The following is a 72,089-nucleotide window of genomic DNA, read 5'->3' on the forward strand; positions in this document are numbered from 1 at the left end:
AAATTTATTGGGCTCAATGGGACTCTATTTTTTTAATTGATGGAATTTTATACCGAAAATGGGAATCTGCAGACTTGAGAGAAATCAGGTGGCAACTTTTGGTTCCCAGGCCACGAGTTCCAGAGATTCTTGCTCTTTATCATGATTCTCCTGCAGGCGGACACTTCGCGTCAAATAAAACTCTGGGCAGAATTCGCAACTTCTACTTTTGGCCCCGTTGCCGGATGGACGTTGAAGATTGGTGTCGAAGATGTCGAATCTGCACGGCAAAGAAAGGACCTCGAGCGAAGGGACAAAGCTCTCTCCAAATTCATAACGTGGGAGCTCCATTTGAAAGGATAGCAATGGATATTCTCGGACCTCTTCCGATAACCCATTCTGGAAATAAAAATGCTTTGGTTATTGCTGATTATTTTACTAAGTGGCCTGAAGTGGTTCCTCTCGCTGATCAAGAAGTCTCTACTGTAGCACAGGCATTCGTTAAAGAGTTTATTTGTAGACACGGAGTTCCTCTAGAACTTCATACTGATCAAGGCCGAAATTTTGAGTCACCCTTAATGAAAGAGGTTACTCAGATTTTAGGGGTTAGAAAAACTCGTACAACTCCTTTGCATCCGCAATCTGACGGCATGCTAGAGCGTCTGAATCAAACCTTGCTACAATATTTGTCGTCCTTCGAAGAGCAGAATCAGAGAGACTGGGACTCCTGGATCCCTTTCTTCCTCTTATCTTACAGATCTGCGATTCATGAGACGACGAAGCAGACGCCAGCCCTCATGCTTACTGGAAGAAATCTTCGACTTCCGTCAGATTTAGAGAAAGGCCCTGTTCCTGTGCAAAGACAGCATCAAACAGATTATGCTTTTTTATTACAACAACGTTTAGAAGAAATTCATCACTTTGCTAGGAATAGAATTTCTATGGCTTCAGATAAATTAAAAACTCGTTATGATATTCGAGCCAGAGATTTAAAATTTAATCCTGGAGATTCTGTTTGGCTTTTTCAACCACGAAGACAGAAAGGACGATGTCCAAAGCTACAAAGAAATTGGGAATGCCCTTACTTAGTGGTTAACCGGGTAAATGATGTTGTTCATAGAATCCGAAGATCTCCTCATTCGCGTCAGAAAGTGGTTCACTTGGATCGTCTTGCTCCTTTTGAAGAGGATCAACCTGGAACAATCTCTCCAAGACCAGGGACATCCTTCGAGGTTAGATCTTCAAACGAACACCCTTGACGACTGTGATCGACTTGACCTTCTTTACAGTCAGTCATCGATTGGGAGAAGAATTTACCTTTCGGAATTCATTTGAGTAAAACTCGACCGCTTACGATTATTATTGAAGGAAATATCGGATGCGGAAAAACAACTTTCACCAAGAGGTTTTTAGCAGATCGCCAGGTCTGTACACTTTTGGAACCTCTTGAGGAATATCGAGATGTAGCTGGAATTAATCTTCTAGATTTGATGTATCAAGACCCAGATCGTTATTGCTATTATTTTCAGCATTTCGCTCAAATGGTTATGTTAGACAGACATCTGCAGACGACTTCATTGCCTGTAAAGGTGATGGAAAGGTCGATATTCAGTAGCAATTGTTTTGTAGAAGCTCGTCGAAGGCTAGGTAATTTTCGCGACTTCGAATCTCATTTATTGACAAAAAATTTTGATCTTCTCATTCGCTCGTCTGAGCTCAGAGTAGATTTGATTGTTTATTTGCGAGTTTCCCCAGAAACTTCTTTTGCTCGAGTTAGTTTCCGTTCTCGTGAGGAAGAATCGAGTATTTCTTTAGAGCTACTCAGAACTATTCATGAGGTTCATGAAGATTGGCTAGTGAAACAAACCTTTTCTTCTTTATTGGCTCCTGTTTTAGATATCAATGCAGAAGCTACGGCCGATCAAGTTTTTAAAGATTTTTGTACTTCCTTAACATGCGGATAGTACATAGTTAACTTATACTTGCTTTATTAAGGGATACACTTAATTAAGTAAAAGACATAAAAAAAATGATAAAATAGATTTTCTTCATTGAAAAAAACATGAAGATTGTGAAACGTTATGTTTTCTAAAAAAAAAAAAAAATTCATTTTCTTGCAATCGATATTTTGCGTAGCTGGTCTCCATTTTGTAGGTTCGAGGCGTGATGACGCTTAGACGAAATTGGGTTTTGGTCGGCTCGATTTTACTACGTCGAACCTAATGTTGCTTCAAGCGTTGCTCTATAAATAAGAGAGAGTGATTTTAAGATGGGTGTGCTCTTTTCATTTGGATCTTTTAAATTAGAATTGAATCATTTGTTTTGATTAATAAACTTTTCAAAGAGCTCACATTTACTATCGTTGAGAAGGAGTCAGATTTCAGCGCGTCTCCAAGGACCGTTGCCGTGTCGATCAGAGTCGAGTCCTGGTCAAGTACCTTCTTCGGGCTCGCGGTTGGTTGCCGCTCTTTGCACGAAGCGTGCTGGTCAGTAGGAATTATCTGGTACTTCGTTGACAGAGTGCCAGGCAACAGGGGAGATTGGGGAAGTTCTTTGTAAATTTATTTGGAAATGAGGGAGGACGCCCCGGCCGGCATCCGTGCCGGCCGGAGAACAACAACGATCTGATGTTTTCAATATAAGAAGTTGTTTGTTTTCAAATGATCTTTTGTTGTCCTAAAAGTTTTGTTTTCTTCTAGAAATTTCTTCTTCAGAATCGAGTTTTGTGTCGGATAGGCTTTGGTTTATTAATGTGAAAAGAGCCACGATTATTTTCCGAGGTCGATGAGCGATTGCTTGATTTTCATATTTTATTAACCTTAAGTGTCAGTTTTTGTGAGTACTTTTTCAGGTTACTTGACACAGCCTTATCCCATCGAATCTTTTCCCGATTCCTGAAGATGACTGGTGGTCTTATTTTGAAGAAGGACGCAGAAATGATTCAGATGAGATCGTTTCTTTTCTTTTGAATACATATTTAATTTATTTTATTCGTGTATTCTCCCAAATTCACTTAGTGAATTCGAATTGTTATACCACCTCTCACATTTGTCCTCCAAACTCTAGGGTGTGCTGTCTCTGAAGAAGCCTTGGATTCAGTCACCCATTCCTTTTCCCTGTTTACTGTGCCGGTTCTCAGAGGGAATCAGCCTTTATGTTGCCTAGGACTCAGAGTTCTTCCATTTATGGTTTCCCGCCTCGTCGAACTCATGTGTTTAATTCACCGGACTATTTTCCCTGAAGAGGAATGAATTTTCTTTTCGACGACGATCCGGATGATTTTGATGTCTTCAAATCCATGAAGATACACAACACTAGATAACACTTACCTTTGTAAAAACAAGGCACATAAATTTTTGAAATTATTTAACGCTCAACTATCTGCTCAAAGTTTTCTGTGGTTTACCTTGAGACTGTGGGCAAATGCCAGATAGTAAAGAAGGGAGTTCTTAAATTTTTAGAGCCACAGCTCCAACTCGCCTTTGAGCACTGACTGCTAGATCACTTTTATAATTGTTTTATCTTTTCCGAGTCGGGACGACTCTTTTCCTCGGGGGGGAGTAGTGTTACAAAGGGTGAAATAACCAATTTTGCCCCCTCTTTAATGATCTAGTAGTCAGCATAGATAAAAGACGTTTATAAACGTCTGATGTCTTTCAAAAGAATGAGGTTGCTGCGCCATCCAACATTATTGCAAAAACAGTCTTGTTTCAGACTTTAAACGAGAAACACATATCTTGCATTAAAGCATTTTCACAATATTTTATTCACGCTCTTGATTTTCTTTTGACTTGATAATTAAACTCGCGGATCCATATTTATTCTCCGTAACGTCAAAGTACGTTACAATATACAGGATCTGTTCAATAATTATATTTATTTTCAATGAATATAATTCATGTGAAAAAATTTTTTATTTTTCAAATTTCTCTTTTTTTAAAAGTAAATTGAAAATCATAATATATATCCATGTATACATTTGAATATTATACATCAGCATAATTAAAAATAAATACATTTATTTATATATATATTATACATTAATATAATTAAATATAAATGGAGGTAATCAAGTCGAATAATTCAATAAAGAAAGGAAATAGTTGATTGAAATAAATTATTTTCTCTAATGAATAATATTTTCATTTCAATTAATATGTGAGTAAATAATTAAAAAATATACAGGATCTTTTCAATAATTATATTTATTTTTAATGAATATAATTGACGGGAAAAAATCCTTCATTTTTCAAATTTCTCTCGTTTTAAAAGTGAATTAAAAATCATAATATCTATACATGTATATATTTGAATATTATACATTGACATAATTAAATATAAATACATTTATTTATATATATATTATACATTAATATAATTGAATATAAGTGAAGATGATCAAGTCAAATATTTTAATGAAAACAGGAAATAGTAGATTGGAGGAAAATTATTTTTCCTAATGTATAATATTATTATTTTAATTAATATTTGAGCAGATAATTAAAAAATATGCAGGATCTGTTTAATAATCATATTTATTCTCAATGAATTCAATTATTGTAAAAAAAATTTTTTTTCCAAAAATTTCTCATTTTTTAAAAGTAAATTCAAAATTATAATATACATATATATGTATATATGTATGTATATATATGTATATTATACAATAATACAATTAAATATGAATAGAGGTAATTAAGTTAAATAATTTGATACAATAAGGAGATAATTGATTAGAATGAATTATTTTACTTACCGAATAATGTTTATATTCTAATTGATATGTAAGCAAATAATAGAAAAATACATATGATTTTTTAATTAATTATATTCATTTTCAATGAATTTAATTATCGTAGAAAACTATTTTTTTTTTCAAATTTCTCTTTTTTTAAAAGTTAGTTAAAAATCAAAATATGTAAATATGTATATGTTTGAATATTATACATTAATATAATTTGAAACATTTGTTTATATATATATTATACATTATCATAATTGAATATAAATAGAGGTGATTAGGTCGAATAATTTAATGGAAAAAGGAAATAATTGATTAAATAAATTATTTTTCTTGACGCATAATATTTATATTTCAATAATATGTAAGCAAATAAGTAAAAAATACATAGTATTTTTCAAATAATTGAATTTATTTTTAATGAATTTAATTATTGTGAAATTTTTTTTTTTTTCGAATTTCTCTCTTTTTAAAAGTAAATTCAAAATTATAATATATATATATATATATATATATATATATGTGCATATATATGTATATTATACATTAATACGATTGAATATAAATGGAGGTAATTAAGTCAAATAATTTGATAAAATAAGGAAATAATTGATTCAAATGAATGATTTTTCTTACCGAATGATATTTATATTTCAATTATTAAGTGAGCAAATGATTAAAAAATACATATGATTTTTCAAATAATTATATTTATTTTTAATGAATTCAATTATTGTAAGAAAACTTCGTTTTTCTGATTTTTCTTTTTTCAAAAGGAAATTCAAAATTATAATATATATATATATATATACGTATATTATTACATATATAGATGTGTGTATATATATGTATATTATACATTAATACGATTGAATATAAATGGAGGTAATTAAGTCAAATAATTTGATAAAATAAGGAAATAATTGATTCAAATAAATGATTTTTCTCACCGAATAATATTTTTGATTTAATTATTATGTGAGCAAATCATTAAAAAATACATAGGATTTTTATATGATTATATTTATTTTTAATGAATTTAATGATTGTGAGAGAATTTTTTTTTTTCCAATTTCTCTTTTTTCAAAAGTAAATTCAAAATCATGATATATATATATATATATATATATATATATATATCCATATGTATATTATTATATATGTATATATGTATATATATATATATATTATACATTAATATAATTGAATATAGACGGAGGTAATTAGGTTGAATAATTTAATGAAACAAGGAAATAATTGATTCAAATAAATTATTTTTCCTAACGGATAATATTTATGTTTCAATTAATATGTGAGCAAATGATTAAAAAATACATAGGATTTTTTAAATAATGATATTTATTTTTAATGAATTCAATTATCGTAAGAATATTTTTTTTTTTTCAAATTTCTCTTTTCGTAAAAGTGAATCAAAAATCATAATATATATATATATGTATATATTTGTATATTATACAATAATATAATTGAATATAAACGAAGGTGATTGAGTCAAATAATTTGATAAAAAAAGGATATCATTGGTTTGACTGAATTATTTTCCTTAATGAATAATATTTTCATTTCAATTAATATGTGAGCAGATAATTGAAAAATATACAGGATCTTTTCAATAATTATTCTTATTTTTAATGATTTTATCTATTGTAAAAAAAATTTTGTCGGAATTTCTCTTTTTTTAAAAGTAAATTCAAGATTATAATATATATAAATATATATATATATATATATATATATATATATATATATATATATATATATATATATCATACAATAATATATCATACATTCATATAATTGAATATAAATGGAGGTCATTAGGTTGAATAATTCAATGAAATAGGAAAAAAATTAATTTGAATGAATTATTTTTCACAAATTGAGGAATGATTAATTTTTAAGAATTAAAAATATGAAATTAAATAAATAATTATCCATCTAGCTGCATATTTCCTTCAAACCTTATAATAAGTTCTAATCCATTGTAAAAATGTTCCCAATACGATCCATAGAGTAAATTGAATGGCATTTTCTTGATGACTAATATTTATATTTTAATTAATATGTGAGCAAATGATTGAAAAATATATAGGATTTTTTTAATACTTATATTGACTTTTAATGAATTCAATTATTGTAAAAAATTTTTTTTTTTTTAAATTTCTTTTTTTGTAAAAGTAAATTAAAAATCATAAAATATGTATATATATTTGTGTATTATACAATGATTTAATTGAATATAAATACATTCATTTATATACATATTATACATTAATATGATTGAATATAAATGTAGGTAATTATGTCAAATGATTTTATAAAAAAAGGTAATAATTGTTTCAATAAATTATTTTCCATGATGAATAATATTTTTATTTCAATTAATATGTCAGCAAATAATTGAAAAATATACAGGATCTTTACAAAAATTACATTCATTTTTAATGAATTCAATTTTTGTAGAGAAAATTTTCTTTCAAAAATTTCTCTTTTTGATAAGTTAATTCAAAATTATAATATATATATATATATATATATATATATATATATGAATATTATTATATATGTATATATGTATATATATGTATATTATACATCAATATGATTGAATATAAACGGAGGTAATTATGTCAAATAATCCAATAAAAAAAGGAAATAATTGATTCAAATGAATTATTTTTCTTAACGGATAATATTTATATTTCAATTAATATGTGAGCGAATGATCAAAAAATATATAGAGTTTTTGAATAATTATATTCATTTTGAATGAATTTAATTATTGTAAAAAAAATTTTTTTTTTTAATTTCTCTTTTTTTAAAAGTAAATTGAAAATCATAATATATATATATATGTATATATTTGAATATTATACATCAATATATTTGAATATAAATGGAGGTAATCAAGTCAAATAATTTAATGAAAAAAGGAAATAGTGGATTGAAATAAATTATTTTTCCTATTGTATAATATTTTTATTTCAATTAATATGTGAGCAAATAATTAAAAAATATGCAGGATCTGTTTAATAATCATATTTATTCTTAATGAATTTAATTATTGTAAAAAAAATTTTTTTTTCAAAAATTTGTCATTTTTCAAAAGTAAATTTAAAATTATATATATGTATATTATTATATATTGTTCGCTATTTGATAGCTTGTAGTTCGACTGAACCGCGTGGAAGGTGTGAGTCGCTTGAAATCAAAGATGAGTTTGTGGTGTTGAGTTTATTTGTACTTATTAGTTATTTTATTTACATATATACAGTTATCGTAATGGTTGCCAAGTGATACATGGAATAGTTTTTGTGGTTAAACAATGCGGTGGAGGCTTCAGTGAGGATGTCAGTCGTCGAGGAGGTTCGGTCACAGTCCTGGGTGGCGGAGTGTATCGGCTCTCTGGAGAGCTGGGTGGCGTTGGGGGACGGCGGTTCTCAGCTGTCTTCACCGGAGACTCCCACTCGCTATCTGTCGTCTGGGTGGCAGTTGACACAAACGAGCGCTGCGGCTCGGGAAATGGGGATACTGGAGCTGGGATGCGTCGGTGATAGCTCGGAGAGGTCAGTCGTGCTCTGCGTACATCCCACAAAGAAAGCAGTACGGCTGGTGGTCTGGTCAGTGGTCGTGATGGAATGTCAATTGGATGTAGTATCCAAGGGACAGAGGCGGGTTGGATGCAGATGTCTTTGTCTGTTCGCTGGCCGAAGCCCGATAAAAGGGATCCGTCATACAAATGTCTTGTAGTCCGGTCTCTCGTAGAGTCAGTCAACTGTCGCAGCGTCAGTCACAGTCGTTGTAGCGTCAGTCAAGGTCGGCGTAGCGTTGATGAGCTGGAACGGCGTGGCGTTGAAACGTCAGCGTCTGTTAGGTACGTCAGGACGAGTTGAACCCGAAGTGTCCTGCCGATCGGTCTGATCGGCCGTCTCTTATTCCATCCTCGGTTGGTCTTTGGCAGCGGGAGACCACGTTCGTTGATTACGCAACGCGCTCGGCTGCGTGGGTGGCGTGAGCGGCGTGCGTGACGTCACACTTTCTTCTGGGTCGCGTGATTGGAAAGTGTGCGAGGCTGGTTGCCTCGCGTGGGTTGGAAGGCGCGCGACCAACGAGTTGCGTTCACAACGTTGTTATAATATACATATATGTATATATATGTATATTATATATTAATACAATTGAATATTAATGGAGGTAATCAAGTTGAATAATTTGATGAAATAAGGAAATAATTGATTCAAATAAATTATTTTTCTCACCGAATAATATTTATATTTTGAATAATATGTGAGCAAACAATTAAAAAATACATTTGATTTTTCAAATAATTATATTTATTTTTAATGAATTCAATTGATGTGAGAAAATTTTCTTTTTTTCAAATTTCTCTTTTCGTAAAAGTGAATCAAAAATCATGATATATATATATATATATCTATATTTGTATATTATACAATAATATAATTGAATACAAATACATTTGTTTTTATATTCATTATACATTAATATAATTGAATATAAACAGAGATGATTAAGTCAAATGATTTGGTAAAAAAAGGAACTAATTGATTTGAATGAATTATTTTCCCTAATGAATGATATTTTTATCTCAATTAATATGTGAGCAAATAATTGAAAAATATTCAGGATCCTTCCAATAATTATTCTGATTTTTAATGAATTTAATTATTGTAAAAAAGATTTTTTTTTTGGAATTTCTCTTTTTTTGAAAGTAAATTCAGAATTATAATATATATATATATATATATAAAAATGTATATATATATAATAATATACATATGTATACATATATTATAATTTTGAATTTACTTTTGAAGAAAGAAAAATTCGAAAAAAAAAATTTTTTTCACAATAATTAAATTCGTTAGTAATAAATATGATTATCCTAAAAATCCTATGTATTTTTTAATCATTTGCTCACATATTAATTAAAATATAAATATTATGCGTTAAGAATAATAATTTATTTAGATCAATTATTTCCTTGGTTCATTAAATTATTTAACCTAATTACCTCCGTTTATATTCAATTATATTAATGTATAATATATATATATATACATATATACATATACAATAATATACATATATATATATATATATATATATATATATATATATATATATACATCATAATTTTGAATTCACTTTTAAAAAAAGGGAAATTTAAAAAAAAAAATTTTTTTTACAATCATTTAGTTCATTGAAAATAAATATAATTATTGAAAAGATCCTGTATATTTTTTAATTATTTGCTCACATATTATTTGAAATAAGAATATGATTCACTAAGAAAAATAATTTATTCAATCAATGACTTCCTTTTTTGATTAAATTATTTGACTTAATTATCTCCGTTCATATTCAATTATGATAATGTATAATATATATATATAAACAAATGTATTTATAAATCAAATTTTATTAATGTATAATATTCAAACATATACATATATACACATTATGATTTTTGATTAAATTTCAAAAAGAGAGAAATTTGGAAGAAAAAAATTTTTTTCACAATAATTAAATTCATTCAAAATGAATATAATTATTTCAAAAATCATATGTATTCTTTAATTATTTGCTCACATATTAATCAAAATATAAATATTATTCGGTAAGAAAAATAATGTATTCGAATCAATTATTTCCTTATTTTATCAAATTATTCAACTTCATTACCTCCATTCATATTTAATTGTATTAATGTATAATATACATATATATACATATATATATATATATATATATATATATATATATATATATATATATATGTAATGATATACATATATATATATATATATATATATATATATATTATGATTTCGAATTTACTTTTCAAAAAAAAGAAATTTTTGAAAATAATTTTTTTCACAATAATTGAATTCATTAAAAATGAATATAATGCTTAAAAAGATCCTGTATATTTTTTAAATATTCGCTCCTATATCGATTGAAATAAAGATATCATTCAATGAGAAAAATAATTTATTTAATCAATTATTTCCTTTTTTTATTGAATTATTTGACTCAATTACCTCCATTTATATTCAATTATAATAATGTATTTATATATTGGATTATAATAATGTATCATATTCAAACATATACATATATACATATATTATGATTTCTAATTAACTGTTAAAAAAAGAGAAATTCGAAAGAAAAAAATTTTTTTTACTATAATTAAATTCATTAAAAATAAATATAATTATTCAGAAAATCATATGTATTTTTAATTATTTGCTCACATATTAATTAAAATATAAATATTATCCGTTGAGGAAAATGATTTATTTAAATCAATTATTTCCTTGTTTCATCAAATTTTTCAACCTAATTACCACCGTTTATATTTGTTCAGAGAGATGGCAAAAAGATATGGATCATCGACGTGGGATCCGCGAATTAGTGATGAGAACCAGTGTGAATGAAACGAAAGTGATGTTGAGATGGAGAGAGATAATGAATGCCGATAAACGAGATTCTTATTGGTTTTGATGAGGCGATACAGACCGTATCGCAAGAGAACGTTACAGAGAGTGAAGATTTTACAGAGCGAGAGAACACATAGATTATACACATACATGATTTCGAGATAGTAGACAATACATGAGATACAGCTGATGGGTTTTGAGTCGCGACACGGGCAAGCGGCGAGATTTGACGCAGAGACGGCAAATGAACATTGCACGCGAGTGTGCGTACATGTGCGAGGACGATTTTGAGTGTCGCGAGACACACATTTAACTATTCGATACCTTGCCGAAACGTACCGCCCGCTTCGCTATCGGTAACGATCGCGAAATTAGATTATGCCGCCCGCCGTGCGTTATTTATTCTTAGAGTCAATAATTGTCTTAAGAGGGCACTGGAAGCACACACAATTTTACGATTGGACGTTTTAACACAGAGGATTTCGTTTTAACGGTCACAACGCGAACGAGACCGTCGGTTCCCGGATGCACTTCGATCACTTTCGCGAGGGGCCACACAGATGGAGGTAGATTTTTGTTTTTTACGAGAACGATGGATCCGATTTTGATGTTGCCGTGATGAGTCTGCCATTTCGAGAGGTTTTGGAAGGACTGAAGATACTCCGTACTCCAGCGTTTCCAAAAATGCTCCAGCATTTGACGCGAGTGTTGCCAATGCGATAGCCATTGAACTGGCACCTCGATGAGTGACGGCTCAGGAATTGTGTTCAATGCTGAGCCGACGAGAAAGTGTCCTGGAGTCAAGGCACTTGGATCCCGTGGATCGTCCGAGATAGCGCAAAGAGGTCGAGAATTAAGCGTGGCTTCTACTTACGTGAGGAACGTCGCGAATTGCTCGAACGTTTGAGTAGCTTCTCCGATGACTCGTTTGAGGTGAAATTTGACTGATTTCACTCCGGCTTCCCATTTTCCACCGAAATGAGGCGCGGAGGGAGGATGGAACCGCCACTGGGTTCCGTGTGATGCGAGGGTGTTTGCGATTTCTGCGAACTCCTTTGACGATGCAGCGAGAAGACGGCGAAGTTTTGAGTCTGCGCCGACGAGATTCGTTCCACAATCGCTTGCGATTGAGGCACAAATTCCTCGTCGAGATGTGAAGCGTTTGTACGCCGCGATGAATGCCTCCGTCGTGTAGTCCGAAACTAGCTCGAGATGCACAGCCGAGGTCGTGAAGCAGATGAAGATAACGATATATCCCTTGCATGATTTCGCTCCTCTTCCGCGGGAGGCTCGAATCGAGAATGGACCAGCGTAGTCAACGCCAGAGTGAAGAAACGGCCTTGATTGCGTGACTCGAGACTGAGGGAGTTGACCCATCTGTTGGCTGCTGAGGGTGGCGCGATGACGCGCACAAGGAACGCAACGATGTATTGACATGCGGATCGGTACTCTTCCTCCCAGGATCCAGTACCGCTGTCGGATTGTAGCGAGAGTGAGTTGCGGACCTCCGTGGAGCGTCAACCGATGATGATGATCGATGATCAATGTGGAGAACGATGATTCGCGAGGCAAGATGAACGGGTGCTTTTCGTCATACGAAAGCAATGAGTGATTCAGTCGACCACCGACTCTGAGGAATCCGTTCAAATCGATGAACGGCGTGAGTCGCGATAGTGGATGACTTCGAGTGAGACTTGAGCTTGTCTCGATTTGGCGAATTTTTTCTGCAAAGTACGCCTGCTGGGTCACCTTGGTCCAAAACAGTTGGGCGTCGCTCCATTCGAGAGTAGAGATCGGTCCGACAGTGATAGACGTGTTTACGCGATTCGATGTCGTCTTCGCGAGGAACCGATTAGCTGCGCGTTTACACAATGATGTGACTTTGAGGAGAGTCGATAGTTTTGAGTAGCGATCGACGAGATCCCAGATTTGTAGCGGCTTAGCTGTTGCGATGGGCGTCGACAGCCCTTTTCTTTGCTCGAGATGAATGTTTTCTTCCGGTCGCGGAGATAAGGATGGCCAATTGACAGAAGGCTTCGAGAGCCAGGATGGTCCGAAGGTCCAAAGTTCTGATTTTTGGAGTTGCTCCGGAGATGCACCACGAGACGCAAGATCAGCGGGGTTTTCAAAACCCGAGATGTGATACCAACGAGCGCGCGCGAACTCTTGGATTTCCGTTACGCGATTACGAACGAATTTCTTCCACCGCGATGGGTGGCTTTTGATCCACGCGAGCGCGACTGTGGAATCCGTCCACAGATAAACCGGGGTGTTTTCGAAATTAAGAGTGTTTTCCACATGACACATCAACCGGACGAGAAGATTCGCAGCACAGAGTTCGAGACGAGGAATTGTCACCTTCTTTAGCGGCGCTACTTTAGTTTTCGCGCACACTAGTGAAACGCGCACTTCGTGAGTGTTGATATACGTTCGCGCGTAGATCACTGCGCCTAATGCACTTTGAGAGGCGTCCGCGAAACCGTGGATCTCTATCCCGAGAGATGCTGAACTTAACCCGATCCATCGTGGGATGGTGATAGCTGAGATGCCTTGAAAATCTTGTAGAAACTCGATCCATCGCGAGGACAATGAAGCTGAGAGCGGCTCGTCCCAGTCGAAACCGAGTGCCCACAATTCCTGCATAAAGATTTTGGCTCTGATCGTGATCGGCGAGAGCCATCCAAGAGGATCAAAGAGCTGCGCGGTTTGTGAGAGAACTTTTCGTTTTGTGAAATTGTCCCGAAGTTGATGAATTTGCGGAGAGAACGCGAACGCGTCGATGTCTGGTCTCCACGCAAGACCAGGAGCCCGAAAGAATGGACTTTGATCGAGATTCAGATGCATCGCGATCTCTTGATGGTTTCGAGAAATGTCAACGAGAGTTTCTGGGTGGCTTGAAGTCCACTTTTGAAGTTCAAAGCCGCCCGCCTTGAGCAATTGATTGAGTTCGTTGATTTTCTCGCGACCTTGATCAACGTCCTCTGCTCTTGAGAGGATGTCGTCGACGTACGTGTTCTCGAGAATGACGTGGCTCGCAAAGGGATACTGCTTACCTTCGTCCTGAACGAGTTGATGAAGAACACGGATCGCGAGATACGGAGCGCTTGCAAGACCATACGTTACCGTAGTCAGTTGATATTCTTCAATCGGTAGCTCTGGTTCTTCCCTCCAGAGGATTCGTTGAAAATCTTGGTCATCATTGTGGACCAAAATTTGTCGGTACATCTTGACGATGTCTGATGAGAACGCGACTGGATATTGTCGCCAGCGTAAGAGAATGTCCGCGAGGTCGGTTTGCACTTTTGGACCGACGAGAAGATTGTCATTGAGAGAGAGTCCGAGGTTGGTTCTTTGAGACCCGTTGAACACGACACGCAACTTTGTTGTTGAACTGCTGTCGCGAACTACACCGTGATGGGGAAGATAAAACACGCGGGAATTGTCTTCAGGTGTATTCATAGCGCGACGCATGTGCCCGAGTTCACGATATTCACGAAGGAAGCTCGAGTAAGCCTCCTTGAGTTTCGCGTCGCTACCGAACCGTTTCTCCAAACAAAGGAGCATTTGATGCGCGGGATTCCGCGAGTTGCCGAGCTCTACCGAATTGTCCTTGAGCGGCAGCCGAACTACGTAACGACCGGGCGCAGTTCGAGAAACCGTTTCGCGAAAGTGTTGCTCACAACGCTCTTCTTCGGAAGTTAGTGCCAAAGGTTTCGACACTTCTTCCTGCTTCCAAAACTGCTGCACGAGATCGAGCAGTTCGTGATCGAGGGAGCATTGGAAGCCTTGGACTGCGCCATACGAGGGGCTTGCTGCTTCCGCTGAAACGCAGCCGGAGAGGACCCAACCGAACTGAGTTTCTTGCGCGATTGGTGTTCCTGGTGCTCCTCTTCGAACTCCTTGACCAATGATGTTGCTGTAGATGTCAGCTCCGAGAATTACGTCGATTTGACCGGGATGTGCAAAGCTTGGATCCGCGAGGTTGAGTCCTCGTAGATGAGGCCAGTCTTCGACGAGGAGTCGAAATGAGGGTAGATACGATGTGAGTCGTGGAAGCACGAGTGCCTCCACCTGACACGAGAACGAGGTGTGAGCACGAGATTGGAGTTGCAATGTCGCGGTGCCGCGAGTCACTGCCGATTGATGAGCTCCGACGCCAATGATCGGTATCGTTGCTTGATGCCGACGTAGTCGCAATTGTTGCGCTAGCGACTCCGTGACGAATGAACTTTCGGATCCTTGATCGAGTAGAGCGCGAGCAATGATTCTTTCTCCAGTCTCCGGATTAGAGGCGATCAATTGCACTGTGGCGAGAAGAACTGGAGAGCGCTTGATCATTGTAGGCTGAGCTGAGTGGTTGCTCACCTGAGAGGCGCTATTCGAGATCGGTGCGTTCTGCACTGCAGGTTGCGCTACTGCAGCCTGTCCTTGAGATGTGCCACTGTTAGCAGCTGTCGAGATTGAGGAAGAGTTTCGATGCAGCAAGGAATGATGTCGACCGTTGCACACGCGACACGTTTTGTTAGATCGACAGTCCTTCTGCTGATGTGGACCGAGACAATTGAAGCAAAGCTTTTTCGCAGAAACCACTTCCCTTCTTTGATCCAGAGATTTGTCGCGAAAGGTCGAACAGAACGCGATGTAGTGGTTGCCTTTGCAACAAGCACACGACTGTTCCTTTGATTGCGCTGTATGTGACCTTGTCGTCTGAAGATTTGACCTTCCTTGCGATGAGTGCGGTTTCGACGTCGCGATTTGATTTAAAAAAAGAGAAATTTGAAAGAAAAAAAATTTTTTACAATAATTATATTCATTGGAAATAAATATAATTATTGAAAATATCCTATATATTTCTTAATTATTCGCTCACATATTATTCGAAATTCAAATATTATTTATTAAGAAAATGCCATTTAATTTACTTTATGAATGGTAATTTGGAACATTTATACAACGTATTAGAACTTATTATAAGGTTCAAAGAAAACATATAGATAAATAAATGATTATTCATTTATTTCGTATTTTGAATTCTCCAAAATTAATTATTCTTCAATTCAAGAAAAATAATTTATTTGAATCAATTATTTTCTTATTTTATTAAATTGTATAACTTAATTACCTCCCTTTATATTCAATTATAATAATGTATGATATATTAAGTTACGATATGTAAATATACATATTCATATATATATATATATATATATATTATAACTTTGAATTTACTTCTAAAAAAAAAGAAATTTTTGAAAAAAAAATTTTTTTTACGATAATTAAATTCAATAAAAATAAATATAATTATTCAAAAAATCCTGTACATTCCTTAATTATTTGCTTACACATTAATTGAAATAAAAATATTATGCATTAGGAAAAATGATTTATCTCAATCAACTATTTCCTTTTTTTATCAAATTATTTGACTTGATTACCTCCATTTGTATTCATTTATATTCATGTATGATATACATATACATACATATATACATGTATAATAATATACATATACCGGGACAATCTCTTGAAACTATACATACAATGCGCATGCGCCAAATAATTCGATTTCATTGGTCGCTGTAATCGCCCCGCGGTGATGTTTTCATCTGCTGAGCAGGGTGCCAACGTACACGAAATGAAACAAAAGCTGTAAATCTTTCGCGCGTGAAGCCGTGGTTGATATCGGAAAATATTCAACCTATGCAATAAATAATTCAACGGAAAAGCAAATATCAAATGATACAGAAATTGGATATTATTCATTGAAAGAAAAAATCTGAAATTGAATGCGAAATGTCATTCACAAGTGGGAGTGTGGACAAACAAAGGTAGGTAAGTAAAAACAACATTTATTGTGAACAGATTCTTCATTTACATGAAATTAAAAATGCGTCTCATTAACGATTTATGTATTGTGCATTTTATTGGAAATTAGTTGTATCCAAAAATACCAAAAGATCCTGTGTGATAATAATAGTTTCTAATATTTTCAGGTACGAAATAATTCATTGTCAAAGCGGGACTAAATTTGTCAGGCAATGAAGCATGTAGGTAAATTTCTAATTACGTGATCTTTGACTATCACAATATTTTAACATGAATTCAATGATAAAATTCGTTTTTTTTTCAGCAGGCTCGAAGTTTAAACTTTGATTAACACGAGGAAGATTATGCCTTACCTGATGGTCAAAACGTTTAGGTGGCAAGGATCCTGGTTTCTCGAGCGGTGCAATCATTATAACCATCGAACCTGGTTGTTCCGTCAGACATCAGGTGTCAGAGTGAATTTCATCAGGCCATCGCCACCTTCTTAACATCAGTTGCGGCAAAATTGAAGAGCGGGATATACTACAGATCATAATGGCTGAATATCCCGTCATTTCACTTTGATCGAGCCAACAGCTATAAATTTGTTATTCAACCGTTGCTGTCAATTCATTCTACCAAGGAATCATTCTGTGCACCATTGTAATTCAAGCATTATTATTGACCAGCATTGTTTCTCAAACTTCAAACCATTTAATTTGGTATCTTATTTTGACGCTTACTTTCACTCTCGTTGGCATTGAATTCAGATAGATAGTTTTTCAAGTCCTCAATTAGATGGTAGGGTTGACTTTTGTGAGGCAAACTGAATAAATCTAAATCTAGAATTGTTGAATAACTTCAGTTAAAAATGTCTTTGAATTCAATCTTAGTTCACGGTGTCATCTGGCTAGCTAGTTGCACGATAACTTAAAACCAAATTCAATTTCACACTCCTTATAGAGTCCTCCGCTAAGACTGAAAGCTCGTGAATCTCTATTTACCACAATTATTTCTGCGTTTTATGTTAGCATTGTCTGGAGCAAAAAAATCTCATTTTGAGATTGGAGATGGAATCTGAAACGCAGAAGTTATTCAGTAGCACGCATTGAAAACCAATAATTTTCTAATGGTTCCTGCAACAAAGGGACTCTTTCCACATATCCTTGTTACAAAGTGATGTTCGGAGGACGATGCACAAGATATTGTATCGGATAAAATTGTTTGGAAAAAAATCTTCATGAACTTCGTTAAAAACCAGACATTCATTTATTTTGATGGAACAAGGGACACAATCGTGAATTTGATAAGTCAGTATCCTCGTAATAATGTTCTGACATTACTCTAAAACATGATTTTCCTTGAAGCTAATTGTGACGTTAGGGCGCATTTTGAGAAAGTCGATTTTCAACTTGTGTCACAGGATGTGATCTACGTTCCTAAGTTCTGCGCTTCAGATAAGATTTTTTTTGTTTCGAACCGCATTAACATGAAATACTAAATCATTCGAATAAATCTAATATTACTTGAATTTTCAATTTGAGTATTAGGTTCCCTTAATTTTTTTCAATCGAACATCATTGAAAATTTGCGAAATGAACTCTGATAATCATTGGAAAATTCTTAATACTAGTAGCAATAATTCATTGATCGGAAAAAATACATTGACTATCGACTATTGGTAAATTTTGTTAAACTATTTTCGAGAAAAAAATGATTCACAGTTCTATTACAGATAGTGAGACATTTAAATTTCTTGAACGCTCGGCTTGATGTCTTTTTTGGGAAAGTGATAAAATTCAATATTACTACCTGAAATCACAAGAGAGTGAGAAAGTTGCCCAGTTGCTTCAAAGTGGCGATGATCTTTGTACGTGTGATAAATTGAATAGGCAGATAACAGTAAACATTGAAGATCTAATTATTTTAGCCGTATCACCTATCAAAAGAAAAAAATTTCATTGTTATATCTAATGTAAGAAATAATAAAAGTGATCAAATAAAGTGTTCCCACCTACCTGCTGCGTTTCTTCCAAGCACCCAACATTTAAATAGATTTCTCAATCTAATTTCGGAATAAAGCCAATTTTCAAAGAGCATTAGCATCAACTTTCCGAGTCACTACGTCGACTATTTGAGATTCTAACCTCAAAAATTCGTATGAACTACATCGCCGCCAGAAACAGAGTTTGACAGCAGAAACTCGGAGTGGCCAGCCCGCCCGAGCAGCCGATAAAACTCGCGCATGCGCATTGTATGTATAGTTTCAAGAGATTGTCCCGGTATATATATATATATATATATATATATATATATATATATATATACTATAATTTTGAATTTACTTTTGAAAAAGAGGAATTTTTGAAAAAAAAAATTTTTTTTACAATTATTGAATTTATTGAAAATAAATATAATTATTGAAAAGATCCTGTATATTTTTTAATTATTTGCTCACATTTTATTTGGAATGAAAATATTATTCATCAGGGAAAATAATTTATTGAATCAATTATTTCCTTTTTTCATTGAATTATTTGACATAATTACTTCCATTTATATTCAATTATATTATTGTATGATATGTAAGAAATTAATGTATTTATATTCAATAAATTGATGTATAATACACGAATATACATATATATATTATGATTTTTAATTTACTCTTACAAAAAGAGAAAGTGGAAAAAAAAAAATTTCTTACAATAATTAAATTCATTGAAAATTAATATGAGTATTGAAAAAATCCTATGTATTTTTCAATCATTTGCTCACATATCAATTAAAATATATATATTATCCGTTGAGAAAAATAATTCATTTAAATCGATTATTTTCTAGTTTCATTAAATTATTCAACTTAATTACCTCCATTTGTATTCAATTATATTCATGTATGATATACATATATATACATATATACATATATATTAATATACATATGCATATATATATTATAAGTTTGAATTTACTTTTGAAAAAAAAGAAATTGAAAAAAAAAAATTTTCTTACAATAATTAAATTCATTGAAAATAAATATAATTATTTCAAAAATCCTGTGAATTTTTTAATCATTTGCTCACATATCAATTAAAATATATATTGTAACGATTTGGGCGTTACGTTAATGAAATATGGATCCGCGAGTTTACTTATTATCAAATCAAAGGCGTGAACAAAAATATCGTGATAAATGCTTTTGATGCAATATACGTGCTTCTTGTTTAAAGTCTGAAACAAGACTGTTTTTACAATAATGTTGGTTGACGCAGCAACCTTATTCTTTTTAAAGACATAAGAGGTTTATAAACGTCTTTTATCTATGCCGACTACTAGATCATTAAAGAGGGGCAAAGGGGTGATTTCACCCTTTGTAACACTACTCCCCCCCGAGGAAAAGAGTCGTCCCGACTCGGGAAAGTTAAAACAATTATAAGGGTGATCCAGTAGTCAGTGCTCAAAGGTGAGTTGGAGCTGTGGCTCTAAAAATTTAAAAACTCCCTTTTTTACTATCTGGCATTTGCCCACAGTCTCAAGGTAAACCACAGAAAACCTTGAGCAGATAGTTGAGCGTTAAATAATCTCAAAAATTTATGTGCCATGTTTTATAAAGGTTAGTGTTATTAAGTGTTATGTGGCTTCATGAATACAAAGTTTTCCGCAACGGCCCAGATTGACGTCGGGAAGAAATTCGATTTTCTTCATGAAGGATCCCTCCGAAACAGGTTCGGATGAAAACACCGAAACGGGAACCGACAATTCCAGGTCCAAATAAGACGAAAACAGACTTCTCTTCATATAAAATAAGGAAATCGTGGGGTGACTTCTTTAGAAATAGTTCACCCTAGAGTTTTGGAAGGACAAATGTGAGTGATGGTATAACAATTCAAATTCACTAAGTGAATTTGGGAGAATACTTGAATAAAATAAATTGAATATGTATTCAAAAGAAAAGAAACTATCTTATCTGAATTATTTCTGCGTCCTTCTTCAAAATAAAACCACCAGTCATCCTCAGGAATCGGGGAAGATTGGAAGGAAAGGGCTGTGTCAAATAACCTGAAGAAGTGCTCACAAAAACTGACACTTAAGGTTAATAAAATGTGAAAATCAAGCAATCGCTCATCGACCTCGAAAAATAATCGTGGCTCATTTCACATTATTCCTTAAACCAAAGCCTATCCGACACAAAACTCGATTCCAGAGAAGAAGTTTCTAGAAAGAAACAACCGAAGAAAACAAATTTCAAATTGATTAGCAACGCAGAAATAACAAATCATTACAAGAAAAGTAGTCGTTAAAGACAGACAAGACATGGATGCAAAAGAGCATACTTCGACGAATGCAGCTATGTTGATAAAAGTATTCTCTCTCGAAAATTCGGACGAACTTAGCGAAATGGAAAGGTCTAACTATTTTAACTCTCTTTGGAGAGAGATGTCTTGCGGCCAGCTGAATGCCGTTTCCGAAAAAGGAAGAAGCGGCTTGCTATGCCTAAGCTGCTTTGAGTCACAGTGAGTACATCATATCGAATAACACAAATAAATTACAAGAAAATAATTTTTTTTTGTTTCAATCATTTCTTTTTAGTTCTAGACCCGAATTTCTACTTTAAGAGGTCTCTCTTCATTTGACCTTTTTGAAAGAAAAAGTGCTTTGTCACTCTTGTAAACAGAGTCTATTCGATATAGTAAAGAAAACGGAAGGGTGCGAGGGATGCGAAAATGTCAAAGAAAAAATTAAGAAGATTTTAAATACAACTCGCCTTTTCCCATTAATATAGTTTAATGTAGTTTTTTTTTTTTTTTTTTTTTAACCAAATTTTTTAAGAATAAAATTTTTCCAATATTAAATTCAAAGGTTTAACTTTGTCCGTGTATCATTGCAAGACAAAAATTAGAATACACTTGGTCGGCTGTGGATTCTGCATTGATAACCAAAACAGGAGCCGATAAAGAAGAAAAGGTTTGTTTCACTAACCAATCTTCATGAACCTCATAGATAGTTCTGAGTAGCTCTAAAGAAATACTCGATTCTTCCTCACGAGAACGGGAACTGACTCGAGCGAAAGAAGTTTCTGGGGAAACTCGCAAATAAACAATCAAATCTACTCTGAGCTCAGACGAGCGAATGAGAAGATCAAAATTTTTTGTCAATAAATGAGATTCGAAGTCGCGAAAATTACCTAACCTTCGACGAGCTTCTACAAAACAATTGCTACTGAATATCGATCTTTCCATCACCTTTACAGGCAATGAAGTCGTCTGCAGATGTCTATCTAACATAACCATTTGAGCGAAATGTTGAAAATAATAGCAATAACGATCTGGGTCCTGATACATCAGATCTAAAAGATTAATTCCAGCTACGTCTCGATATTCCTCAAGAGGTTCCAAAAGTGTACAGACCTGACGATCTGCTAAAAACCTCTTGGTGAAAGTTGTTTTTCCGCATCCGATATTCCCTTCTATAATGATCGTAAGCGGTCGAGTTTCATTTAAACGAATTCCCAAAGGCAGATTCTTCTCCCAATCGATGACCGACTGTAAAGAAGGTCAAGTCGATCACAGTCGTCAAGGGTGTTCGTTTGAAGATCTAACCTCGAAGGATGTCCCTGGTCTTGGAGAGATTGTTCCAGGTTGATCCTCTTCAAAAGGAGCAAGACGATCCAAGTGAACCACTTTCTGACGCGAATGAGGAGATCTTCGGATTCTATGAACAACATCATTTACCCGGTTAACCACTAAGTAAGGGCATTCCCAATTTCTTTGTAGCTTTGGACATCGTCCTTTCTATCTTCGTGGTTGAAAAAGCCAAACAGAATCTCCAGGATTAAATTTTAAATCTCTGGCTCGAATATCATAACGAGTTTTCAATTTATCTGAAGCCATAGAAATTCTATTCCTAGCAAAGTGATGAATTTCTTCCAAACGTTGTTGTAATAAAAAGGCATAATCTGTTTGATGCTGTCTTTGCACAGAAACAGGGCCTTTCTCTAAATCTGACGGAAGTCGAAGATTTCTTCCAGTAAGCATGAGGGCTGGCGTCTGCTTCGTTGTCTCATGAATCGCAGATCTGTAAGATAAGAGGAAGTAAGGGATCCAGGAGTCCCAGTCTCTCTGATTCTGCTCTACGAAGGACGACAAATATTGTAGCAAAGTCCGATTCAGACGCTCTATCATGCCGTCAGATTGCGGATGCAAAGGAGTTGTACGAGTTTTCCTAACCCCTAAAATCGGAGTAACCTCTTTCATTAAGGTTGACTCAAAATTTCGGCCTTGATCAGTATGAAGTTCTGGAGGAACTCCGTGTCTACAAATAAATTCTTTAACGAATGCCTGTGCTACAGTAGAGGCTTCTTGATCAGCGAGAGGAACCACTTCAGGCCATTTAGTAAAATAATCAGCAATAACCAAAGCAAATTTATTTCCAGAATGGGTTATCGGGAGAGGTCCAAGAATATCCATTGCTATCCTTTCAAATGGAGCTCCCACGTTGTAAATCTGAAGAGAGCTTTGTCCCTTCGCTCGAGGTCCTTTCTTTGCCGTGCAGATTCGACACCGTCGACACCAATCTTCAACGTCCATCCGGCAACGGGGCCAAAAGTAGAAGTTGCGAATTCTGCCCAGAGTTTTATTCGAAGCGAAGTGTCCGCCTGCAGGAGAATCATGATAAAGAGCAAGAATCTCTGGAACTCGTGACCTGGGAATCAAAAGTTGCCACCTGATTTTTCTCAAGTCTGCAGATTCCCATTTTCGGTATAAAATTCCATCAATTAAAAGAATAGAGTCCCATTGAGCCCAATAAATTTTCAAATCTGGCTCGGCTGAAGATATATCCTGCCAGTCCGGGCGAGTTTCTGCTTCTTTCCAAGACTTCACTTGATTCAAAGTGTCGTCCTCTTGTTGCGATTTTCTCCATTCCTCCTGGTTATTTTCGAAAGAAATCTTCCGTATTACAAGAGAGGGGTCACGATTTTTCTCTAATCGTGCACACTGTTTACACTCTGGCATTTCCTCGCAGGGTCTTCGAGAGAGAGCATCGGCGTTTCCATGATGAATTCCTGCTCGATGACGAATATCAAAATCGTACTGACCGAGCCTTTCTAACCATCTAGCTACCTGACCTTCGGGAGATTTAAACGAAAGTAGCCACCTGAGAGAAGCATGATCTGTACGTATTAAAAATTTTCTGCCATACAAATAATGGTGAAAATGTACTACGGTCTTAACGACAGCTAAAAGCTCTCTACGAGTGACACAATAATTTCTCTCGGTTTTACTCAAAACTCTGCTGAAATAGCTTATCACTCTCTCTTGACCTCCCTGAATTTGTGACAGAACCCCGCCTATTCCTGAAAGAGATGCATCCGTATCTAAAATAAAGGGAATTTCGACCTCTGGATAAGCTAAAATCGGCGAAGAAATAAGATTTTCTTTTGATTTCTTGAAAGCCTCTTCGCATTCCGGGGTCCAGTCAAAAGGAATCTTGATTCCGGTCAAATTATGGAGAGGTTTAGCTATACTAGCGAAACCTTTTACAAATCTTCTGTAATACGTACAAAGGCCTAAAAAGCTTTGAATTTGTTCTTTATTCTTAGGTGTCGGCCAAGACGAAACCTTCTCTATTTCAGTTGGGTCGGTCTTCACACCTTGTGCTGAAACGATATGTCCGAGGAAGCCTACTTCTTTCTGGAACAGATGGCATTTTTTCGGGCTCATTTTCAGACCTGCTTGCTTCAGCCTAGCGAAAACTTGACTGAGATTTTGAACTTCTTCTTCAAAGTTCTTGCCAAAAACGATCATATCGTCTAAATGAACGAGGCATATTTTGCCCGTGAGCCCATGGAGAATAGCCTCCATCATTCGTTCAAAGGTAGCCGGGGCATTACTCAAACCAAACGGCATAACCTTGAACTGCCATAATCCTCCTAAACCCGTAACAAAAGCTGTTTTTTCTTTATCTAGAGGATCCATTTCGACCCGCCAGTATCCGCTCTGAAGATCTATGGTGCTGAACCAAGTTGCACCAGCTATCAGGTCGAGTGTCTCGTCAATTCTGGGTAGAGGGTAAGAATCTTTCTTCGTTATATCGTTCAGTTTCCTGTAATCGATACAAAATCGTTTGGATCCGTGCTTTTTGTTAACAAGGACGATTGGTGAGGCCCAGGGACTAGACGATGGTTCAATCACATCGTTCTTTAGCATGTCTTCCACAAGCTTCTTCATCTCTTCTCGGGCGTTGAGAGCGAGTCTTCGAGGAGCTTGTTTTATTGGCGAACTCTCTCCGACATCGATCTTGTGCTTGACAGAAGTACATCGGCCCTTATCACTACTATCTTTTGCAAAAGAATCTTTAAATTCTAGTAAAAGAGATTTAAACGATTCTTCCTGAGCTAAATTTAACGAAATCGAAGATTTCTCAACAAGGCTCCGTAAATGAAGAGGAAAATGTTGTTGCAAATCATCTTCCGACAGTTCTATTTCTCGAATTCTAGGAGGAGTCCAATAAATTCCATTCCTATTTGTACAAAGAGTTATTTCGCGATTGTTTGAAGCTAGTGAATTTCTCTTAGTCGAGATAACACAGTTATGAGCTGTAAGAAAGTCTATTCCCAAAATACCTTCATCCTCTATATCTGCTATAAAAACCTTATGCGGAGAGTCGATACACCCAAAAAGGTTAATTTGGACAGTAGCCTGTCTCAAAACCGGGGTCGTCTCTCCAGTGGCTGTTCGCAGAGAAAAAGAGGGAACAATCCGGTCATCGGATTTAAAGAGATCCGATCGAACTACGGTTACTTCTGCGCCCGTGTCTATTACCCATAGACAATCGACGCCATTTACAGTACCGCGCGCGTAAAGACCAGACTGTGGTAGACTTCTAATTAAAAACTGTTCTCTAAGAGGGCTTTCACTATTAACAATCTGCGATGATTTTCGCCCTGACAAATAATCTGAAACTAGTTTTTTGAGTGAGTTCCTGTTGAAGAACTCGATTGAGGATCTGCTTCCCCTTTTTCTATATTTTTCTTACGCCAATTATAAGAATTTGGATTCGAGCCTTGCATCGGCTTTCCACTAATTTTTTTAATTAAAAAACAATGATTGGCGTCGTGGCCTGTTTTTTTACAAAATATACAAGTCAAGCTAGTTTGACTTGTCACGACCACGTTTTTATTTATACGCTCGTCTCGACGGTTTTGAAAAGAACCTCGATTTCTTGATTTAAAATTGTTACCGTTATTTCTATTTTTATAATTTTGAGGTTTTGGCTCCTCCAAGTATTCAAAACTCTGTCTTCCTGAGGTGTTTTCAGACACCTCAATCCGACGAAGTTTGCTTAACCCAAAATATTGCTTTCTCATTGCCTCCACCTCGAGGGCTTTGGCGGTTGCCTTCCGCAGAGAAGTAAGGCCCGACGTTCCAACGGCCATTTTAATTTCCGGATCATTAATCGCATTCAAAAAAGCTTGCGTTGCTAATAAGTTACGAGACGGCTCGTGATCCGGCAAAGCTATACGAGAAAGCCGTTCAATGTCCTGACTAAGAGACGCAAGGTCTTCGTCTCGTCCTTGTCTTCTCGTCTGTAATTGTGCTGTGTACAGTTCTGTTAAGTGGTCATTTCCGTACCTCAACTTTAATGCAGAACTAAGTTTTTCATAATCAGAGATTTCTTCCTCAGACAACGCCGTTAAAACGTTCAAAGCCGGCGTTCGAAGACAGGAGGCAAGACTGTGGGCCCTCATGGCGGAGTCCCACTGATTATGTTTAGCAATTGTATTAAACTGGCGTTCGTAATCTGCCCATGGAACTTTTCCGTCAAAAATTGGCGGTTTTAAAGGATAAAGAGGCTTCTCATTAATCTGAGAAGCAACCTCAGGAAATCCTGAATTATTTAATTGATCAAAATGAGAATATTGAGGTCGAACTCGAGGCAAAGACTCGGAAAAACCAACCTCATTATTTACTCTCCTTCTACTAATTGGAGATTCAACTACTTTCCTAGTAAAAGGCACAGACCTTGAATCTCGAACATCCTGGATTCGTCCTGGATGTCGGACCTGTCGAACAGCGAAAACGGGAACAGGAGAAGGAACAGGAGAGAGAAGCGGCCAAACGACTCCGGAACCAAGTGGAGTGACAGCCGGTTCTCCTGAGCCATTCACCTGATGAACAGCCTGAAGAGCTGCCACAGTCGTCCGGAACAGTTCGTGTAGACTAGTTTCGGATCGTTCTTGTGCTTCTCTATCAAGCCTGCGCTGTTCCAGCTGTTGTTCCCGTTCTCTTCTTCGCTGTTCCAACTGTTGTTCTTGTTCTCTTTCTCGCTGCTCTTGTTGATCAAGAAGCAGCTGAAGAAGTTGCTGTTGTTGGCGCTCAGCAGCCTCTTGCTGTTGAGACATGATCTTCAGCAGATCAATTTGAGGGATTGTCGAAGGAATTGGAAGAGGGTCCACTGAAGGCGATGGAATTGTTTCAGGGACCCGCGGATTCTCCATAACCAAAGGTTCTTCTCCGCTACTTTCTCTTCTTCGTGAGCGCGTCAAACGACTGCTACTCATAATTAAAGTTCGCGCACTGAGTTGATTCAATTAATAAGAACTCAAGATCCCGCTTCTGACACCAATTGTAACGATTTAGGCGTTACGTGAATAAAATATGGATCCGCGAGTTTACTTATTATCAAATCAAAGGCGTGAACAAAAATATCGTGATGAATGCTTTTAATGCAATATACGTGTTTCTTGTTTAAAGTCTGAAACAAGACTGTTTTTACAATAATGTTGGTTGACGCAGCAACCTTATTTTTTTTAAAGACATAAGAAGTTTATAAACGTCTTTTATCTATGCCGACTACTAGATCATTAAAGAGGGGCAGAGGGGTGATTTCACCCTTTGTAACAATATGTTATCCGTTAAGAAAAATAATTTATTTATATCAATTATTTCCCAGTTTCATTGAATAATTTAACTTAATTACCTCCATTTATATTAAATTATATTCATGTATGATATACATATATATACATACATATATGTGTATTAATATACATATGTATATATATATATATTTTAATTTTGAATTCACTTTTAAAAAAAAAGAAATGTTTGGAAAAAAAAATTTTTTTTCACAATAATTGAATTCATTAAAAATAAATATAATTATTGAAAAGATCCCGTACATTTTTTAATTATTTGCTCACATATTAATTGAAATAAAAATATTACTCATTAAGGAAAATAATTTATTTAATCAATTATTTCCTTTTTTTATTGAATCATTTGATATAATTACCTCCGTTTATATTCAATTATATTAATGTATAATATACATATATATACATATATACATATATAATAATAGACATATATATATATTAGGGTGCTTTTTCTTTGGACTATTTTTTTTTTTTTCGGTCCCATCGTGAAATTTTGTTGGAAATACAACAAAAAAAATTCCCCAAAAGAATGAGCCCTTAATATTGATATTAAGTGCTCGCCCAAGGCATGTAAAGATTTCCCGCTTAAAATACACGTAAACTTCAATTTTTTTCTTTAAAACATTTACAGTTCAGAGGCATTCTATGGTGTAGTCTAGGACGTCAGTAGGTTTTCTTCGGAATGAAATGCTCTACAAAAGTGCTCACTGCGGTGAAGTCGTAACTCACACCGGCGAGTCGTACGGGCCACCCAAACCCAATTTTTTCATGAAATTCTTGTCTTTTTGCCCGTATCTCGTAAATAACAAGAGCTACAAAAAAAAATATACAACAAATTTGTGGGAAATTTAATTTTCTACAAAAAAGTTTCAGAAAACCAAATTGCTAACATCGATATTTATTGTGATATTGGGCTTTTAAGGTGAGGAAGTATGGAATTTTCATGAATTATTGAGTTAAATTGTCGAATTATTGATTGTCGAATATTTTTTTGTTTTGTAGCTCTTGTAATTGTAATGACAAGAATTGTAATTGTAATGACAAGAATTGTAATTGTAATGACAAGAGCTACAAAACAAAAAAATATTCGACAATCAATAATTCGACAATTTAACTCAATAATTCATGAAAATTCCATACTTCCTCACCTTAAAAGCCCAATATCTCAATAAATATCGATGTTAGCAATTTGGTTTTCTGAAACTTTTTTGTAGAAAATCAAATTTCCTACAAATTTGTTGTATATTTTTTTTGTAGCTCTTGTTATTTACGAGATACGGGCAAAAAGACAAGAATTTCATGAAAAAATTGGGTTTGGGTGGCCCGTACGACTTCGCCGGTGTGAGTTACGACTTCACCGCAATGAGCACTTTTGTAGAGCATTTCATTCCGAAGAAAACCCACTGACGTCCTAGACTACACCATAGAACGCCTCTGAACTGTAGATGTTTTAAAGAAAAAAATTAAAGTTTACGTGGATTTTAAGCGTGAAATCTTTACATGCCTTGGGCGAGCACTTAATATTAATATTAAGGGCTCATTCTTTTAGGGAATTTTTTTTGTTGTATTTCCAACAAAATTCCACCATGGGACCGAAAAAAAAAAAATATAGTCCAAAAAAAAAGCACCCTAATATATATATATATATTATAATTTTGAATTTACGTATTAAAAAGAGAAATTTTTGAAAAGAAATTTTTTCTACAATAAATGAATTCATCAAAAATAAATATAATTCTTGTGAAGATCCTGTATATTTTCCAATTATTTGCTCACATATTAATTGAAATAAAAATATTATTCATTAAGGAAAATAATTTATTTAATCAATTATTTCCTTTTTTTATTAAATCATTTGACATAATTACCTCCATTTATATTCAATTATATTATCGTATAATATGTATATAAACAAATGTATTTATATATTAAATTACATTGATGTATAATATTCAAACATATACATAAATGTATATATTATGATTTTTAATCAACTTTTAAGAAGAGAGAAATTTGAAAGAAAAAAAATTTTTTCACAATAACTGAATTCATTAAAAAAAAATTCAATTATTTAAAGAATCATATGTATTTTTCAATTATTTGCTCACATATGAATTTTAATATAAATATTCTTCGGTAAGAAAAGTCATTCATTGAAATCAATTATTTCCTTATTTTATCAAATTATTTGACTTAATTACCTCCATTTATATTCAATCGTATTAATGTATAATATACATATATATATATACATATATATATATATATATATATATATTATGATTTTTAATTTACTTTTACAAAAAGAGAAACTGAAAAAAAAATTTTTTACAATAATTTAGTCCATTAAAAATTGACATGAGTATTGAAAATATCCTATGTATTTTTTAATCATTTGCTCACATATTAATCAAAATATAAATATCATCCGTTAAGAAAAATAATTTATTCAAATCAATGATTTCCTTGTTTTATTGAATTATCTCACTTAATTACCTCCATTTATATTCAATTATATTAATGTATAATATAAATATATATACATATATACATATATAATAATATACACATATATGTATATATATATATATATATATATATATATATATATATATATTATAATTTTGAATTTACTTCTCAAAAAAGAGAAAATTTTGAAAAATAATTTTTTTTACAATAATTGAATTCATTAAAAATAAATATGATTCTTGAAAAGATCCTGCATATTTTTCAATTATTCGCTCACATATTATTTGAAATAGAAATATCATTCATTAAGAAAAATAATTTATTCAATCAATTATTTCCTTTTTTCATTAAATGATTTGACTTATTTACCTCTATTTGTATTCAATTATGATAATGTAATATATATATATGAACAAATGTATCCATGTATTGAATTATATTGATGTATAATATTCAAACATATACATATATATATATTATGAGTTTTAATTAACTTTTGAAAAAAGAGAAATTTAAAAGAAAAAAAGTTTTTTTACGATAATCAAATTCATTAAAGACAAATATAATTTCTCAAAAAAACATATGTATTTTTCAATTATCTGCTCACATATCAATTAGAATATAAATATTATTCGGTAAGAAAAATAATTTATTTAAATCAATTATTTCCTTATTTTATCAAATTACTTAACTTAATTACCTCCATTTACATTCAATTATATTGATGTATAATATATATACAGGGTGTCCCTGAATTGAGGGACACGGACCAGCGAGCGTGATACCTGACTGAAATGCAACCGAGAATTTCTTCACCGGAAGCTCGTCCGACGCACAGTTTTTGAATTATAAGCGATAGCGTTAGGCCAATCAGAGTGCACCATTTCATCTGGATTTGCCGCCACGGAAATTACTGTTTTGTTCGTCTGGGTGAATTATTATTATTCGGTTACAAAGTAAATATCGGCACCTCCCCTCACTCGCTGTTGTACCCCTTCTCGAGCGCTGACCTCGGTATTGTTGCCGTGGCACACGCTGCCGGCCGCACACCCACGGACGCACACTCGTGTGTGTGAAAATAAGCGAATGCCCAGCTCCACAATACTACGAAACACACATACACGAGTGAAAATAAAAATAAATCTCGAAATAAATCAGCGGATTCAAGATTTAATGTTATAAAACACTTCCAATCATCGATGTATGCATCAAACTAGAGATTTTAGATGATTGATATGCCGTTAGGGTTCATAATTAGTCATTCAATCAATCTGAATTATGCTTTTCGAACATTTTTTGTGTCTATGCAACATAACTTTTCCACTAGTTTGAAATTCATCATTGACATCCGATTTTTCAATAATGCGAGGGAACAACAACTCGCTGAATTGACGTGTCAATAGGTTTGTGAATCAATTACAATTCACCTGAGTTAACACAAAATAACTGAATAAATGAGAATTCACTGAATCACTAAAAATGATAACTGAAATCATGAGAATTATTTGAGATATAACTGAATTAGGAAGAGTTGTAATAAGTCAAGTTACTTTGAATAACTTTAGATTCGTACCAAAATGTTATGTTTAGAGAGAAAAATAATTAAATTCAAATAAAAAAGTAATTTTGAATCAAGAAGAAGGACATTTCCAAATACCTGAATTCAAATGAAGCAATTTGAATTTAATAAATCTGTCCGAATTTGAGGAGAAATAATAATTATTATTTGGACTAGAAAAATGAAGTCGAATTACATGAATAAATTCAATTAATTCAACTCAAAAAAATATGGTGTCATTCAAATTCCCAGTTATTTCCTCGTCGATTCAATGTGGGTCTGGAGCCGCTTGTTTACTCACACGAACGATGCAATACAGTATCGATGTATGTGGTTCAAGTATTAATTACTCAAAATTTATCAAACTTAAAAATATTTTGAATAAGACTATGAATTATCAAAATATCTCTTCTGATATTAAGACTACACGCAGAAATTTACCAAATCGATTACCCTTTTACCGATCTTTACCAATTCAATCGAGCCGTGTCCGATTATTTTGTTGAAATCGATTGATCAATACATCGATTATTCTCAGATAAGTGGCCATCACTAGCATTGATCTCAACAATTTCAACGTTACTTGCCACTCCAAACCCACATTGAATCGATGAGGAAATAACTGGGAATTTGAATAACACCATATTTTTTTGAGTTGAATTAATTGAATTTATTCATGTAATTCGACTTCATTTTTCTGGTCCAAATAATAATTATTATTTCTCCTCAAATTCGGATAGATTTATTAAATTCAAATTGCTTCATTTGAATTCAGGTATTTGGAAATGTCCTTCTTCTTGATTCAAAATTACTTTTTTATTTGAATTTAATTATTTTTCTCTCTAAACATAAAATTTTGGCACGAATCTAAAGTTATTCAAAGTAACTTGACTTATCACAACTCTTCATAATTCAGTTATATCTCAAATAATTCTCATGATTTCAGTTATCATTTTTAGTGATTCAGTGAATTCTCATTTGTTCAGTTATTTTGTGTTAACTCAGGTAAATTGTAATTGATTTACAAACCTATTGACACGTCAATTCAGCGAGTTGTTGTTTCCTCGCATTATTGAAGAATCGTATGTCAATGATGAATTTCAAACTAGTGGAAAAGTTATGTTGCAAAGACACAGAAAATGTTCGGAAAGCATAGTTCGGATTGATTGAATGACTAATTATGAACCCTAACGGCATATCAATCATCTAAAATCTCTAGTTTTATGCATACCTCGATGATTGGAAGTGTTTTATAACATTAAATCTTAAATCCGCTGATTTATTTCGAGATTTATTTTTATTTTCACTCGTAGATGTGTGTTTCGTAGTATTGTGTAGCTGGGCATTCGCTTATTTTCACACACACGAGTGTGCGTCCGTGGGTGTGCGGCCGGCAGCGTGTGCCACGGCAACAATACCGAGGTCAGCGCTCGAGAAGGGGTACAACAGCGAGTGAGGGGAGGTGCCGATATTTACTTTGTAACCGAATAATAATAATTCACCCAGACGAACAAAACAGCAATTTCCGTGGCGGCAAATCCAGATGAAATGGTGCACTCTGATTGGCCTAACGCTATCGCTTATAATTCAAAAACTATGCGTCGGACGAGCTTCCGGTAAAGAAATTCTCGGTTGCATTTCAGTCAGGTATCACGCTGGCTGGTCCGTGTCCCTCAATTTAGGGACACCCTGTATAAGTAAATGTATTCATATTCAATTATATTAATGCATAATATTCAAATAAATACCTATATATATATTATGATTTTTAATTTACTTTTAAAAAAAGAGAAATTTGAAAAATAAAAAATTTTTTCACGTCAATTATATCTATTAGAAATAAATTCAATTATTGAAAAAATCCTTTGTATTTTTTAATTATCTGCTCACATATTATTTGAAATTCAAATATTATTCATTAAGAAAATGCCATTCAATTTACCTCACGAATGGTAATTTGGAACATTTATACAATGTATTGGAACTTATCATAAGGTTCAAAGAAAACATATAGATAAATGAATGATGATTTACTTAATTTCATATTTTTAGTTTTGAAAAATTAACTCTTCTTCAATTTAGGAAAAATTATTCATTCAAATTAATTATTTTCTTATTTTATTAAATTATTTCACTCAATTACTAGGGGCTTCGCCCCTGCGCGCTTCGCGCGCCTCACTATTTCCTTACGTATTGTCTAGTCGGTTGTTTCCGATCAACCCGACATTGCTATTGGCTCCCTATGTAGGTGTGCTCAGATTATTTTCGTAAACGAATCCACTCACATGTACAAAACTCCCGATGCCATGCAACCCCAATTGCATCCGGCGACTTATTTTGCTATAGTTATTATTTTCAGATTTTTTTACGTATATCTACGTATAGAGATATAGAGTCTACTGCGTCTGGCTTATAAGTACAAATAATTGATATCAATTCTTTGTTTTTTTAAATAAATTTATTTAACATTTTTCACTTTAAATTTAGTTTGAAGTTGACTTCGAATTTCATTGATTGATGAAAAATTTCGATATTCGCTTTCGCTCGTCTGAGCTCAGAGTAGATTCAATTGTTTATTTGCGAGTTTCCCCAGAAACTATTTTCGCCCGAGTCAGTTCCCGTTTTCGTGAAGAAGAATCGAACATTTCTTTAGAGCTCCTCAGAGCTATTCATGAGGTTCGTGAGGATTGGTTGATAAAACAAACCTTTTTTTCTTTATCAGCTCCGATCTTGGTTATTAATGCAGAAGCTACGGCTGATCAAGTTTTTAGAGATCTTTGTACTTTCTTGACATGCGTAGGTTAACCTATACTTACTTTATGAAGGAATAAAGCTAATTAAATGAAAGACAAAAAAAAAGTAAAATAGATTTTCTATATTGAAATAACACAAAGATTACATGAAATTGTGTTTCAAAAATTGCTTTCTTGCAATCATTATTTTGTACAGCTGGTCTCCATTTTGTAGGTTCGACGCGGGGTAACGCTTTATTAGTTGAAATCGGGTTTCGGTCAGTTTGATTTTCTGAGTTGTACCTAATGCTTAGTTGGAATCGAGTTTCGGTCAACTTGATCTTCTGTGTTGTACCTAACAATCGCCCCGAGCGTTGCCCTATAATTAAAATTGAATGATTTTTAAGATAGGCTTGATTTTTTATGGAATTATAATTGAATTATTTTTCATTAATTAACAAACTTTTCAACGAGCTTACATTCGTTGTCATCAAGGCGAAGCAGGATGCGGGCACAGTTCCTTGAACCGTTAAGATCCCATTGCGCGGACCGATGTTGAGCCGTGAATATGTACTTTCTTCGGTCCGCGCAATGGGATCTTAACGGTCTAAGGAGCTTCGCCTATCTTGCTTCGCCTTCATGGTAACGAATGTAAGCTCTGAAAAGTTTATTAATTAATGAGAAATAATTCAATTCTATTTCGAAAGACCCGTAAAAGAACAAGCCTATCTTAAAAATCATTCTCTTTTAATTATAGGGCAACGCTCGGGGCGATTGTTAGGTACAACGCAGAAGATCAAGTTGACCGAAACCCGGTTCCAACTAAGCATTAGGTGCAACGTAGAAAATCAAACTGACAAAATGGAGACCAGTAGCACAAAATAATAATTGTAGGAAAGCAAATTTTGAAACACATTCTCTTCTTCTTTTACGGGTCTTTCAAAATAGAATTGAATTATTTCTCAATAGTTAATAAACTTTTTAAAGAGCTTACATTCGTTGCCATCAAGGCGGAGCAAGATGAGCGCAGCTCCTTGGAACGTTGAGATCCCATTGTGCGGATCGATGTTGAGCCGTGAATGTGGAGCCCTGGTCACATATTTTCTTCGGGCTCTCGGTCGGTTACCGTTTTTCTTCAAACGGCGTAGGCTTGTTGGCTTGTACTTTTATGGATCTTTCAAAATAGAATTGAATTATTTTTCATTAATTAACAAACTTCTCAAAGAGCTTACATTCGTTGCCATCAAGGCGGAGCAAGATGCGGGCGCAGCTCCTTGGACCGTTGAGATCCCATTGTGCGGACTGATGTTGAGCTGTGAATACGGAGTCCTGGTCACGTACCTCCTTCGGGCTCTCAGTCGATTATCATTTTTCTTTGAACGATGTCGAGTTGTTGCACACATTATTGACCAATATTTAGAAGGGCTCTTGAGGGAATTGAAGAGTTGTGCAATTGCGTAATTGATTAGTCGAGGAGTTGAGGAGTTGGGGAGTATAGGATAGGCCTCGGCCGGCGTGCGTGCCGGCCGGAGAACAACAACGAACTGATGTTTTCAATAATTGAAGTTGTTTGTTTTGTATTGGTCTTTTGTTTTTCCATGAGTTTTGTTTCTTTCTAGAAACTTCTTCTCTTGAATCGAGTTTTGTGTTGGATAGGCTTTACATATAGATATACTGTGTCTGGTTTATAATGTACAAATAATTGATATCAATCCTTTTTTCTTTTCAAATAAATTTATTTTACATTTTTTACTTGAAATTTAGTTCGAAGTTGACCTCTTTCGTTTTTGGGACTTCAGGATGTTTTTGCTGTGGAATGATGAATTTTTTATCATTTTCTTTACATTTCCTTGTATAATTTTCATTTACCATACATAGACGGACCACTCTTCGTCGTCCGTCTCAAGCAACAGCTCCTCCTCTGCTGCTTCTGCTGCTGCGCACAGCAGATCATCTAATCCGTCATCTTGTTTTGGTAAAATAGGCGTTAAATTATTTGCTTAGGGACTCATACGTGTTTGACTGTATTTTCAAATGTCGATATTTTTTTCTTTTTTTGACAAATGATTGTATATAAGTAATTATTTTTCCATTTTTAATGGCTAGCTGTAGAATTCACTGGTAATGATTCTCAAAAAGTGTCCGGCTCTTTGGTCTGCCGAGTTGAATTTGGATTTATATACTATTATATTATATCGATATGCTTCACCTGGTATTTTCTCGCTCGACCGCTGCAAAACCTCGTCGCTGTCCTGTTTCGAGAAATTTTCATTAATTTTATCATACTGCTTACTTTGCTCTTTATTGATTCATATTTCCAATGATATACTTACTTTGTTCGGCATGTTTGATTTAATTTATCTGTTTAAAAAACAAAATATCACTAAACTGGGTAGCGCTCACCTATTCTTATTTTTTTGCTTCTTTTTATTAGCTACGGTGTTTCATTTGAACTGTCAAATGTCGGAATATAATTATTTGTAATTAATTTTGTAGTTGCATGTATAGGTATAATAGATATGTACTTATATATTTCTTTTATTTATCTAGAAATTTAATATGGTATGAATATCGTAGAAATATTTGCAATTTTACATTAACAAATTTGTACTTTTATCATTTTTTTATTTCTGATAATTTACATTTTTTTCTCACCTTCAACTCAGTCAATACATCTTTATATCTTTTTTCTAATCTTACTATTTGTTTCCTAATTTCATAGGCTAACTTTTATTTTTTCACAAGTTTCTATTTCATTGTATGCGTTTCGGCTTTTTCACCAAATGACCGACACGTGTGAATTTACATCTGAATAATCACAAAATAAGAAAATACTCAGTGGAAATGATTTATGTATTTGAACATCCAATTACAAATCGCGATTGTTTAAATTTCCATACGTTGTGCTTTATTTCCTCTTTATCGTTTTATGCTGCTACCTGTTTTTGCATCTTCTTGCTCCTCTTGGCTTTTCTTTCTCTTTTCTCTGTTGTCCATTTTTTCAGTGATTTTTATATTCTTGTTGGTTTTCCTTTCGTTGCTGATTCTGTATTCCTTTCATTTGTATTCTCTTCTCCTTTTTCTTTCACTTTCGCTTCTTTTCTCCTCTATACAGTACTTTTTTTTCCTTCTTCGTATGAGGTCCCGGTGGAGTTAGTAGAGGGGGTCAACCCCTCGGCCTCTCGAACTCCTATCACCTCCTGTGCATTTCTCTTTTAAGTTCATCCATGTTTATTTGTTCGTTTGTGGCCTTGATGAATATACATTATGCAGTATTTATTCAATAATTTCCTTGTACACAATGTTCTTTATTGCATTTTCATTATTTTTCAGTTGAATTTTTATACCTTTCTTCGACCTGCATCGTGACAATGCAACGTAGAGTTGACCATGTCCAAAGATTGGTCGGTCAATGAATATTCCCACGTGGTCAAAACTTTGTCCTTGTGATTTATTTATAGTTATTGCAAATGCCAACCTGACTGGAAACTGTCGCCTATGGAGGATAAATGGCATATCTGTGTCTCCCCGCGTATCTAATTCAATTCTTGGTATTTCTACTATTTGCCCTTTTCGCTCTCCGATTAGAAGTTCACCAATCTAAATTCTAGAGTGAATTTCTCTCACAACTAACCGTGTTCCATTGCATAAACGATCTGATATTGATAAATTTCGCAATGACATCACAATTGCTCCGACTTTCAGCTGTATATTGTGTGGTGGTAAACCTGATGGCGTTAATCCATTTAAATACTCTATCGGATATCGCAGAGTAGCTTCTTCGTCAAGTGCTGCATCTGCAGTATCAATTCCTTGTAATGTTGCGTAATCTATGCTTTTTGATTCGAATATATTGCCATCCATTCTGCGTAGTATCTCTGTATTTAACTGATTAACTTCGACATTCAATGGAGCTAAGATGGCTCTGTTTGTTAATTCATCAGGTGGCAAATTTCTTGGATATAAATCGTCTACTAAATTGTTGCTTTGTATTTCTTTCTCTGGTACAAACAACTCCACTTCTCCATTACCTATATTAAGTAACCACTCTGAAAACTTTGCGGCATCCTCCTTTGCTCGCATATTTTTTTTCAAGCTATAATTTTTCAAATATACTCCAAAGTGTAGAGTATTTAATTGTTTCCTCTATTATTTGTTGTTTACCTCCTCGTTTCACAATAGGTAAAACTAGTCTGAAGTCTCCACCTAGTATTATAGTCTTCCCACCAAACGGTGAGGCGTCTTCCATTATATCTTTTAACGTTCTGTCGATCAATTCTAAAGCAATTTTCGGTATCATCGAACATTCATCCCATATAAATACAGTAGATTGGCTATGAGAGTTCTAGATCCAAACATGGCGGCGTGCTCCCCATGCCCCCCCCCCATTTTTTTTTTTTTTTTTTTTTTTTTTTTGATGGTGGCCATTTTGATTTTTTGGGTGGCGGCCATTTTGATTTTTTGGATGGCGGCCATTTTGATTTTTTGATGACGGCCATTTTGATTTTTTGATGGCAGCCATTTTGACGGCAACTATGATTTTTTTGATGGCGACCATTTTGATTTTTTGCTTAGTCAGACGGGCGGCCATTCACACAGCTGCCATTTTGATTTTTGCTCAGTCGGATGGGCGGCCATTTTTATTTTACCGTCAGACAGTTTGACAATGTGATTTTCGCTATGACGTTATCAGTATAATCGACCGATTTTGCCGTCTGCCGAGCAGCCATTCAGACAGCGTACATTTTGATTTTCATCGTCCGACAGTTTGATAATATGATTTTCGCTATGATGCCACCAGTTGGCCATTTTTTGATTTTTGCCCAGTCGGATGGGCGGCCATTTTGATTTTTATCGTCAGACAGTTTGACAATGTGATTTATTTCTTGGTCGGACGAATAGCCATTTTGATTTTCGCCGTTACCCGTAAACTTTCTCGCTAATAGTTCGCCTCCATGCGAAAATAATATTTTCCACATACTTCGAATACATTCTTTCACGTTAATCGACCGGATGGTGGCATCGCAATTAGATAGACAGGAAATGCTGATGACGATCCGCAAACTTTCACGCTAATAGTTTACCCCCAGAGCGAAAAATAATATTTTTCATGTACTTCGAATATACTCTTTTGTGTTAATTGGCCGGATGGTGATGCCGCAATTAGATAGGCTGGGAATGTTGATGATGATTCGTAAACTTTCACGCTAATAGTTCACCCCCAGAGCGAAAATTTTACACGCGAAAAATATTAATAGAATTTATTGTAGTTATATATATATATATATATATATATATATATATATATTTCGAATTACAGTTGCACTTAATTTTAAGTAAAGCTGAGGATGTTCGCCGCAGTTAGATAGATCGGGAAATGTTGATGGCGATTCGTAAACTTTCGCGCTAATAGTTTGCTTTTACCATCACACCCCCAAATTCTTACGATCTATCCGCTAATTGTGGTTATATATATTTCGAATTACAGTTGCACTTAATTTTAAGTAAAGCTGAGGATGTTCGCCGCAGTTAGATAGATCGGGAAATGTTGATGGAGATTCGTAAACTTTCGCGCTAATAGTTTTACTTCCCAGAGCGAAAAATAATATTTTTCATGTACTTCGAATACACTCTTTTGGGTTAATTGACTGGATGGCGATGTCACAATAAGATAGGTCGGGAATGTTGATGATGATTCGTAAACTTTCGCTTTGAAGAATTTATTAGGAGGGGAGAGTGTGCTTAGTCGGTATATAAATCGCGAGCTCATTCAACACGTTATATTGTTCTCAAAGTTTTCCCATTGTGAACTTCAGTACCCATACTACGTCAAATTTATAAAATCTACATCGAACGTGATGGATCTAAATAAAATCAACCTCGTCTGTCGCCTGGAAACGCTGCCCACCAAGAGAATGTCAGATCTGGAGGTTGGGGAGGAGTACAGCGTGACGGGGGTAAGACGTGTAAGTACAAAGTACGGCACGAGTATTCTTCTCGCGCTCAATGAACAATTCGAAATATTTTTACCCCCACGAATTGTAAGCCTCATGGAAAATGATGTGGTGCAATTCAACGCCATGCAAAAGACGATAATCGAGGGCATTCTACGAATGAAATATCACGGAGGCGAATACAACAAATTTGAATTTTTGTGTGACAGATGAGCAATTTGGGCGTAACAAACAGCACTGTTCCAACTTGCAATATGGAGATGATCATGGACATTCAAAGTTTCGTCGGCCCCCACGATAAATTTATACCCAAGGAACTTTGCATTATAAACATAACCTCATCGGGTTTGAGTCGCACTCTCTTCAAACCGCCGTACGCTTGGACGGATCTACCAGCTCAACACAAAGCTACTAACGCTTGGCTAACACACAATTCTCATGGAATACCCTGGAATGCTGGAATCGAACCTTATGCTGAGGTGCAGAAAATTGTAAAAAAGGCCGTTAAATATGCTTGCTATGTATATGTCAAAGGTGAGGAGAAGAAACGGTGGCTGACAGAGATCCTTGGTGGGGCAAAACAAGTAATAAACATGGAAGATTTGCACATTTCACCACCATCACTGGAAAAACTGAAAGATACGGAAGAGGCGGGCTGGTGCTGCGATTATCATGGAAACGCTTCAACGGGGTACAACTGTGCCTTTGAAAATGTTCAGCGTTTGAAGAAGTGGTATGTCCAGGAGTGCACGAGGTCTCTCACGAAATCGCTCAGTCTTTTCGAAAAACAGAAAAAATATTAATAGAATTTATTGTAGTTACATATATATATATATATATATATATATATATATATATATATATATATATATATATATGTATTTCGAATTACCGTTACACCTAATTTTAAGTCATATAATTTATTCAAATAAATGTAAAATAAATATATATATATGAATGTATTGTTGGAGACAGCATCTGTTAAAGAAATAAAAATACTTATTATTGATTATGTCTACACATACTTCGAATACATTCTTTCACGTTAATCGACCGGATGGTGGCATCGCAATTAGATAGACAGGAAATGCTGATGACGATCCGCAAACTTTCACGCTAATAGTTTACCCCCAGAGCGAAAAATAATATTTTTCATGTACTTCGAATATACTCTTTTGTGTTAATTGGCCGGATGGTGATGCCGCAATTAGATAGGCTGGGAATGTTGATGATGATTCGTAAACTTTCACGCTAATAGTTCACCCCCAGAGCGAAAATTTTACACGCGAAAAATATTAATAGAATTTATTGTAGTTATATATATATATATATATATATATATATATATATTTCGAATTACAGTTGCACTTAATTTTAAGTAAAGCTGAGGATGTTCGCCGCAGTTAGATAGATCGGGAAATGTTGATAGCGATTCGTAAACTTTCGCGCTAATAGTTTGCATTAACCATCACACCCCCAAATTCTTACGATCTATCCGCTGATTGTGGTTATATATATTTCGAATTACAGTTGCACTTAATTTTAAGTAAAGCTGAGGATGTTCGCCGCAGTTAGATAGATCGGGAAATGTTGATGGCGATTCGTAAACTTTCGCGCTAATAGTTTGCTTTTACTATCGCCCCCTCCAAATTCTTACGGTCTATTTGCATATATTAACCCAACGCATCCAAAGCAGTCTCATCAGTCTGACACGAAACGTACAAGTCAAAAGTTTGTCAAAGTTTCTGCAAATATCAGTGTTAAAGTCATGGCCGTTGAAACATACTCATATATCACCAAAACGATGGAGAACGCGCACGATTTGCTGAGCGAGCTGCATCCCCAGCAGGAGAATGATGACATCTTCATTCATTGGATTGACGTTGGAATGGAAAATCTCCAATTTCTGCGTGATGTTTCCAAGCGACCAAGAACGAGCATAGGTGCGAAACTGCAAATTCAGCACACAATCACGCTCGTACAATCCTGGATAGCAAAGATTCGGCAACAGCTGAGGCAGCGACAGCAGCAGCGGCAGCAGCAGCAGCAGCAGCACGCCGTGGTAATTGGCGCGAACATCGGTGGTCCTGCGAGCGTGCAGTGGGATGAAGTTGGAAGTTCTTTCGCCAACCGGATCCGAACGGGGGTTGTAACAAATCTTGGGCATAAGAATTTGGATGCCTTTTTCGACGACCTCAACGAATCATCGTTGAACAATTGAGGTTGGTACTGCGCTCAGAGGGTAATGTGAAGGTTAACCTCACATTATCGTGCAAATTCGAAAATATAAAGCACGAGGGGATTGCGGAAGAAGTCAAAAGCTTCAACACCGCCAACATCGCGATCCTCCCCGCGAGCGATATCGACGGTTGGTTTACACATGCAAGGGCCGATCTACTTGTGAAGGTTGAGGATTTTGAACAATGCGATTCTGGGTGGAGCATGATCGAGATTCTCAATACCACCGTAAATATCAACCGGTACCAGCCTCTAGCTGCGGGGCTTTCGACATTCGTAGAGCTACCCGAGGACATCCGGCGAAAGAAAGCGGTGGTCAATGTTAAAAACAAAGATGAAAGGTGTCTTCTATGGTCCATCACTGCAGCACGCCACCCGGCCAACGCCTCCACCGACAGAACTAGCCATTATCGCCGCTTTATCACCGAGTTGGACTGTACAGGTATCAAATTTCCCGCCACTCTACATGATGTGAAAAAGCTTGAGAGATTAAATAATTTGGGAATCAATGTATATGGGATAGAATCTCAAACTTTTTCAGATCATGCAAAATCAAATAACAGCGTCATCGTGCCAATTTATTTGACCAATCATTTGAGTACCGCGAACTTTGACACGATTCATCTTCTGATGGTTGAGAGTAACCCAGAAAATGATATGGCTCGCGAGTTAACACCAAGATTCCACTTTGTTTGGATTAAAGATCTTTCACGATTGGTGAGCAAACAATTGTCCAATCATAATGGTCGACTGTTTTTATGCGACAGATGTTTGTGCCACTTTAGTGTGAAACATGCCTACGACAATCATCGGCATGATTGTATTATGCTAAATAAAGTACGCATGGAATTTCCCGAGTCGAAAGATTTAGTATTTTCAAATTTTCATAACAAGGGTACCGTCCCGTTTGTCGTTTACGCCGATCTCGAATGCATATTAGAGTCTATACCGATTGACGAATTCCAAAATCATGTTTCAACCCGTAAAACACGTGAATTTCAAAAGTATATCCCGCACAGTGTAGCGTACTATGTGCATTGCGCGTACGATGAGACTTTATCGGAGTTCCACAGTAAACGCGGCGTTGATTGCATAGATTGGTTCATGCGGCAGCTTAAAGATTTATCGACTAAAGTAGAGTCACGCGTCAAAAACATAATTCCGATGGAGTCTCTTACCCAAGTGCAACACGACCGCCACATGCGCGCAAAGAATTGCCACATTTGCGAAAAGCCGTTTACCCCTGAGGCGAAAAAGTGCCACGACCACTGTCACTTCACGGGTAAATATCGTGGTCCTGCTCATAATCGGTGTGATTTGAATTTCAGAGAGGCGACCAAAATTCCAATAGTTTTCCACAATTTGTCCGGTTACGATTCTCACTTTTTAATAAAATCCCTCGCGTCAACTTTTCCCGGTGAAATTACCCTGCTACCCATAAATAAGGAAAAATATATATCCTTCATGAAGCGCGTTGATGGAACGATGATGCAATTGAGATTCATCGATTCGTCTCGATTTATGGCTAGCAGCATCGATAAACTTTCCAAATATTTGAATGACGCAAACAAGCCCATAACAAGTAAATTTTATAATAATCCGACTCAGTTCAGTTTGATGACCCGCAAAGGCGTTTTCCCCTATGAATATGTTGATTGTTGGGGGAAACTCGACGAACCGCGATTACCTGCAAAGAAGCATTTCTACTCGCACCTCTGCGAAGCAAATATTTCAGACGCCGATTATGAGCACGCAAAAAATGTTTGGGAGGAATTTCATCTAGAGTCATTGGGCGACTATTCTGATTTATATTTAAAGACCGATGTTCTTTTGCTTGCCGATATTTTTGAAAATTTCCGCGCTAGCTGCTTCAAAACGTATGATTTAGATCCGTTGCACTACTATACTGCACCGGGACTTGCTTTTGACGCGATGCTCAAACATAGCAATGTAACTTTGCAACTTTTAGACAACCCTGAAATGGTGCTATTTATTGAAAGAGCCATTCGAGGTGGCGTAGCGCAATGTTCGAATCGGCACGCTCGGGCCAATAATAGATTTATGGGAAAAGATTTTGACCCAAACAAAGCGGAATCATATCTCACGTATTTTGACGTGAATAACCTGTACGGAGCGGCTATGAGCGCGCATTTACCGGTCGGCTCGTTCGAGTGGGAGTATCAGCACATCGATATAACAAACCATCCGGACGATTCGCCGATCGGTTACTTTCTGGAGGTAGATTTGGACTATCCTTCAGAACTCCACGGAGATCACAAAGACTTGCCTCTTTGTCCCGAGCACTTTACTCCTCCAGGGGGTAAAAATGCCAAACTCGCGACCACTCTCCACCCCAAAACAAAATATATAACACACTATAGAAATTTGAAGCAGTGCTTGAGTTTAGGATTGAAAGTAACGAAAGTCCACAGAATATTAAAGTTTGCACAATCGTCATGGCTCGAACCTTACATCACGCTCAACACGGACATGCGCAAGCGGTCCAGGAACGAATTTGAGAAAAACTTTTACAAACTCATGAATAACGCGGTGTTCGGCAAGACTATGGAGAACGTGCGAAATCATAAAGATGTAAAACTGGTCACAAAATGGGAGGGGCGAGGTGGTGCGAGAGCGCTTATTGCCAGGCCAAACTTTCACAGCTGCACCGTAGTGGCGCTGATATGGTCATCATTGAAATGAATCGCGTCAAAGTTCGCTTCGCTAAACCTATTTACGTCGGTGCATCGATTCTAGATCTGTCAAAAATCATTCTTTACGATTTCCACTATAATTATGTGAAATCCAACTTTTCGAACAGCGAGGTCAAATTGCTGTATACTGACACAGACAGCCTTATTTATCAATTTAACGTATCGAACATCTACGATATCATCAAACGTGATGTGGACACAATGTTTGATACCTCTGACTATCCGCCCAACAATGTGTATGGCATTCCGCTTAAAAACAAGAAACGACTAGGGCTAATGAAGGATGAAAATAATGGTAAAATTATGACAGAGTTTGTGGGACTGCGAGCAAAGCTGTACTCATTTACTACGATGGGCGAGGATGGGGAAAAAGTGAGTAAACGCGCCAAGGGTGTAAAAGATTCTTCGATAAATAGCATCACGTTTGATGATTATAAGCGCTGTCTGTTGGCTTACCAGGAGTTGACCCTCCCCCAGTGTTTGATACGAAGTACGAAACATGAAGTAAGCACGATCGTACAAAAAAAATTGGCTCTCAGTTGGCAGGATGACAAGCGGCAATTGATACCCGGACAAACCGACACCCTACCTTGGGGGTTTGCCCCAGCCCCCTAATAGCTATAGAATAAAACTATAGATGTAGAATTATTGTGAATATTTATGTTTGAAGCCTCGCGCGATCAGCCATCATGCGGAAACGATATTTGACTGGATTTGAGAACGCAAATTAATATACTTAACATTTATTTATTTATTTATTTATTTATTTATTTATTTATTATCAATATATTGAGAAATTATTCATTTTTATTCGTTTACCATGAGAAAAGTTTTCAGAAAACGGAAAAAAGTTTTCAGAAAATGAAAAAAAGTTTTCCGAAAACTTTTTTCCCATTCGATTAACACGTAAAAAAAGTTTTTAGAAAATGAAAATAAGTTTTCTGAAAACGAAAAAAAGTTTTCTGAAAATGAAAATAAGTTTTCTGAAAATGAAAAAAAGTTTTCTGAAAATGAAAAAAAGTTTTCCAAAAAAAAAATTAAATGTGTAATAATCGTGTGGAAAATTGCTGTTTATTATTATTATTATTATTTTCATGGTATAGAGTATGGCGCATGTGTATGCAACGGAGATAAGTGTGGAAATATTTGCATATTCAAATCTTTTAATGTAATTCGGAAAAATACATACAAATTATGTCACATGTCTGTTTTATTTATCCAGCTATTGTGCGAACTATCAAAACCCAACCACTTCACATAGACCCGATTCCCTCGTTTGCGTAATATTTTCTCCACAAGATAGCCGTCGGGGTATTTTACTTTGCCGAGCTCCTCCTCGTAGAAGCCCCCCTCGATGGGATGATCTTGATAATCGGTAAGTTTGTAGGTGGGTGGATTGGTATTTTTCACCTCACTCACGGTGAATATTTCAGTCGTCCAATTGGGCGTATAGCCTTTTTCGAATGCATTCTTGTACTTGCTGATTCGAACTCGATCGCCCACACCGAATTTCCGCGCCCGATCACTTCGTTTGATTTGTCTAGGCTTGTACACGCTACGATACAGCTGTTTTTCATTCTCCGTGCTAACATCCACCGGTTTCATTCGAATCGTGCGATGCCTGGTGTTGTTGTAGGACTTCATTAAATCAGTCAAAATATTAATCCACTCGTACGATCCTTGGAGAGTGAACCGCTTCCACATTTTATTTTTCAATGTTCGATTAAAACGTTCGCATATCGACGCCTTTAAGTTGCTAAATGTCGAATACATGTTGATATTGTGTTGCTTCATGAGGGCTTTGAATTCTCTGTTGTAAAATTCTTTGCCTCGATCAACGTGCAGATGTGTAGGTATACGACTCTAGGTCAGTACAGATTTCATGGCAGCAGTAACATCTCCCCCACTCTTGGACTTTATCGGCACAGCCCACGCGTACTTGGAAAATATATCGATGATTGTTAGTAGGTATTTGTATCCCTTGTTGAGCGAGCTGTATGCGGTCATATCGACGAGATCAGCTTGCCAGGTCTCATCCAGCCCGCGTACATCTACGAATCGGCGCGGATAGTTGCGTCGAGCCTGTCTGTGAAGTTCGGCAGCTATCACAGCCTTCATTGTTCCCCGCTCTTCACCGTCCAATTTTTCAAATCGCCGTCCTACCACTCTGGTTCCTCAATCGATACTAATTCTCATTTTCAATGATTTTTTGAATCCAACACCCGGAGGTCTGCGAATAAATTTTTTACCCCCACCGCACTCCGAGTGTCGTCCAAATATATCTATACTCATCACTGGACGACCGCTGAACAAATGATGATTCTATGTTCATCCGCCGCTAATAAACGATTCCAGCCTCGCGCAACTCTGCGATAATGGAGACTATTTCGTTGGAATGGCTGTGGCGCCATAAGCAGTCGGAGACAATCGACAATTCCATTCGGATCATTCCAGTAGACATAATCAATAATAAGTATTTTTATTTCTTTAACAGATGCTGTCTCCAACAATACATTCATATATATATATATTTATTTTACATTTATTTGAATAAATTATACGACTTAAAATTAGGTGTAACGGTAATTCGAAATACATATATATATATATATATATATATATATATATATATATATATATATATATATATATTAGGGTGGGTCAAAAAAATCAAGTATTTTTTTTTTTGGATTCGACACACGAAAACTAGTTCCTAGCTACCTCTAGAAAGTACTTACCAAATCTAAGCTCTTAATATTAACGGGAAGATTATGCTCATCATAGTTTTCCATTTTCAATTTAGTCTTATATAAAAATGGCCATATCTTATCACCAATAGATTGTTAAATTAGTTGCATCGTCAATATTTATAGGAAATTGAACGTTCTACAAAAATGGTCTCTTATACTTTTTTCATTTATCCAACCATTTAAAAGATATTCAAGGTGAAAGGTTGAAGTATTTTAAGGAAAATAACTTTTTGTTTTGAATTTTGTAACTTACTAAAAAATAACTATTGTCAAATGAGTTTCAGATATTTTCATAGGAAATTGAACGCTCTACAAAAAAGGTTTTTTGTGGTTAATCGATTACTGTAACCATTTAGAAGATATCCGCAGTAGAATCCCAATGCCTGTTGATTTTAATAGTTTTTAAATAATTATTTACAATTTATCCATTCAATTTATGAATTTTTACCATATTCATGAGAATCTGAGTTTATTTCGAAAGAATGACAGTTTGCAAGTTATGTCTTATCTTTTGTTTGAGAATATATTTCTTTCGAATCAATTTTTTAACGATATCTTCTTTTTATAACTTTTATCACAATTGAGGATCGTAATTTGATATTTTTCAACGGGTTTATTTAAAATGTCATTCAAATTTCTTTTTTCCAAAAAAGTTATAATTGAATATTTTTTGTTTGGGGAATTTGAAGATTTAATTTCGAATGTTGGTAGTTCTGTTACTCATTACTTGTTGAACTAGCGCCATCTGTGGTTTTATGTCATTTCTATGTTTCGTCTTATATTTCTGCATTGCATACATAGTTTTTGGAGCTCTGAGTTATCGTCTTGTGTATATCTGAAGCCAATTAATTAACAGCTGAGTTTTAATATATTTTTGATTATTTCAATTCATCTGCTAATCATCTTGGGATTCTACTGCGAATATCTTCTAAATGGTTACAGTAATCGATTAACCACAGGAAACCTTTTTTGTAGAGCGTTCAATTTCCTATGAAAATATCTGAAACTCATTTGACAATAATTATTTTTTAGTAAGTTACAAAATTCAAAACAAAAAGTTATTTTCCTTAAAATACTTCAACCTTTCACCTTGAATATCTTTTAAATGGTTGGATTAATGAAAAAAGTATAAGAGACCATTTTTGTAGAGCGTTCAATTCCCTATAAATATTGACGAAGCAACTAATTTAACAATCTATTGGTGATAAGATATGGCCATTTTTATATAAGACTAAATTGAAAATGGAAAACTATGATGAGCATAATCTTCCCGTTAATATTAAGAGCTTAGATTTGGTAAGTACTTTCTAGAGGTAGCTAGGAACTAGTTTTCGTGTGTCGAATCAAAAAAAAAAATACTTGATTTTTTTGACCCACCCTAATATATATATATATATATATGTGTGTCAGATATACAGAGTAAAATAAAGAGTATAACACAATTTATTTAATTGTAAACCGCAGAGGCACGGAACAACACAACTTTTTTCCAATCGTTTGAAAATTATTCCAAAAGAAGTAACCAAGTTAAACGAGAACAAAACAAATTCAACCAAAACAAGTTCCATCAACGTCATACAACCGGTGATCAAAATATAACAAAGACACAATATCGTGATGCGACACGGCCATACTGACTAGCACGCGTCTCGAGTGCCAGTTTTTCATTCTTCTAATTTATTTCTGAAACAAAAAATATCGAAGAAACCTTCATTAAATCTCGTTCGGCTTTCCTGATCATACAAGCCTGGCATCCTTGCTCAGTCAAATCCCTTGTTATCTCTACATCATGTGTGCAACCATGTGCTTTGCTTTATTTGTTTCACGACTTCTCTCAAATTCCTTATCCAAGGCACCAATAGCTCTGCAGGCATGCCTTATGCATCCGTACACGTTCTAACTATTGCCTTCATCCACAATAGCTCTGCAGGCATGCCTTACGCATCCGTACATGTTCTAACTATTGTTTTTATTCACAATAGCTCTGCAGGCATGCCTTACGCATCCGTACATGTTCTAACTATTGTGACTTGCCGAATCATTCTCAAGTTACATCAAGGCTTTGGGTTCAAGGATTCTGGGTGATCAAGTCCAGCGAGCCTTGAAAGCCAAAGTCGCACTCTCGAAATGAAACAGCGATAGCCAACAGAGCTCTCTTCGGATTTCTTTAAGTAAATCCGGCTAAACCAATTAACAGAGTCCCCTGCTCTCCTCGGATTTCTACTTCCAAATCCGGCTCAACCAGAATCATGTTTCTGCAAATTATCGCTACATTTGTTTTCAACAACCGATTGTATTAACCCACAAGGGTTCATGGTTCATCTTAGCAAAACATGTTTGCACTCATGACTTTGTGCACTACAACATTTTTTTTTCTCTTTAAAACAAACAAGTCACTTCGGAACTTTGTTCTTACCTTCTTCACCTTCTGCGACAGAGCTGTCCTGACTCGCGCCATATCCAGGAGCTGCGATCAGTTTATCGTGAGACACCTTAACGCTATTACGACCTCTAAATCCAGAAGAGCCCATTTTTTTAACTAAATACATATCATTCGGAAGCTCCATGACAACTTCCAAAGGACCGCGATATTTTGCATCTAACTTTGTCTTAATTCTATCGTTGTTTCTAACCATAACAAAATCCCCAATTTTAAATGGTTTAACTGGCTTATTCTTTTTATAAAACCGTTCTTTGTCTTTTATGGCTTTTGCTGTAATGCTACTTGTAGCCTCTGACCTGAGCTGTGTTAAATTTACATTGTCAGTCTTTACACACCTATGCTTCACACGTCCTATATCTATTGAATTTATTTTTGTGTCAAACAAAATTTCAGCGGGACTTTTTCCTAACGTTTTCTGAGCAGTTGAATTTATTGCAAGCTGTACTTCACCTAACTCGGACTGCCATTGTTTCCCCTGAGCTTTGCATACTGATAACATATTCCTGATGGTTGACATAACTCTTTCAGCTTGACCATTAGCTCTAGGCGTTCCTGAAGCTATGAAGTGAACCACAATATTCTTTTCATCGCAGTATTTCTTAAACCGTGTATTTGTAAATCCTGAACCTTGGTCACAAATGATTCGTCTCGCAGCTCCAAAAATAAACGAATGTTTTTCCAACTGATTGATTGCTGTTTCTGTATCCAAACAACTTATCAAATTTAGCGTAACAAATTTCGTAAATCCATCTATAATTACAAAAACATACTCTTTCTTGTCAGAAGGACCTGATAATTTCCGGATATATCTATGTGGATCGTATACCACGGAATATCTTGTTTTTCTATAGGATGCAGCTGAGCTTGTGTCGGTCTTGACACTGATTTACAAGTTTGGCACAAAATACAATTTTCAACGGATCTCTTAACACGCTTTGACATTTGAGGAAACCAATACAGCTCGTACAACTTATCTAAAGTTTTTTCCCAGCCCAAATGGCAGATATTCTCATGTACGTGATGTATCAGTGACCACACCATCAGTCTCGGTACTACAGGTAACGTTATCTGTTTCGATTTTCTGTTTATCGTCCGCATCAAAATTTTGTCTCTAATTGAATATGTTTTTGCTCTCTCTGATCCTTCCATTACCTCACGGTACAAAGTTCTTATTTCGTCATCTTTCTGCTGAGCTACCATCAACCAGTCATCAGCTAATTCAATTATTTTATTGAAATCTTTCTTAACTATTTTGAGTAAACTTTTTTTTTAACTGGATTTCTTGACAAAAAGTCCGCATGCTTCATTCGTTCACCCGCGCGATATTCTATTTCGAATTCAAATGACTGCAAATATGCCCACCAGCGATAACCTCGTGTAGTAAGATCTTTTTTAAGACTTGCGGCTTTAAGCGAATTACAGTCAGTCACAACTAAAAATTTACGTCCTACTAAATATTGTCTAAAATGTTTTATTGCGTTAACAACTACAAGAGTCTCAAGTTCGTGAGAATGGTAACGAGTTTCAGCGTCTATGGTACGTTTGCTATAATAAGCGACGGGATGTTTTTCTTTTTCAACACATTGTAACAATACGGCACCATACCCGAGAGCACTAGCATCGGTATGTAGTTCGATTGGAAGATTAGGGTCGAAAATTCTCAGTAACGGTTCTGATGTTAAATAACTGACAAGCTTGGCCCTGGCGTCAGTGTGTTCGTCTGTCCATGTAATCGTTTTGGAACTACCTGCTGTAAGTTTGTATAAAGGAGCAGCCACTTGTGAAAATCTCGGTATAAATCTACGAAAATAGGGTCCTGGGTCCGTATCCTAGGAATAGGTGATTGCACCAGGGCTTCGATTTTTCGAAGGTTGGGCCTCAACTCTTCATGTGACACAGTGTACCCCAGATAATCAATTTTTGTTTTCAAAAATTTACATTTTTTTAAATTGAATGAAAATCCTTTCTCTGCAAGTTTTGTCATCACGACTGCCAACCTATCCAAAGCTTCCTGTGCAGTTCTACCGGGTATAAGAACATCATCCAAATAAACAATCGCAAAAGAATATCTCAATTCACCCAAAGCGTTATTGATTGCTCTCTGATATACGGCAGGTGCATTCATTAGCCCGAATGGCATTGTTAAATATTCAAACTATCCGTCCGGTGTAATAAAAGCAAGCTTTTCTATTGAATTTTCTTTTACAGGTATCTGATGAAAGCCTGCCGTCATATCTAATGACGAGAAACAGTACGCACCGCACAGTCGATCTAATTGATCTTGAATCAACGGTAGCGGATAACGATCTGCTACTGTATTGGCGTTTAACTCCCAAAAATCCACACACAATCTATCTGATCCATCCTTTTTCTTAACTAAGATAATTGGACTAGAAAACGGACTCCTGCTTTCTCGAACGATTCCTGCCTCAAGCATTTTATTCACCATATGTCTAACACTCTCACGCTCTAAAATTCCTAGCTTATAAGGTCTTCGCTGAACAATTTTATTTTCATCTTTCAGTCTAATCTCAAAGCTGCCAGATGTTACACGAATCCTAGGAGTATCAACACTCATATGTTCCGCGTGCAGTCTTAACAATTTCAAAAGTGATTCTCTCATCTCTTCCACATCGCAATCTACAGTATCAAAATTAATTTTGTAAATTTAACTATGGTTCCTGTTGGGATAAAATATAGTATCATACATTTAATAGTACTACACTTGATACTCATGCACATATATATATACATACACTATGTAACTCAACGCGCACACTTACTATACCTTATTAAACCTAGTCGTACGCTAACCTTGTGTGCTTTCACTTACCTGCTTACCTCTCTACCTAAACCTAGTAATTACCTTCAGGTTATGGGCTTGACACGAAGGTCAGTATGTTTTTAATCAGTTGCGGAAGGTACAGGTAAAAGTAATATTTAAAGTCAAAGAGGTTCAGTTAAAGTTTTTTGCTCCGGCATACAAAGCAAGCAAAAAGCTAACCTCAAAGTGACACGTGGCGTGGCGCACAACAGCAAAGAGGTAGCGTTTTTTTTTTACCGTTTCGGTATACCGAGGAGTGCTGTAGTACAGCGTAAAATAATACTGAACAGGCAGGAAAATCACACAAAACCAAAGTAAAGATGACAGATCAATTGTCAAGTGTGATCGGTATCGAAAAGTTGAAGAGCTCCGATGACTATCAAAACTGGTCTTTTGCCATGGAGTTGTATCTGAAAGACCAAGATCTTTGGGGCTGTGTGCTAGAAGATGAAAAATATACAAGAGACACCCTAAAAATGGATAGGGCTATGTCTAGGATAGTCAGATCAATAGATACAAAAGCATACACACATATAAATATGTTAAAAACTCCAAAAGCAGTGTGGGAAAAGTTGAAGAGTGTGTATGAAGGTGCAGGTATGACCAGGAAAATAGGTCTCCTGAGAGAATTGTTAAGCATTAAGTTAGATAACTGCTCAACAACAGAGGACTACACACATAAAATATTCTCTACAGCGCAAAGATTAGAGAAATTAGGCTTCAAAGTAGACAGCGAGTGGATCGGAGCACTCTGACTAGCAGGTCTACCAGAAAAATACGAACCCATGATTATGGGATTAGAAAGCTCAGGAGTAAAGCTAACAGGTGAAGTAGTAGAAGCCAAGATTTTACAAGATGTAAAGAAAACTAATAGTGCAAGCAAAGACACAGAGTCAGTATTCATCGCAAAATATAAGAAGCAATTCAATCCAAAGAATAAATTCAACAAGAACAAAAAGAAAGGAGTCAGATGCTTCAACTGTAACGTGTATGGTCATTACGCCAAAGAATGCAGGAATAAGAAAGAAGAAAAGAGCAATTTGGCTCAAGCAGAAGAAGAAGCGATAGCTTGGATAGCACATGATTCAAACATAAAGCACAATGATGATGACTGGTACTTAGACTCTGGAGCAACACAACACATGACTGCAAACAAAAACATTCTTCAAAATTACCAAGATATAAAACCAGTAAAAGTAAGAATGGCGAATGATGACTCGATAGAAGCTACAGGTAAAGGTACAGCAGAGATAACATTCACATTCAAAGGAGTTCAAAAGCGAGTAGTACTCCAGACTGTTTTATATGTCCCAGCGGTAAAATCAAATATAGTCTCAGTTCACATACTCACCACTGCTGGATTTTTGTCGTTGTTTGATGAAGACAAGTGTGATATCATCAACAAGAAAACAAAGAAAGTAATAGCTACAGCTATAAAAGTAAGATCCATGTGGAAGATCATAAGAAGTGACACTGAAAGTGCTAACATTGCAAGAGCAGAAAAGAAAACTCCAGTACACGTTGTAAAACTATGGCACAGAAGGCTGGCACATCTCAATAGGCAAGATATGGTAAAACTTAGCAAGCAAGCTACAGGCTATGAAGTAAACAGCACAGACGACTCACCATGTGAAAGCTGTTTAAAAGGCAAACACGCAAGATTACCATTTCCTAAGGAGAGTGAACGTGCAGGCGAGCTGTTGGACTTGATTCACTCAGATATGTGTGGACCCATGGAGGTAAATTCACTAGGTGGTGCGAGATACATGCTTACTTTTACAGATGATCATAGCAGGTTTACAAGTGTTTATTTACTCAAGGCCAAGTCAGATTATTTCAAGTTCTTACAAGAATACATTGAAAAAGTAAAAAATCAGTTAAACAGAAGAATCAAGAAATTAAGAACAGACAACGCCTTAGAGTACAAGGATGACAAAGTTCAAGCATATCTCAAAACAAAAGGCATCATCTGGGAATCATCATGTCCATACACACCTCAGCAAAACGGTATAGCGGAAAGGAAGAACAGAACCATCATTGAAAAAGGAAGAACAATTTTACACGAAGCAAATGCTCCAAAGTGGTTGTGGACTAAAGCATCGAACACAGCGAATTATTTGATCAATAGATCACCATCGAAGTCATTGGATGACAAAACACCATTCGAAGACTGGACTGGCAGAAAACCAGACTTGAGACACTTGAAAGTGCTTGGGTGTGTTGCAATGACTCTAGTTCCTAAAGAAAAAAGAAAGAAATGGGATGTAAAGTCAACACCTGAAAGCTGTTGAAACCACAAAGCTGAACACCAAAAGGGTTATAGGTTGATAGATCCAACTACTAAAAAGATGACTATTAGCAGAGAAGTTGTATTCGATGAAAATAAGATGTATTTCAAAGGAGAGAATGAACAAACTGATCAAAGTGAAAAACAAGAAAACAAGGAGCAAGAAACAGTGTACTTACCTACAGATGAAGAGCACGAGAACAACACCAATGAGTCTGGAAGAGATAGAGAGGTACTGGAAGAAAACATGTCAATTGACGAATCTATTTCAAATTTGAATATAAATGATGATGGCAATGAGGGAGCAACAGTCTCAGAATTGCAAGCAACATCCAAGGCAAGGCCAGTGAGAGAGAAGAAGTTACCAGAGAAATTGAAGGACTACGTAGTTACAAGCACAAAAAGGAAGAAGAAAAATCAGTTTAGTGAAGAAAACATTGTAGAACCAAAAAGTTGGGAAGAAGCAATGGACTCAGAACTAAAAGAAGAATGGTACAAGTCAATGGAAAATGAAATGAAATGCTTTGAAGAAAATGAAGCTTTTTCTTTGGTCAACTTGCCACCTGGAAAAGAGATGAAAATGGAAAAATAACTAGACTCAGGCCAAAGCTAGTAGCAAAGGGATTCATGCAAAAGCTCAACGTTGATTACTTCAACACTTTTGCAGCAGTAGTTAGATACGTAACAATAAGATTTTTAATAGCGCTAGCTACAAAATATGATCTCACTATATATCATCTGGATGTAGAAACAGCTTTTCTAAGAAGCTTACTACAAGAAGAAATTTATGCTGTGCAGCCTGAACCATTCGTTAAAACAGGCGAAGAAGATAAAGTGTTAAAACTAAACAAGGCTATCTACGGTTTAAAACAAGGGTCAATGGCATGGCACGAAACACTCACAAATATATTAGTCAAGATGGGACTGAAGCAGAGTGAGGTGGATCCGTGTGTTTATCAATATAAAAATGAAGAAAAGAAGGAGTGGCTGATCGTAGCAATTTACGTGGATGACCAAATGGTCTTAGTTTCATCAGAAGAATTAAAGAACAATTTTGTAAATCAATTAACCAAGAATATGAAGAACAAGGATATGGGAAAGTTGAAACATTTTTTGAACATCAAATTTGAATACTTAAAAGAAGAAAAAGGATACAAATTAACTCAAGAAAATTACATTCAGAATTTGATAATTAACTTTAATTTAGAAGGATGCGGTACAATGAAAACACCTTTAGAAACAAGTTTAAAGTTAGAACAAATTGAAAACAGTCCAGAAGTGCCAAATTTTCCATATTCTGAGGGAGTTGGTTCAGTTTTATATCTAGGACAAACATCAAGACCAGATATATGCTATGCATCAAGTTATTTAAGCTCGTTTAATAAAAATCCAAAACGCATACATGTAGAAAGCTTAAAACACTTACTAAGATATTTACACGCTACTAAGAAAGTAGGATTGGTAATTAAAAACGACAAGAGTGACTCAATAATTGGATACTGTGATGCAGATTGGGCAAATGATGTAAGAGACAGAAAGTCTATCACAGGATACATATTCTTTTATAACGGCTCAGCTATTTCTTGGTCAACGAGCAAACAGAAAACAGTGGCCACATCAACATGCCAAGCAGAGTACCAAGCCTTGTCAGCAGCGTGCAGCGAAGCTATTTGGATTAAGCAGTTGATTAATGAATTTGACCCTGAAGTAGCAGCCAAACCAGTTCAGATGAAGGTAGATAACAGAAGTGCTATCGATTTATCCATGACAGCATCATACAAAAAAAACGCAAAGCACATTGATGTAAAACATCATTTTATAAGAGAACAGGTCGAGGATAAAATTGTTGAGATCCAGCATGTAAATTCTGAAGACATGGTCGCTGATTACCTGACCAAGTCATTAGAATTACCTAAACATCAGTTCTGCGTCATCAATTCTGGGTTGGAAGGAGAAATTCTAGGATAATAAACAAGAAGAAATACAAAGAAGAAATAGTGACTTTAAAAGTGTTTATTACTACACATTAATTACTTGAAAGTTTATTTTTTGATTTTAGTTTACTTGAAAAGACGCTAAATACTTAAAATCAGACTGGTTAAACTTTGTTAATATTATTACTAATTCGTTATTGTTAAGTTTCATAAAAGTTCATTTTATTGTTACATATAAAAGTTAAAATGTTGATTAAGAATTGAACTTATATTTTAGAGGGAGTGTTGGGATAAAATATAGTATCATACATTTAATAGTACTACACTTGATACTCATGCACATATATATATACATACACTATGTAACTTAACGCGCACACTTACTATACCTTATTAAACCTAGTCGTACGCTAACCTTGTGTGCTTTCACTTACCTGCTTACCTATCTACCTACACCTATTAATTACCTTCAGTTCCATCTAATGTGACTGAGATACCATTTGCTAACAATTCTTTACCCAGAATTATTTTTGTGGACAAACTTTCGTCCGGTACTACATATGAATCAATTTCAACATTGATGCTATTCAACTCTGCACACACTGAGATCATCTCACGGCAATCCACATACCCATTTCCTAAGCCCCTCAAACGCATACAAACGACTTGTCTTTTACCAGGCAACCTCTCCGCCAAACTCTCTGTTACAAGAGAACAGTCCGAACCAGAGTCAAAGGTGAACGTCAACACCTTACCGTCAGCAAGCTTCAGAGTATTCTCAGTGGAGGTAGAATGACAAAGCCTCACTACCTTCTCGATCTTCTTAGGGCAACTCGGGGCAATGTGTCCCTCTTCCTTACAGTTGTAGCAGGTTATCGGCTTCTTTGACCCCAAACCTCTACCGTCCAGTTCCCTGATGACCCGTGAGTAACTGCCACGCTGTGTCTGCAGAGCTGATCGACATTCGGCCTTCCGATGTCCTTTTCTTCCACAATTGTAGCACTCGATGTCAAAACGGTGCGACTTACCATCTCGCGGCGCCAAAGTCTTAGTATGTGGACCAGGGGCTCTGGAGGATGCACGCGGTTGATGGACGTCGGTCGTTCGTCCATCAAGGTACGTTATCGCTTCTTGTAGGCTTTTAGGAGATTCTCGCACAAAGATGTTGCGAACGAATCTATTTTGCGCCGAATAGGATAATCCCGTAAGTTGAGCTGCAGTCTCGTCCACCGTTTTTCTCTCGTTGAGCCACGCTTTTAATTATCTCCCTTTCTTCATAAAATTTTCAAGTGTAAACTCTGCGTCTTCCATCCAAATCGTGTGCAGCTCCGACGCAACGTTCTTATTTTTCGCATACGCACTTAAAAACTCAGAACGTATTTCTACCCAGCTTTTTCCTGAGGGATCCATACCAGTGAACCACTGTGCCGCTTCGTCTTTAAATGCTTTTGCCAAATGCTGGACAATTTCATAATCATCAGGATTATAACGGCGAATCCACTCGTCAACCATTTTCACCCAACCAGTCGCGTCAGTCGTTTTCGGATCAAATTTGATGAGATCCATCGGAACACGTTCTCGTCTGGAAAGCAGTGCAAGCAGTCGCAGATTTTCCTCCTCCAATCTTGCCTGACGTTTTCTGTGCCTACGTCTTCCGTGCTTCCTTCTTCGCAAATCATCGGAATGTTCAGATTCTGATAACGCCGGGGATCGGTGATTTCTTTTTCGTTTTCGAGAAGTTTCTACTATGCCTGTGTCACTCTTTGCACTTCTCCTCACACTTTCTTCTACATCTTCTGCCACACTGAAATCTTCCTCGTTTTCCATCTCTATCTCGAAAATTTACTGAGTTTTTTAATACTTCTACACGCTTAAACGTTCTTTATCCCACTTCTGATGTCAGATATACAGAGTAAAATAAAGAGTATAACACAATTTATTTAATTGTAAACCGCAGAGGCACGGAACAACACAACTTTATTCCAATCGTTTGAAAATTATTCTAAAAGAAGTAACCAAGTTAAACAAGAACAAAACAAATTCAACCAAAACAAGTTCCATCAACGTCATACAACCGGTGATCAAAATATAACAAAGACACAATATCGTGATGCGACATATAGATGTCAGGACTGTGACAAAAGTTTTTTCGTTAATGTAAAGAAACAATTTTTAAAAATGCGTCCAAAAAATAAAAATCACATAATCCTAGGTGATTTTAATATCGACATTCTAAAATTGGATGACATAGACACAGAAAATTACCATAACAATTACTTAGAAAATGGGTATACGCCATGCTTTAACAAAATAACAAAGCCCAGTAGCTGTGATCCAAATAAGGGGTCATGTATCGATAATATTTTCGTCAAAACGCAAAAGACGTTCATGAGATCTCTAAAACTAACTACCCCATACCCAGACCACTATCCTCTGCTCTTGCAACTCGGGAACGAGGAAGTTCAGGAAGAAAGCAGGGAAACTGAATGTATTAGCTATAAAAAGTTGAAACTCACTTGTGAAAAGACAAATTGGCGTGAAATAATGAACATCCCTGATCCAAATATGGCTACTAACCATTTAATTTCGTTAATTCAAACAGTCATTCGAGAATCTAGTTTAAAAAAAAAGGGAAGTAAACTAAAACCTAGAAAAAGTTGGATCACTCCAGCAATAATACAATCTACTCAAAACAAAATGAAACTATATAAATTATGGAAAGACGAACCAGAGAATATAGATTTGAAATTACAATATACAAATTATGAAAAAAGGTTGAAAAAAATTATACAAACTGCAAAGAACTCCCACGATAACCAAGAGCTGTACGCTAAATTAGGGGACAATAAAAAACTATGGAAATTCATCAATACAAGAATAAATGGCAGTAAGAAACGAAAGAAAAATATTGATTTTTTGAATGTGAACGGGGTAAAAGTAGGGTCAGAAAAAGAAATGGCTAATTGTTTCAACAATTTCTTCAGTACGGTGGGAACATCCCTTGCGAAAAAAATAGTAGCACCAGAAAATTAGGTCAGAATGCCTAAATACAACTCGAAAACAGCTTATATAAAACCCACAAGTTGTGGAGAAATTTTTAACACCATCCATACCCTGATGCCTAAGGCAGGGGGCGTAGATCGCATAAAAATTACTGTTTTGCAATACATATCCTGGTACATAAGCCAACCGCTAGAGCACATTTTTAACTTGTGTATCCTGCATTCTGTCTGGCCGAAAGCACTCAAAAAAGCTGAAATCATCCCCATACATAAGGCTGGGGATAAACATCTTGTGCAAAACTATAGACCAATCTCACTTCTGTCTAATATTGCCAAGGTTTTCGAAAAGTTGTTGCACAAAAGACTTTCCAACTTCATCAAGGAAGATGAATTGATCGCTAGCATGCAATACGGTTTTAGACAAGGCAAGGACACAAAAGATGCGCTGGCTTTCGTCACAAATACACTCTATCAAAATATAGACAAAACGAATGCCACCATTGTCACTTTCCTGGATTTGGCAAAGGCTTTCGACACCGTAAACTTTGAAATTTTGTTCAGGAAATTATACAGATACGGTATTACGGGAAAGGCATTAGACATTATTAAAAGCTATCTGACAGATAGAACGCAGGTTGTAAATTTAAATAGCACCAAAAGCAAAGAAACAAAGGTTGAAATGGGAGTGCCGCAAGGTTCAATTTTAGGGCCACTGCTTTTTGTTGTATACATAAATGATATTTTCGATGAATTGCCACAAGGATTTATTGTTTCTTTTGCTGATGATACTTCGATAATTAGCACCGACTCAACTTGGGAGCAAGCAAGACTCAAAATGGTGAATCATTTAGATGAAATTGGAGACTGGCTCGAACATAACAAATTAACTTTGAATGTAGAAAAAACTGTGTTCATCCCTTTTGGGGCTTATCAAGTCAGCATTCCGACAGAGTTCACAATTACCATTACCGGTATGGAAATAAAGAGAGTACAGAGTACAAAGTACTTAGGGGTTATCTTTGATAGTCATCTCAGGTGGAATTTTCAAATAGACCACATTATCAAAAAAACCAGACATTTGCTCTACGTTGTCTGGAGACTATCGCATTCCGCTCATAAAAAAATTCTGGTAATGATGTACCATGCACTTTTTGGAAGTATAGCTCACTACGGTATAATAGCATAGGGTGGAGCATACGGAAATGTAATGGACTCTATTGAGAGGGTCCAGCACAGACTATGGAAGATAATTGCACGAAATAATGCTGATTTGATGGAACCTCTAAACATCCGCGAGACTTACACATTGGAGTCACTGCTATATCATTATGACGACTTGAAGACCAAATACACCCAATCAGGAAGCAATACTAGAAACAAAACCATTGCTATACCAAAGAGCTCCAAAACTATAGGCTTTAAAAATCATGTGATTCAGGAGATAAAGAGCTATAACAGACTCACGCATGAGCTAAAAATATTAGAATGTAGTAAAAAAAATATGAAGAGGCAAATAAAGAGCTACCAAATATCACAAAGAAACTACTCAAGCACCGAAAAACTACAACAAAAATGATCATTTTATTTTATATTTCACATTTTATTTTATTATATAATTATTGATAAAATTTCTTAGTTATATCTTAAATAACTATTTTGTTATTTTTTTCTCCATCTACTTTCGCCAGTCCTGCGCACAGACATGCTAAATGTCTCTGCATGGTATATATTAATGTCCTTGAGACTATTAGTCTTAAGTCAAGTATGTATATGATGTGAATTGCTGGTTTAAATATACATTTTCCCAAATTCACTTAGTGAATTTGAATTATTATACCACCACTCACATTTGTCCTCTCAAACTCTAGGAAGTGCTGTTTCTAAAGAAGTCCCGGATCAGTCACCCATCTATTTCCTGTTTCCTGTGTGAATTTTCAAAAAGGAATCTGCCTTTATCCTGTTTGGTCCCGGAATTTTCGGTTCCCGCCTCGATGTTTTTACCGGAACCTGTTTCGTTCGGACAATCCTTCATGGAGAGGATTAGATTTCTTTTCGACATCGATCTGGACCGTTGCTGATGACTTCAAATTCATGAAAATACATAACACTTACCAACACTTACCTTCATAAAACAAGGCACAAAAATTTTTAAAATTATTTAACGCTCAACTATCTGCTCAAGGTTTTCTGTGGTTGACCTTGAGACTGTGGGCAAATGCCAGATGGTAAAAAAAGGGAGTATTTAAATTTTTAGAGCCACAGCTCCAACTCACCTTTGAGCACTGACTGCTAGATCACTTTTATCATTGTTTTATCTTTCCCGAGTCGGAAGGACTCTTTTCCTCGCGGGGAAGTAGTGTTAAAACGGGTAAAATCACCCGTTTTGCCCCCTTTCAATGATCTAGTAGTCATCATAAATAAAAGACGTATATAAACCTCTTATGTCTTTAGAATGAATAAGGTTGCTGCGTCAACCAACATTATTGTAAAAACAGTCTTGTTTCAGATTCAAAACGGGAAACACATATCTTGCAATTAAAGCTTTTTCACGACATTTCATTTACGCCTTTGATTTTGGCTTGATAATCAAACTCACGGATCCATATCTATTTCCGTAACGTCCAAGAACGGTACAATATCATTGAAACTGTATGCCCCACCTTGTGACTCCGAATTATTGCTATTTTGCCGTATCTAGCACCGTTCTCGAGATATTAGCGATTTCAGATCGGAAATAACATCAATAGGAGTTATTATTCATAATACCAAAAATATATATTTTAACTCTTGACCCCGAATTAGAGATATTTTTGTGGTATCTATCACCGTCCTCAAGTTCTTCGCGATTTCAAGTCAGAAATAATTCAATTATTGGGAGTTGTTTAGAGAGATGGCAAAAGGATATGGATCATCGACGTGGGATCCGCGAATTAGTGACGAGAACGAGTCTGAATGAAACGAAAGTGATGTTGAGACGGAGAAAGATGATGATTAATAGTAAACGAGAATTTTTATTGGTTTTGATGAGGCGATACAGACCGTATCGCAAGAGAACGTTACAGAGAGTGAAGATTTTACAGAGCGAGAGAGCACATAGATTATACACATACATGATTTCGAGATAGTAGACAATACATGAGATACAGCTGATGGGTTTTGAGTCGCGACACGGGCAAGCGGCGAGATTTGACGCAGAGACGGCAAATGAACATTGCACGCGAGTGTGCGTACATGTGCGAGGACGATTTTGAGTGTCGCGAGACACACATTTAACTATTCGATACCTTGCCGAAACGTACCGCCCGCTTCGCTATCGGTAACGATCGCGAAATTAGATTATGCCGCCCGCCGTGCGTTATTTATTCTTAGAGTCAATAATTGTCTTAAGAGGGCACTGGAAGCACACACAATTTTACGATTGGACGTTTTAACACAGAGGATTTCGTTTTAACGGTCACAACGCGAACGAGACCGTCGGTTCCCGGATGCACTTCGATCACTTTCGCGAGGGGCCACACAGATGGAGGTAGATTTTTGTTTTTTACGAGAACGATGGATCCGATTTTGATGTTGCCGTGATGAGTCTGCCATTTCGAGAGGTTTTGGAAGGACTGAAGATACTCCGTACTCCACCGTTTCCAAAAATGCTCCAGCATTTGACGCGAGTGTTGCCAATGCGATAGCCGTTGAACTGGCACCTCGATGAGTGACGGCTCAGGAATTGTGTTCAATGCTGAGCCGACGAGAAAGTGTCCTGGAGTCAAGGCACTTGGATCCCGTGGATCGTCCGAGATAGCGCAAAGAGGTCGAGAATTAAGCGTGGCTTCTACTTACGTGAGGAACGTCGCGAATTGCTCGAACGTTTGAGTAGCTTCTCCGATGACTCGTTTGAGGTGAAATTTGACTGATTTCACTCCGGCTTCCCATTTTCCACCGAAATGAGGCGCGGAGGGAGGATGGAACCGCCACTGGGTTCCGTGTGATGCGAGGGTGTTTGCGATTTCTGCGAACTCCTTTGACGATGCAGCGAGAAGACGGCGAAGTTTTGAGTCTGCGCCGACGAGATTCGTTCCACAATCGCTTGCGATTGAGGCACAAATTCCTCGTCGAGATGTGAAGCGTTTGTACGCCGCGATGAATGCCTCCGTCGTGTAGTCCGAAACTAGCTCGAGATGCACAGCCGAGGTCGTGAAGCAGATGAAGATAACGATATATCCCTTGCATGATTTCGCTCCTCTTCCGCGGGAGGCTCGAATCGAGAATGGACCAGCGTAGTCAACGCCAGAGTGAAGAAACGGCCTTGATTGCGTGACTCGAGACTGAGGGAGTTGACCCATCTGTTGGCTGCTGAGGGTGGCGCGATGACGCGCACACGGAACGCAACGATGTATTGACATGCGGATCGGTACTCTTCCTCCCGGGATCCAGTACCGCTGTCGGATTGTAGCGAGAGTGAGTTGCGGACCTCCGTGGAGCGTCAACCGATGATGATGATCGATGATCAATGTGGAGAACGATGATTCGCAAGGCAAGATGAACGGGTGCTTTTCGTCATACGAAAGCAATGAGTGATTCAGTCGACCACCGACTCTGAGGAATCCGTTCGAATCGATGAACGGCGTGAGTCGCGATAGTGGATGACTTCGAATGAGACTTGAGCTTGTCTCGATTTAGCGGATTTTTTCTGCAAAGTACGCCTGCTGGGTCACCTTGGTCTAAAACAGTTGGGCGTCGCTCCATTCGAGAGTAGAGATCGGGCCGACAGTGATAGACGTGTTTACGCGATTCGATGTCGTCTTCGCGAGGAACCGATTTGCTGCGCGTTTAGACAATGATGTGACTTTGAGGAGAGTCGATAGTTTTGAGTAGCGATCGACGAGATCCCAGATTTGTAGCGGCTTAGCTGTTGCGATGTGCGTCGACAGCCCTTTTCTTTCCTCGAGATAAATGTTTTCTTCCGGTCGCGGAGATAAGGATGTCCAATTGACAGAAGGCTTCGAGAGTCAGGATAGTCCGAAGGAGCAAAGTTCTGATTTTTGGAGTTGCTTCGGAGATGCACCACGAGACGCAAGATCAGCGGGGTTTTCAAAACCCGAGATGTGATACCAACGAGCGCGCGCGAACTCTTGGATTTCCGTTACGCGATTACGAACGAATTCCTTCCACCGCGATGGGTGGCTTTTGATCCACGCGAGCGCGACTGTGGAATCCGTCCGCAGATAAACCGGGGTGTTTTCGAAATTAAGAGTGTTTTCCACATGACACATCAACCGGACGAGAAGATTCGCAGCACAGAGTTCGAGACGAGGAATTGTCACCTTCTTTAGCGGCGCTACTTTAGTTTTCGCGCACACTAGTGAAACGCGCACTTCGTGAGTGTTGATATACGTTCGCGCGTAGATCACTGCGCCTGATGCACTTTGAGAGGCGTCCGCGAAACCGTGGATCTCTATCCCGAGAGATGCTGAACTTAACCCGATCCATCGTGGGATGGTGATAGCTGAGATGCCTTGAAGATCTTGTAGAAACTCGATCCATCGCGAGGACAATGAAGCTGAGAGCGGCTCGTCCCAGTCGAAACCGAGTGCCCACAATTCCTGCATGAAGATTTTGGCTCTGATCGTGATCGGCGAGAGCCATCCGAGAGGATCAAAGAGCTGCACGGTTTGTGAGAGAACTTTTCGTTTTGTGAAATTGTCCCGAGTTTGATGAATTTGCGGAGAGAACGCGAACGCGTCGATGTCCGGTCTCCACGCAAGACCGAGAGCCCGAAAGAATGGACTTTGATCGAGATTCAGATGCATCGCGATCTCTTGATGGTTTCGAGAAATGTCAACGAGAGTTTCTGAGTGGCTTGAAGTCCACTTTTGAAGTTCAAAGCCGCCCGCCTTGAGCAATTGATTGAGTTCGTTGATCTTCTCGCGACCTTGATCAACGTCCTCTGCTCCTGAGAGGATGTCGTCGACGTACGTGTTCTCGAGAATGACGTGGCTCGCAAGGGGATACTGCTTACCTTCGTCCTGAACGAGTTGATGAAGAACACGGATCGCGAGATACGGAGCGCTTGCAAGACCATACGTTACCGTAGTCAGTTGATATTCTTCAATCGGTAGCTCTGGTTCTTCCCTCCAGAGGATTCGCTGAAAATCTTGGTCATCATTGTGGACCAAAATTTGTCGGTACATCTTGACGACGTCTGATGAGAACGCGACTGGATATTGTCGCCAGCGTAAGAGAATGTCCGCGAGGTCGGTTTGCACTTTTGGACCGACGAGAAGATTGTCATTGAGAGAGAGTCCGAGGTTGGTTCTTTGAGACCCGTTGAACACGACAAGCAACTTTGTTGTTGAACTGCTGTCGCGAACTACACCGTGATGGGGAAGATAAAACACGCGGGAATTGTCTTCAGGTGTATTGATAGCGCGACGCATGTGCCCGAGTTCTCGATATTCACGAAGGAAGCTCGAGTAAGCCTCCTTGAGTTTCGCGTCGCTACCGAACCGTTTCTCCAAACAAAAGAGCATTTGATGCGCGGGATTCCGCGAGTTGCCGAGCTCTACTAAATTGTCTTCGAGCGGCAGCCGAACTACGTAACGACCGGACGCAGTTCGAGAAAGTTCGCAGAAAAAGACGCAGTTCGTTTCGCGAAAGTGTTGCTCACAACGCTCTTCTTCGGAAGTTAGTGCCAAAGGTTTCGACACTTCTTCCTGCTTCCAAAACTGCTGCACGAGATCGAGCAGTTCGTGATCGAGGGAGCATTGGAAGCCTTGGACTGCGCCATACGAGGGGCTTGCTGCTTCCGCTGAAACGCAGCCGGAGAGGACCCAACCGAACTGAGTTTCTTGCGCGATTGGTGTTCCTGGTGCTCCTCTTCGAACTCCTTGACCAATGATGTTGCTGTAGATGTCAGCTCCGAGAATTACGTCGATTTGACTGGGATGTGCAAAGCTTGGATCCGCGAGGTTGAGTCCTCGTAGATGAGGCCAGTCTTCGACGAGAAGTCGAAATAAGGGTAGATACGATGTGAGTCGTGGAAGCACGAGTGCCCCCACCTGACATGAGAACGAGGTGTGAGCACGAGATTGGAGTTGCAATGTCGCGATGCCGCAAGTCACTGTCGATTGATGAGCTCCGACGCCAATGATCGGTATCGTTGCTTGATGCCGACGTAGTCGCAATTGTTGCGCTAGCGACTCCGTGACGAATGAACTTTCGGATCCTTGATCGAGTACAGCGCGAGCGATGATTCTTTCTCCAGTCTCCGGATTCGAAGCGATCAATTGCACTGTGGCGAGAAGAACTGGAGAGCGCTTGATCATTGTAGGCTGAGCTGAGTGGTTGCTCACCTGAGAGGCGCTATTCGAGATCGGTGCGTTCTGCACTGCTGGTTGCGCTACTGCAGCCTGTCCTTGAGATGTGCCGCTGTTAGCAGCTGTCGAGATTGAAGAAGAGTTTCGATGCAGCAAGGAATGATGTCGACCGTTGCACACGCGACACGTTTTGTTGGATCGACAGTCCTTCTGCTGATGTGGACCGGGACAATTGAAGCAAAGCTTTTTCGCAGAAACCACTTTCCTTCTTTGATCCAGAGATTTGTCGCGAAAGGTCGAACAGAACGCAATGTAGTGGTTGCCTTTGCAACAAGCACACGACTGTTCCTTTGATTGCGCTGTATGTGACCTTGTCGTCTGAAGATTTGACCTTCCTTGCGATGAGTGCGGTTTCGACGTCGCGATTTGATTATGAGCACGAGCTTGCTCCACGGCTTTGAGGGTGTGGATGCGACCGATGAGAAACGCCTTGAGCTCCGCAAACGTGGGGGGCTCGCGTTTCTCGCTAACACTTTTCTCCCACTCTTCGAGAGATGCTGGGTCGAGCTTGCGAATCGTCATGTGCACGATGATGTGATCCCCTAATTTCTCGGGACTATCGAGAAGTTCAAGTGCGCCAAGAGCTTCGCAAGTGTTGCTGTGCAAGCTGTTCAGTTCTGATGACGACTTTTTCGTGACACGAGGAATCGCGAAAAGTGTCGCGAGATGAGAATCCGTCAAAAGTCTCTTGTTTTAGTACCGTGAGACTAGAGTTTCCCAGGCTCGAGGGAAGTTTTCAGCGGTAAGAGCGATGTTTTTAATGAGTTGTGACGGTTCATCGGTAAGACTTGTTTTAGGTAGTGCAGTTTTTTCACTTCCGAGAGTTGCGAATTTTCGCGAACGATTGATGTAAAGAGGTCGTGGAAAGACTTTTAGTCTGAGTAATTTCCCGAGAACGTAGGCAATTCGATGCGTGGTAGCCGTTTTGAGGCTCCTCCAGTTGTGAGTTGGGGGGCTACGGCGGTTTGCACGATCGGTGCCGATAGAGTCTTGAGAGTTCCGAGTAGATCGAGCATCTCTCCCTTTGCGTTTAAGTATTGCTCTTCGCACTGTCCGTAATAGTCTTTCGCGAAATACGAAAGTCTTTTGATAGCGTCGAGTTGATCACCTTTTGCTGCGATTCTAATTTGATCGACTGTCTCGTGCATGTGTTGGAACTTCAGCCAATTTGAATTTAAAGCATCTAATCGCGATTGCACTTGCCCGAGGGTTGTTTTTGCTTCACCGAGCTTGCGCAAGTTTTCGAGAGTGCGACAGATGCGCCTGAAGAGATCGGTTTGACGTTCAATGTATTCGTCGATCGTCATTTTGACAAACGAGAAAGTGTGACTCACGCGACGAACAGAGTTTTCACGAACGGGATACGCACACAGTGATAATAGGGCGTCGCGATACACACTTCGAGAGATCGGTGTTGTTGACGCTCAGATCTTAGTCACGGTCACTACAGAGGACACCGCACGTTTGAATTTAACGGACGCGACTGATTTTGATGATGGTTTTCACCGATAACGATATTGTTTACTTTGATTACGTGAACTTTCGCAACTTGATGCACACGCGATAGTTCCGTTTCACTCACTGGCTAATTCGTTTTCCCGTAAGTCGCAACGATTTGAAAGATTCCACTCGATTTGCGAATGATCCGATTCGATTCGTGACTGATCCGGCTCGAAGGACCAAAAAACGTTTAGAGAGATGGCAAAAGGATATGGATCATCGACGTGGGATCCGCGAATTAGTGACGAGAACAAGTGTGAATTAAACGGAAGTGATGTTGAGACGGAGAGAGATGATGATCAATAGTAACCGAGAATTTTTATTGGTTTTGGTGCGGCGATACAGACCGTATCGCAAGAGAACGTTACAAAGAGTGAAGATTTTACAGAGCGAGAGAACACATAGATTATACACATACATGATTTCGAGATAGTATATTATAGATTCTTGGAGATCGGTCAATTAAGAAAACGTAATATAAGTTGACGTTTCGACCCGGATATGGGCCCTCCTCAGAACGATTTATTATAAAAAACTGTCAAAAATAACAAAAAAAGAATTTTATAGTATAAATCATGGTACTAGAAGTAATCGGACATTATTATCGTAGATGTAATATTCTTAGAGCTATTAAATATAGATGATAGTAAGACCTTACGATTAATTGAGACAAGGATGTTTTTTGGTGTTATTTACCTTTCGAATTAAGTAAGTGTAACAAGATGTAGTCGAATTCACAATTACAATTGGTGGAAACAGTGTTCTTTTGAGTGACGGTAGACAGTGTCAATCTTCAAGTTATTTTATATGTGGGAGTTAAAAGTTGGTAGTCATTAATTAAAAAAATTAAAGAAATCTGTTTCTTCACAGTCAGTATGTCATAGTATTGAAAGGTAATTAAAGAAGGTCATTTTAGCAATGAAATTAATTCACAGGTGTCAATTGAGTGGAGGTAGGCTCTTTATAGTTACATGTCTAACGAAATATTGTTGGTTGAACCACTTGGGTCAACAGGTAAATAACGACTGATGGGAGAAAACAAAATAATCCAGAGTGAAGGTGAAACTATTATAAACATAATACAGAAAAAAACAATAAATATTTTGTAAGAAAGGTTATGTAAAAAGAAATGTAAATGGAGACTAAATAATTTTTTTAAAAATAAAAAAAATAGTTTGGGTTAAACAATATTTGTTGTGTGGGCAGAGATTAGAGGTTTGTAAATATTGCTTAAATGTTCAACGTCTTGTCTGAGATTAACCGAATTGGTATGACCTACAATGTTGCACATTTCTAAAAGCAATCTTCTGTAATAATTTTGTTCTTCACAAAGGATGTTTGTGTTGTCGTAATTGAAAGTGTGTTGTTTATCAATCCTATGTTTCGTTAGAGCTGTGTGCCGTTCATCTGTCTCATGTATGTTACGTTGGTGTTCCCTAATTCTGGTGTTGAGATGTCGACTCGTTTGACCTATGTAGACTTGATTACAGTCCTTACATGGTATTTTATACACTACATTTGATCGTTTGCCTATGGGGATCTTATCCTTACCTGTATCAAAAACTAGTTTTAGGTCTTTTGAATTTTTTCCAACAAACTTTACATTATATTTGGCGAATAGACGATTAAGTGACTCAAATAGGCCGGAAACATATGGAATGGGGATATATGTAGTAGCAGGTCTATTGTTATCTTCAACGGAAGCGGAGTCAATATTATGGTCAAGTATGTTGTTGACGTAGGAGCGTCTCTTATTAATTTGTTGTTGTAATAGGCGATGAGGGTAATCATTCGATCTTAGTACATTGTATATGAGCGCCAGGTTTTTTTCGTGGAACTCTGTACTAGCTAGTTTGATAGCTCTGTCGACAAGGTTACAGATAGTGCCTATTTTGAAGGACAAAGGATGATGAGAGTTAAAATTCAAGTATCTTTGTGACCATGTTTTTTTGTGAAACCAATCCGTCTTAATATTATTATTGCTGTGTATCAACAATACGTCCAGGAAACTGATGGCATTATTTTCTTCTATTTCGATAGTGAATTGTATTCTAGGATGGTACCCATCAAAAATATCAAGAATGTGATGTATTTTTTCAATCGGAACAGCGGTAAGTATATCATCCACGTATCGAAAGTAGAATGGTAAATTAAAGCCTAGATCGTTTATGCAAGAAGTTTCCAGGTCTTCCATGACGAGGTCTGACAGGATTGGGGAAAGTGGAGATCCCATAGGCAAACCAAATTGTTGTGCATAAGTCTCGTTATTAAATTTAAAAATTGCAGAGTCAAAACATATTATTAAGGCTTTTTCAAGTTCACTAAGGGGAATTGGGATCTTATTTTCTAAAGAATCCCA

At 36.7% G+C, this 72,089-nt stretch overlaps 3 protein-coding genes across 3 annotated transcripts; 1 reads left to right on the forward strand and 2 right to left on the reverse strand.

The window, feature by feature from the left end:
• Positions 1 to 12,078: 12,078 nt before the first annotated feature.
• On the reverse strand, positions 12,079 to 39,014 carry LOC124180644. The gene is made up of 4 exons (XM_046566392.1): positions 38,879 to 39,014; positions 38,349 to 38,745; positions 26,975 to 27,569; positions 12,079 to 15,915 (listed from the first exon to the last, which is right to left on the reverse strand). The coding sequence occupies exons 1-4, from the start codon at positions 39,012 to 39,014 to the stop codon at positions 12,079 to 12,081; spliced, it is 4,965 nt and encodes a 1,654-aa protein (XP_046422348.1).
• An 18,131-nt stretch (positions 39,015 to 57,145) lies between these two features.
• Positions 57,146 to 57,892, forward strand: LOC124180646 (secreted RxLR effector protein 161-like). The gene has a single exon (XM_046566393.1). It carries the CDS (start codon positions 57,146 to 57,148, stop codon positions 57,890 to 57,892), a length of 747 nt encoding a protein of 248 aa, XP_046422349.1.
• Positions 57,893 to 65,863: 7,971 nt separating this feature from the next.
• Positions 65,864 to 68,752, reverse strand: LOC124180647. The gene has a single exon (XM_046566394.1). The coding sequence runs from the start codon at positions 68,750 to 68,752 to the stop codon at positions 65,864 to 65,866; it is 2,889 nt and encodes a 962-aa protein (XP_046422350.1).
• Between the last annotated feature and the right edge of the window lie 3,337 nt (positions 68,753 to 72,089).

This window comes from Neodiprion fabricii, chromosome 4 (genome assembly GCF_021155785.1).
Source record: "Neodiprion fabricii isolate iyNeoFabr1 chromosome 4, iyNeoFabr1.1, whole genome shotgun sequence".
Taxonomy (NCBI): domain Eukaryota; kingdom Metazoa; phylum Arthropoda; class Insecta; order Hymenoptera; family Diprionidae; genus Neodiprion; species Neodiprion fabricii.

Excerpts from the sequence above, each read along its gene's own strand:
- LOC124180644 (XM_046566392.1), bottom strand. The coding sequence starts at position 39,014 with ATGATACCGAAAATTGCTTTAGAATTGATCGACAGAACGTTAAAAGAT. Across the intron at positions 38,746-38,878 it reads ACCTATTGTGAAACGAGGAG|GTAATGGAGAAGTGGAGTTG; the intron begins GTAAACAACAAA and ends TACTTAATATAG. Across the intron at positions 27,570-38,348 it reads CGTTTATGCAATGGAACACG|CAGTCGTTTGACGCGCTCAC; the intron begins GTTAGTTGTGAG and ends AATTATGAGTAG.
- LOC124180646 (XM_046566393.1), top strand. The coding sequence starts at position 57,146 with ATGAAAACACCTTTAGAAACAAGTTTAAAGTTAGAACAAATTGAAAAC.
- LOC124180647 (XM_046566394.1), bottom strand. The coding sequence starts at position 68,752 with ATGACGATTCGCAAGCTCGACCCAGCATCTCTCGAAGAGTGGGAGAAA.